Source organism: Rhineura floridana, chromosome 13 (assembly GCF_030035675.1).
Source record: "Rhineura floridana isolate rRhiFlo1 chromosome 13, rRhiFlo1.hap2, whole genome shotgun sequence".
Taxonomy (NCBI): Eukaryota; Metazoa; Chordata; class Lepidosauria; order Squamata; family Rhineuridae; genus Rhineura; species Rhineura floridana.
Genome location: NC_084492.1, coordinates 15,154,493 through 15,226,581, shown reverse-complemented (window position 1 = coordinate 15,226,581; position 72,089 = coordinate 15,154,493). Strand labels below are relative to the sequence as shown.

At 43.5% G+C, this 72,089-nt stretch overlaps 1 long non-coding RNA gene across 1 annotated transcript; it reads right to left on the bottom strand.

Annotated features, from left to right (window-relative positions):
* Positions 1-60,916: 60,916 nt before the first annotated feature.
* Positions 60,917-67,138, bottom strand: LOC133369098 (uncharacterized). The gene is made up of 3 exons (XR_009758822.1): positions 67,080-67,138; positions 62,760-62,853; positions 60,917-61,039 (listed from the first exon to the last, which is right to left on the bottom strand). It is a non-coding gene; the product is annotated as an uncharacterized LOC133369098 (long non-coding RNA).
* Between the last annotated feature and the right edge of the window lie 4,951 nt (positions 67,139-72,089).

Genomic DNA, 72,089 nt, shown 5'->3' with positions numbered 1-72,089 from the left:
AACAGAAGTGTTTTCAGATTCCTCCTGAAAGTCAGTAGTGATGGAGAAAATCACACCTCATTAGGGAGGGCATTCCGCAAATGGGGAGCCACCACTGAAAAGGCCCTGTCATGGGTCAGCACCAACCAACTAGCCAATGTTGTTGAATTAAAGCAAGCCAAGAGCATGCAATACCATTGCTCTTCTTATGCTCTTCCATTTTGTGTTGTTTTAGCTGACCTTCCCTCATAGATAAGAAGAGCAGAAATAACCTGCTGGATCAGGCCACAGGTCCATCTGTTCTCACACTCTGTTATCACAGTGGCCAACCAGTGGCCCATGAGAAGCCACCTTGAATGCAAGAAAACAGGATACTTTCTTGATGCATTCCAAAAATGTTCTGTATGCTGAACCTTTCAGACACTTTTGTAAAAAATTATTATTGTTGCATCGTTTTAGGAGAGATAAATTAAAGAAAGCATCTTGACAAGGCAAAATCCCAAACCACAAAAATTTCACTGCAAAGATATATAATAAATCTCAGAAAACAAATAAATGAACCCATCTCTTCGCCCAAGTAATAGTGATCATCAGATGCTATTCATTTTTTTTTCTTTGCAGTTTTTGGCATACTCTGTATTGATGTCTCTTTACTAGCTATATTACACTTTTTAAAAGTTAAGCAGGGGGTTGTTTTAGAAAGGTGTTTCAAATTAGCACAGTGTGAGCTGTAAAATGTCTGAACCCAAATTAAGCTAACAAGTTCCTAGGGAAAGAAAAAAAAAACCCACATTTAATTCAAGTTAAATATTTCCCTGTTCTTTTTTTGTTATTATTGTGTTACATACAGTGCTTGGAAGAAAAGTACATTTTCTGTACATTGAGACATCCTAAATGGTTTAGCAAAAATGTGTACGGAAGCCGATGTGCAGATTTTTAAGGCAAGGGATCTCCAGAGGCATGTGCACTAGCAATAGTGGGAAGGCAAGATTCCAGCCCCGGACTGAAACTCTGGTAGCAATCAACGGAAAATGTTATATAATAGAAGACTGTCTGAGTAAAGGATCCCCTTGTTCCAAAAAACTATGCCATCAGGAGTCCCTTCTACACTGCACTCATAAAGAGGTGGGTAAGCTGATCCTGTTGGCATGGGCTGTTATCTCATCAGTAGGTTTCTTTTCTTTTCTTTTTAAAGAATTGGCTGCTGATGTTGTCACCTTTTTAAAAAAGCTTAGGTCAAAGAAGCTGATGTTGCCAAAATGCAAAATTCTTTGGCTTGGAGTTGCAGCCTTGGCAATTGGGTAATGCTCGCTTCTCATGTGAGGTGAACATTATGACCCCCAGAGTCATAGAGTCATGACCTTCCAGATTTATCTGTCTCTGACTGTAATTATTATTTATTTACTTACTTATATCCTGCCCTCCATCCCAACAGTAGTAATCTGAGCCTGAGTTGGCAATAAGAACATAAGAAGAGGCTACTGGATCAGGCCAATGGCCCATCTAGTCTAGCATCCTATTCTCACAGTGGCCAACAAGATGCCCATGGGAAGCCTGCAAGCAGGACCTGAGCACTACTCTCTTCTCCTGTGGTTTCCAGCAACTGGCATTCAGAAACATACTGCTCCAACCATGAAGGCAGAGCATAGCCATCATGGCTAGTAGCCACTTACCCTGCATGAATTTGTCTAACCCTCTTAAAGCCATCCAAGTTGGTGGCTACCCCTGCTTCCTGTGGGAACAAATTCCATGGTTTGACAAGATGCTGTATGAACAAGTGCTTTCTTTTGTCTTCCAACTCATATTGTAATCTGAGCCAGATAAGAGGTCCTCTTACCCTACCCATTTAACCCTTCTACCTCCTCTCCCTCATATCTTTACCTGGATGTTGGAGCTATGGGAGTAGCAAATCACCCTCTCTCTGTCCTGATATGGCAACAAACCACACATCAGGATCAATGGAGGAACCTACTACTGGGTTGGTCTTTCACAGTCCAATCCACTTCCTGTGTAGCTTGGAAGAATTCGGTAACATGTGCCTCTGGTGAGCGCTGCCAACACCTGCAATCAGCCCAAATAACAGAAACAAGACATGTGCTGTGCTGATCTTGTTTTAGCAGGGAGGAAGCAACAATATTAAGACAGTTGATAGAGTTCAGATAGTCACTTTAAATATGTTTGATTTACTTTGCAATTTTAGTGAAGTTTCCTGTAGTAAATCATTCTCTTTTGCTTCTGTTTCTGTGAATATGTGAAGTACAGCAACACTTTGCAACACTAAGAAAAAGCTCCAAAAACAATTGTGGAATAATGGCACTGACTATTCTGCACAATAGTTTCGAATGGACATGAGGAGTGTCTCAGTTTGCACAAGATAAAACAGTGGGAAGTGAAATATATTCTAGCCAAATTCTAGGTGTGCTCTATGTTTTTAATTGACCATGCCCACCTTTCCTTAAGTGGAGCAGTTTAAGCATAGCAGGCAGAAAGCATGCATCTTGGGCAGGCCAACATATTGTAATCAGTATGATTTTACATCAAGCTGCAGTTCCAGATTCAACTGTTAATGCACCCAAAATAGAAATAGAGCATAACGTCCAGTTTGACACACAAAATGCTGTCTTCGCCATCATATGACATTGACTAATGAAAAGGCTTTGAAATTAATAAAAATAAATTTGACATAGATTTCTAGGATGAATAATGAGAGAAATATAATTTTCTAGGTTAGATCTGTGTAGAAACAGTAGTAACACAGAAAATAAGCAAAGCAAGAAGGACACCAACAAACATACAAAAATGAAAAATGTAATTCTCCATCTTTGAAGATGGCAGATGTTGCCACCCCTCACCATAAGCTCAGAGGCACCTGTTACCAAATTCATCCAAGTTACACAGGAAGTGGATTGGACTGTGAAAGACCAACCCAAATTGTGTTTGCATTTTTAGAAATGTGTTGCAAATTGCAAATGTGTTGCAAAATTGCAAATTGTCACAGAAATATGGAGAACTGAATTTAATATTGGTAATATGAGAGAACCAAAACTGACAGATCCTTCCATCCCTAGCTCTGAATAAAACTTAGTTGGATACTATAATAATGATAATGATAATGATGATGATGATGATGATGATGATGATGATGATGATGATGATGATGATGATGATGATGATGATGATGATATCAAATGAAGATTTTTCTTCAGGCAAACCAATATACAGTGTGTGAAACAAAATGCCTTCCTGTGTCCTGCCAATCACAAACCTAAGATTTTGCCCAAGCTTGGTTTCTTTAAGGTGTCCTCCTTCCCAGCTCTCTCCTTTGCTCAGGCAGTTTGATTGACAGCCTGCCTGAAAAGCCATAGGCAACATCAGGTAGTGCAGGTTTACATAAATTGAAAAAGAAGCTTTAAAAAAACACCCACAGAATTCCACAAATTAGATGCAAGCCTACAGCTCCAGAAACCTTAAAGGGATTTCTTTGAGGAACTAAAAAGCCCCTTTGAGGAGATGACATGTGAGAGACTTCATCTCTATTTGCATTGCTAAATTGCTGGGATTTAGGAACCCCTGTTTCAGACAGGGGCATTCAGAGTGCTACCTGGAGAAGCCAGGGATTGAAATTGGGACCTTTTGCATGCAAAGCAAGTGCTCTACTATTGAGCCATGGCCAGATCTTGACTTTATCTTCTGTAGCCCTTCTCTGGATCTCCCTGCAGAGTCAGGTGCAATATGTAGCTAGTAGAGAGGGGGGCTTTTCAGTGGTGGCACCCTGGTTATGGAATGCCCTCCTTTGAGAAGCTTGCCTGGCATCTTCTTTGTCATCACTTCAGCACTAGGTGAAGTCTCTTGTATTTTCTCAGGCTTTTAAAAATCTTTCCAAAAACTTTAAAAAAAATAGTAATTGAAAGAGTATTTGAGATATTTTCTGAAATTTTGAAGAACTGCCTAAAAATCATTTACGTTCTTGCGAATCTTGCTGGGAACTGTGCTAAATCAATATTATTATTTGCTGCTGAGCTTTTATGCAGTCTCGTATATGTGGGCTTTATAGTAATTGATTTTGTACTTGAATATTTTATGGTTACTGTAAGCTGCTCAGAGAGTTCTGCTATCAAGTGGCACATGAATGCTGTTTATAAACAGAGAAATAAATGCCAGGATATTAAGATTAGAGTAAAATCCAGGTATCACAAAAATTACCCATACTGATTTGGACATCTCTGTAGGTCAAGGGTGGGGGACCTGTTTTTCCTCCCTCCATCTTGAACGCTACCTTCCCTCAGGGATAATCTGTCAGGGGCTGCATGCTGGCAGCAGGTGGGTCCAAAGCCAGCAGGGGGTGGAGCTAGAGTCAAAAGTAGGTGGAGCCACCCCTCTTCTCTCTCTTTCAGGCTCCTCCTTTTCTCTCTTCTCACTGCCCAGTGGGCTGCCCAGGGAGGGACAGATCACTCTTTTAAGAGGTCTGAACCAGGGTTAGCGAACCTTTGTCAGACCGCGGGCCACATTCTCATCTGGGAAGCCTTCCGGGGACCACATGCTACTGTAGATGGGGCCAGAGATAAAACTGGATGGTAGTTAATTCTGCACACACTCACACACCCCTCTCTAACCTCCATCCAGACAAGCAAGAGGCATTATGAGAGTCCAGGGACATCGGAACATAGAAAGCTGCTTTATACTGCATGAGACCATTGCTCCATCTAGCTCTGTACTGTCTACACTGACTGGCAGCAGCTCTACAGGGTTTCAGGCAGGAATCTCTCCCAGCCCTGCCTAGAGATGCCGGGGCTTGAACCTGGGACCTTCTGCGTCCAAGGCAGATGTACTACCACTGAGCTACACATTCCAGCCAGGCAAAAGGACTGACGGAGGATATGAAGTAGAGCTGGTGAAGGGTGTGGCTGGGGAAGAGGGAGTGTGGCCTGGGGAAAGTCCCAAGGGATAGACAGAACAAGCTGAAGGGCTGAGATTTCCAACCTGTGCTTGTAATGGATTGTTTACAGAGGGCTTTCCCCCCACCCTCTTTCCATCGCTCCATCTGTTTTGGCTTACACGCATACACCCACACACCATTTTTCCTCTCCTGCCCTCCTTCTCCCCCCACCTGCATGAAATGAGGCCAGCGGGCTGCAGATTGCCCACCGCTGCTGTAGAAAGTTGCACTGTAGACTTTCAAAACAGACTTCCAAAAATCTTTCTTATCCCGGACTCAGTCAGGAGTGGGAAACCGTGACACTGAATTGTAATAAGAGAAGCTGGCCATGATTCTAAAAATGGCCACCTGTCTATTTAAATATTTTAGTGTAATATACGGGGTACATTTTAATGTTTATTAAGGTGTACTCTACTGAATCTGCTTTCTGTTCCCTTCACTGCATGCTTTCCTTGCATCCAAAGAAAATTCCCCCTAGCTAGATACTTAACAAATACTTTGGCTTACTGACAAAGCCTGTGTACTATTTATTAAAAGTTAAGATTGTCAAGCTGACTTTGATACTGTTTTAATTGAACACAGCAACATGTTAACAGTGCATTCAATAGGGAGGGACTCTATGTTGTCAGAGAAACATGGGCTCCTTTTGGAGAATAAAGACTCACTTTTGAATAAATTTCAGACTTCTTGTTTGAAAAGGAAAATAATCAAGGGAGTGTATGGTTATGTCCATTTGAAAGTAATTAAAAATCCTAAATCAGGAGCAAAACAGTAGTTGACGGAAGTGGAAACAGACTGGAGATGCCCCTTGGCTGCTAATGACTTAACAAGCCAATGTATTTGATTGCCAAAATAATTGTTTTCCATGAATCTGAGAGTTTACATAAGTAAAATAAAGAGTGATACATAGGTAAAATAAAGAGTGAAAGAAACAGACATGTGTTAGGTCTAGAATTCCAGGCCATCTCTAGACCCTAATTCTCCACCTGTAGGGTTTATCCAGTGAATGCAAGCTGTGTCCTTCGGAGTGCCGTCGCAGCGGCTGGGCCGTTGCTTTTCGTCGCGGCCTGTGCTGCTGTTACCGGCGCTTGCCCGCCCGTGCGCCGCTGCGGGCTGTGTCGCCGCCCGGGGCGCCGTCGCTGCAGCTGGTGCTGTCGCCGCCGTTGTTGCGGGCCCGCCCGTGTGCGGGTGTTGTGACCGCCGCCTCTGCCGCTGCGGGCTGTGCTCTCGCCCGGGTCGTTATTGTTGTGGCTTGTGCTGCCGCCGCCATCGTCGCCCCCGCCGCCGCGGGCCATGTCGCCGCTGGAACATCATCGTAGTGGGCGGGCCCATTGCTTTTCCACTGCTGCCGGGGCCTTCATGCCGCTGTTGCTTGGACATTCTTTCGGCTGCTTCTGCCTGCTCCTTGTTGTTGTTTCATCGCTGGATCGTTGCTGCTGGGCTCCGTTGCTTCTGCCTGCTCCCATGTCTTTGTTTCGTCGTGGCTTTCTGCCTGCTTGCCGCCACTCCATTCAAGTTCGCTGCTTGGGGCGTGTTTTACCCTTTTGGCTTGCTTACTTGTTTGTTTGTTTATTGGGTCGTGGGCAGATATTTTACAACTTTATTTGCAGATATTATTTATGGATGAAGCTTGATGCGGAGGAGTATTCTTAATACCGGCTGCTAGTGTTGATGTTTGGGTGTATTTTAACTTGTTAGTTAGTTTGTTTGTTTGTGCGTGTGAATGAGATTGTGTGGATGTGTTTGTGTGCGTTTATGTGTATTTTATGTGTTGTTGTGTGAATGTGCCTGTTGTGTTTCAGTATTTTTAAATATGTGCCTGGGAGAGCATATTTTGCATTTAACGGGGAGGCTTTCAGGGGCCCCAATTAGCGTAGTGACGGGTTATGGGAGGTATGGCGCTAGGAGGAGAACGTGCCAGGTAAGGGGAACTCGCCCCAGACAAGTTGTGTCTGTGCCTTGTTCTGGTTCTCCTCAAGGCCACAGAACTGCTGGTTGTTCTATCAGCCAGCCCTTAGATCTCCAGGTGCTGCTTTTGAATGCCAGGTCGGTATATAATAAAACCTCCCTTGTCCACGACTTAATTGTGGATGAGGGTGCCAACCTGGCATGTCTAACCGAGACCTGGGTGGGTGAGCAGGGAGGAGTTGCTCTCTCTCAGCTTTGTCCACCTGGGTATACGGTGCAGCACTATGGTAGACCTGAGGGTCGGGGAGGCGGGGTCGCTGTGGTCTATAGGAGTACTTTCTCTCTCACCAGGCATCCTGTCCAGATGGCGACTGGTCTAGAGTGCCTCCACCTTGTGCTGGGTCAAGGAGACAGACTGGGAATCCTGTTGGCGTACCGCCCACCTTGCTGCCCAACAGCTTCCCTAGCTGAGCTGACAGAGATAGTCTCGGAGGTATTGCTGAGGTCCCCCAAACTTGTGGTGTTGGGGGACATCAACATTCATGCCGAGACTGTTTTATCTGGGGCGGCTCAGGACTTCATGGCCTCCATGACAACCATGGGGCTGTCTCAATTTGTTACTGGCCCAACACATGTATCGGGTCACACTCTTGATTTGATCTTCGCCACTGGTCATGGAAATGGTGATCTGGAGGTGGGGTGTTTTTCATCTACTCCATTGTCATGGACAGATCACCGCCTGCTGAGTTTTAGACTTACGACGACTCTTTCCCTCTGCAAGGGTGGGGGACCTATTAAGTTGGTCCATTCTCGGAGGCTTATGGATCCTATTGGTTTTCAGACGGCTCTGGGAGTTTTTCCAGCTGATAGTACTGGCGCTCCTGTCGAGGCCTTGGTCGAACTGTGGAATATGGAGATGGCCCGGGCTATTGACACGATTGCTCCCGCGCGCCCTCTTTGATGCAGAGCTCATATAGCTCCGTGGTATACCCCGGAGCTGAGAGTGATGAAGCAAGAGAGAAGGAGGCTGGAGTGCAGATGGAGACGAACTCCAGACGGATGCAGTTATGCTTTGGTAAGTGCCTCTACTAAGTCGTATATAAAAGCGGTAAGGGCGGCGAAGAAGTTTCACTTCGCTGCCTCTATCAGGACATCTCTCTGCCGCCCTGCAGAGCTTTTTAGGGTTGTACGAGGACTCTTACATTCTGGTCCTCGAGATACTATTGAAACATCTGAAGCTCGCTGTAACGACATCGCAGGGCACTTCCAAAATAAAATCGCATGCATCCGTAGGGACCTAGACTCCGATGTTATGACAGACGAATCCATTGAAGTGTCCAGAACATGGTCTTGTCTTTCATTATTGGATGAGTTTCAGTTGGTGCAGCTTGAGGAAGTGGACAAGGTACTTGGATTGGTGCGGGCGACCACGTCTGCTCTAGATCCTTGTCCATCTTGGCTAGTGAAGGCTAGCAGGACTACTACCACCGGCTGGGCCAAGGAAGTGATAAATGCCTCCTTGAGTGAGGGAGTAGTCCCTAGTAGCCTCAAGGAGGCAGTAGTAAGACCTCTCTTAAAGAAACCTTCCTTAGACCCAGATGACCTGAACAACTATAGACTGGTGGCGAATGTCCCCTTTTTGGGCAAGGTTCTGGAGCAGGTGGTTGCCGGTCAGCTCCAGGTGCTCTTGGATGAGACCGATTATCTGGATCCGTTTCAATCCGGTTTTGGGCCTGGTTTTGGCACTGAAACAGCCTTGGTCGCCCTGTACGATGACCTTTGTCGGGAGAGGGACAGAGGGAGTGTGACTCTGTTGATTCTCCTTGATCTCTCAGCGGCGTTTGATACCATCGACCATGGTATCCTTCTGGGGAGACTCGCGGAGTTGGGAGTTGGACGCACTGCTTGGCAGTGGTTCCACTCCTACTTGGCGGATCGTCACCAGAAGGTAGTACTTGGGGAACATTGCTCGACTCCTTGGACTCTCCATTGTGGAGTCCCTCAGGGGTCGGTTTTGTCCCCCATGCTTTTTAACATCTACATGCAGCCTCTGGGTGCCGTCATCAGGAGTTTTGGAGTGCGTTGCCACCAGTACGCTGATGACACGCAGCTCTATTTCTCCTTTTCATCTTCTACAGGTGAGTCTGTGGATGTGCTGAATCACTGCCTGACCGCGATAATGGACTGGATGAGAGCTAATAAACTGAGACTCAATCCAGACAAGACTGAGACACTGTTGGTGAATGCCTTCCCTGCCCAGATGGTGGATGCTTACCCTGTTCTAGATGGGGTTACACTCCCCTTGAAGGAACAGGTTCGTAGTTTTGGGGTTCTTTTTGATCCTTTCTTGTCTCTGGAGGCGCAAGTGGCCACGGTGGCAAGGAATGCATTCTACCACCTTCGGTTGGTAGCCCAGCTATGCCCCTATCTGGACAGGGATGACCTCGCCTCAGTTGTTCATGCTCTGGTAACTTCTAGGTTGGATTACTGTAATGCGCTCTACGTAGGGCTGCCCTTGAAGACAGTTCGGAAGCTTCAGCTAGTGCAAAACGCAGCAGCCAGACTGCTGACGAGGACCAGCCGGTCAGCGCATATAACACCTGTTCTGGCCCGTTTGCACTGGCTACCTATTTGCTTCCGAGCCAGATTCAAGGTGCTGGTTTTGACCTATAAAGCCTTACACGGCGTGGGACCGCAGTATCTTGTGGAACGCCTCTCCCGCTATGAACCGACCCGGTCACTTCGCTCAGCATCTAAGGCCCTCCTCCGGGTACCAACCCATCGGGAAGCCCGGAGGACAGTTACTCGATCTAGGGCCTTTTCTGTAGTGGCCCCCGAATTGTGGAATAGCCTCCCCGAAGAAATACGCCTGGCGCCGACGCTTCTATCTTTTCGGCGCCAGGTTAAGACCTGGCTATGCTCCCAGGCATTTTAATGCGTTTAATGTTACAATTTTAAATCTCTTTGTTTCAGTTTATTTATTGTGATATTTTGTATTTCTGTACTTTTAATCTTTTGTACACCGCCCAGAGAGCTATTCGCTATGGGCGGTTTAAAAATGAAATAAAATAAATAAAATAAATAAAATAAAATAAACTACTCCCCCTTCAAAGGGAGTGTCTATTTAAGTCTGGATCAGGCTCAAAAAGGGGTTCACTTCTACTCCTGCTGCTAGCTGTCAGGCCAGACAAAACTACAAATCCGAAGGTCCTGATATCAGGCCTAGCCTTGACCATTGGGTCAAGGACATAGAGCCTTCAGAGGAAGAACCTGACAGCCCAAAGACTGAAGACCTCGGACAGCATGCAGTCCCCTGGAACCAGTGCTGAGGATCCCCTTGAGGGACTTTTGGGAGGACGAGGAAGCAGAGCCACTAACCCTCCAGCCCTCAAGAATACTGGCACCAAAAGGTCCAGTTCTAGACTGAAAAGTGATGACATGGTGTGCATCTACAGACCCAGAGTCATCGTGTGACTTGAGAGTCAAGGTCTCTTCAACATTCAGGGGTCTCCTTGAGAGCAAGCAATGCACAAAACACCTTCATCACCAACAGCTGTGGTTACAGTATGATCTAGGAGGCTAAAGTAAATCAGGTCTTCCTTTGGACAGGTTACTGGAAACAACACAGGTCTCTGGCTCCCTGAAACCAAACTGAGGCTCCCTGTGCCGTGGTTGGACTCCCTTTGGTATTGGCCTTGGACTGTTAACTGACCTTGCCTCTGGATTACACTTTGGATTTGGACTGAGTCCCTGTGCTTGACCTTAGGTTGTTTTGGACACTGCTGTGCCATCACTCCAGCTCTCCTTGGTGAGAGTTTTGGATAGGATGCTTATACCTCCCGAGACTGCTGGAATGTAACACATGTGTGCGTACATGTGTGGGACTGCTGCCCCTGTGCACTTTGTGCACCAAACCCCCCACCAAACCCCAGAAACAGGAACCTCAGGTATGCACCAAACTGCCCACCCACCCGCAATCCCCAAGTGTTGCCTCACAGTGGCCACCACCACCTCCCTTGCCTCATGCCAGCCCGCTGATGCTCCTCAATTGGTCACCAGGCCTCCTCCTCTCTTCCTCTGTAGACTTTCTCCCACGAGGAGGGAAGAGAATCAAAGGAGGGAGGCAGCTGACCAAGGCGAGACATACAGGAACAGTCAGTACTGGCCAGGTCAAAGCCTTTGCAACTGTCCTGCTCTCCCACTGCTTCCCTCCTCCTCACTCTCCACCACTGAGGCTGAAACAGCATTGTTGGTGAGGTGGGGGTTGGCAGCAGGAAAGCAGAACGTCTGCTAAGGAACTGCCTCAGCCTGTCTTGACTGTTCCTCTGTGGCTCACCCAGACCGCTTTGCTCACCCATCTTGCTTGCTTGCTCGCTCGCCTTATTCCCACCCACCTCTCAAGGCCATCTGCCCACCATCCTGGCTTACTTCACTTGCCCTATCCTTGCTTACCTCACTTGCCTCATGCGTTCTGCACCTCCCCCACCCCACGGTCACTGCACTGCATGACGGCTTACAATATTATATAGCTGCATGTATATATGAAGATCCTCCGTGGCGCAGAGTGGTAAGCAGCGGTAATGCAGCCAAAAGCTCTTCTCACGGCCGGAGTTCGATTCCAACGGAAGGAGGAAGTCAAATCTCCGGTAAAAGGGGTCAAAGTCCACTCAGCCTTCCATCCATCCGTGGTCGGTAAAAATAGTACCCGGCATATGCTGGGGGGTAAACAAAGGCCGGGGAAGGAACTAGCAATCCCACATAGCACAGTATATTGTCATACAACAAATCAAGCAGAATGACTGCTTCTGTGGATTGGCATCTTCAACATTAGCCAGCCCATGACTCCATCTGTCTCTTTCTGACCCCTCCCTTTCAAAAGAAGCACCTGGAACCTGGACTGTGTCATTAACTGCAGGGAACACAGGAGACTTGCATTAACACTTCCCTGTATCCCTAATATACTGTACCTTTTTGTGAATTCTAATTCTAATTGCTTTGGGAGCCAATTGTAGGTGGAAAGTGGGGGTATAAATATGACAAATATTTTCCCTTGCTTCTGCAAAATGTAGGGAATCCAGTGCTCTTTGAGGGTTTGTCCTCAAGTAAGGCTTTTTTTTTTGTAGCCCACACACATTTTTGCAGCCATTTTTCAGATGGAACTCTTTGAAATGAGCAGAAAATGTTTCCTGCACTGCAGTACTCCAAATTACATGTGTATATGCGTCGGGGGGGGGAGGTCACACAGTGAGGAAGGGGGGATTCCTGGAAGGGCCATAGCTCAGTGGTTGAGCATCTGCTTTGCATACAGAAGGTTATCTGTTATATTTTTGGCGCCTACTGAAGACCTTCCTCTTTCAACAAGCCTTTTGGGTTGAGACCTATCCCAGTCTGCGTCTTGCTGGAATTGCTTTTTAATATGTTCTTAAACCTTTTTAAAAAAAAAAAAATTAAATCCTTTTTTAGAAGGTGGTTTGAAAGCCTTTTTTTAAAAAATGTTTTTTTAAGAAAAGGTTTAAGAACATATTAAATACATTTATTTTAATGTATTTTAAAGTCTGTTTTTATGTTTTAAAGTGTTCTTAGTGCTTTTGTTTGCCACCCTGGGCTCCTGCTGGGAGGAGGGGTGGGATATAAATAAATAAATAAATAAGGTCCCAGGTTTAATCCCAGGCATCTCCAGGTAGGACTTGGGTGAGAACCCAGTCTGGAATCCTGGAGAGCTGCTGCCAGTCAGACAATAATACTGAGCTAAATGAACCAATAGACTGACTCAGTATAAGGCGGCTTCCTATGTTCCTATTCCCTTCATGTACAAAATTAGCATTTTCAAAGAAATCACTGCTGGAATTCTTATCCTTGACATTTATGGTGCGCAGAGAGCTCATCCAAACATGTGATTCCTTCATCTGCCATCTTAAGTGGGATAATTCAGGAATGTGTTTTTCATCATATTTTATCATGAATTCCTAAGCCACTTTGAGCATCATTTTATTTATTTATTTTGTGTAAGGAAAGGTGGAGTAAAAATAAAGTGATGAAGATAATCTCACCAGCTGTTTGTGTCGACTAGGCCAGAGACAGAGAAAACAGCACAAGGAAAAAATAGTGAGCATCATTATTTAAAAACCTTTCTAGGCCACCCTTCATCCTTATGGATACCAGGGTGGTATATAGTAGCCATGAATAAAAATAAACATGCCACAAAAGTGCAATACAATAAAATGGATAAAACAAACAAACATAAGTTAAAAAATAGAGGCAACTAAAAACAACAAAAGGAGACTAAAAGAATATGACTACAGAAAAAGATAAGTTTTGACCTGGCCCTAAAACAATGATGAAATCAGTAGATCTTTCCAAATGGAGGAAGCCACCTAAAAGAAGGCTGTGCTTGCAGTGCTTTGTTTTCTGCCCTTTTTCTCTTAGTCATTTTAATATTATAATTTAATTAGGGAACCAGAGTTTATTGTCAGTTAAGTAAAATTTGCTCCTGAAGAAACCCTCTTTGGACCCAGATAACCTGAACAACTATAGACCTGTGGCGAATGTTCCGTTCTTGGGCAAGGTGCTGGAATGGGTGGTTGCCGGCCAGCTCCAGGGGCTCTTGGATGACACTGATTATCTTGATCCATTTCAATCCGGTTTTAGGCCTGGTTTTGGCACTGAAACAGCCTTGGTCGCCCTGTATGATGACCTTTGTCGGGAGAGGGACAGGGGGAGTGTGACTGTTGATTTTCCTTGATCTCTCAGCTGCTTTTGATACCATCGACCATGGTATCCTTCTGGGAAGACTCACGGAGTTGGGAGTTGGGGGTACTGCTTGGCAGTGGCTCCGCTCCTACTTGGTGGGTCGCCACCAGAAGGTAGTGCTTGGGGAACATTGCTCGATACCCTGGACTCTCCATTGTGGAGTCCCGCAGGGATCGGTACTGTCTCCCATGCTTTTAATATCTACATGAAGCCGCTGGGTGCGCTCATCAGGAGTTTTGGGGTGCATTGTCATCAGTACGCTGATGACACGCAGCTCTATTTCTCCTTTTCATCCTCTTCAGGTGGGCTGTTAACGTGCTAAACCGTTGCCTGGCTGCGATAATGGACTGGATGGGAGCTAACAGACTGAAGCTCAATCCAGACAAGACTGAGACGCTGTTGGTGAGTGCCTTCTCTGCCCAGATGGAGGATGTTCATCCTGTTCTTGATGGGGTTACACTCCCCTTGAAGGAACAGGTTCGTAGCTTGGGAGTTCTTTTTGATCCTTCCTTGTCTCTTGAGGCCCAGGTGGCCTCGGTGGCACGGAATGCTTTTTACCATCTGCGCTTGGTAGCCCAGCCACGTCCCTATCTGGACAGTGACGACCTCGCCTCAGTTGTTCATGCTCTGGTAACTTCTAGATTGGACTACTGCAATGCGCTCTACGTTGGGCTGCCCTTGAAGACTGTTCGGAAACTACAGCTAGTTCAGAATGCAGTGGCCAGATTGCTGACGCGGACCAGAAGGTCTGCTCATATAACACCTGTTCTGGCCCGTCTGCACTGGCTTCCTATTTGTTTCCGGGCTAGATTCAAAGTGCTGGTTTTGACCTATAAAGCCCTACACGGCATGGGACCGCAATACCTGGTGGAACGCCTCTCCCAATATGAACCTACCCGTACACTACGCTCAACATCTAAGGCCCTCCTCCGAGTACCATCCCATCGAGAAGCTCGGAGGGTGGTGACTAGAACTAGGGCCTTTTCAGTGGTGGCCCCCGAACTGTGGAACAGTCTTCCCGATGAGGTGCGCCTGGCGCTGATGCTACTATCTTTTCGGCGCCAGGTGAAAACCTTTTTATACTCCCAGGCATTTTAAAGTGTATTTTAACAGTATTTCACTATTATCTTGTATTTTGGACGTTGTTTGGTTTTTTTATTGTTTGTTTGTTTTTCGTTCTTGATTTATTGTATTTATTGTACTTATACACTGTGCTTGTTTTATCTTTTATGTACACCGCCCAGAGAGCCTTCGGGCTTAGGGCGGTATATAAATTAAATTAAATAATAAATAATAAATAATAATAAACGTCGCAAGACGTCACCCTAAGAGTCAGAAACGACTCGCACTACAAGTGCGGGGACACTACCTTTTTGCATGTATATACATGCACTAAGCATATAAAATTCCTTCATATAACAGTGTCAGCCAGAGTCAAGCCAGTTCAATCGAGAAAAACCTGATTAAAGTCATCAGTGGGCATCTGATATGGAAAAGAGAAGGGGCCTGTCCATAGGACAGTGTTCCACAAAGCCAGTGGAATCATGCTGAAGTCCCTGCTGCTGATCATTTTATGCCTAACATGTGACACCACCTGTAAGGACTCATCTGCTGAATGTCAAAATTAGGCAGGGGTATGGGGAGAGCAAATGGGGTACCCCTTCACAAGGGTAAGGGCAACCAACAAGAAAAGGGGGCCTATAGAAGCCACAAACATTCCTTTCCAGATGATCAGAGGAAGCTGTCTTATACAGACTCAGACCTTTGGTCCACCTAGTTCAGTATTGTCGACACTGACTGGCAGGGTTTCAGACAGGAGTCTCTCCCAGCCCTACCTGGAGATGTCGGAGATTGAACCTAGGACCTTCTGCACGCAAAGCAGATGCTCTCTCAGTGAACTACAGCCCTTCCCCAAGCTATGCTGGGGGGAGAGGACTGTTGCACATTACTAACTGAGAGACTTCAACAACCTGCTTTGTAGTTCCAGGCAGTCAGGTTTCATCAAGCCCTTTGTGGGATACAAAGCACGGCTTGGCAGGCTATGCTTGGCTTTGTGGCTCACAAGATGTTCTTTAGGGCCCCTTTCCATGTGTACACTTCCTGGAATGGTTCTTGCTGCCTTCACATTTGATGATTCTGCCCACAAACCATGGAAGTGAGACCCAGCCCCTTAAGGCAGGTCCATTCATTCTGTGGCTTGCAAACCTGCTGAACCACATGGGTGGAAGTAAATACATGTACCTGGCTTGGCAACAGAGCAGCTGCAGAGGTGACTGAGACCTTGTTCAAAAGGTGCATTCTGCAGGCCTTAATTTTTAAGGCAATAGTACGTTCTCTTGTGAATATACAATGCAGAGAGGTAGCCTTGCTGTGAGGGAAATAGCCCTACTGTGAAGTTCCCCCTCCTTTCCCAAAAGGCCAGACGGTGTGATTCAAGTGTAAGTAAACCGCTTGGAGATCTGTTGGAATATTTATTTATTTACTGCATTTATATCTCACCTTTCCTCCAAGGAGCTCAAGGTGGCATACAAACATGGTTCTCCTCCTCCCCATTTTATCCTCACAACAACCCTGTGAGGTAGGTTAAGCGGAGAGACAGTGAGTGACCCAAGGTCACCTAGGGAGCTTCATGGCCAAGCAGGATTTGAACACTGGTCACCCAGGTCCCAGTCTGACACTACACTGCACCACACTGCCTATATAAAGCAGTATGCACATTAAACAAAAGTGCATAAAAGGCTAAACCTGCAAAAGCCCCTTGTCAATTTCCCACAGCTAAAATATCTTATAAATATATTGGGTTACTTCCAGATGATGATAGTTGTACTACAGCCCCACTGAACTTAAATCATGACTTGCGTCTCATTGATTTCAAAGAGAACTAAATACAACTAGCTTAGTCTGGATCCCCAATTTATTGTTATTGCAGCTGGCTGATCATCCCTTTGTTAGGGAAGAAGCTTGAATGCAAGCCTCTGGTCAGGCATAGGCGCCAATGAACACTGGTGTTATTGGGTGTGCTGATCATGTAGCTCCAATCCCCAGTAATCGTGTGGTGCCCTCTTTGCATGAGTAACGTGTCAAGGAGTTTGTTGCATTGCTATTGTCTAATTGTATTATTTTAAACTGAGTTTGAATTATTTTAACTGTATATATGAATGGTTTTAATACTGTAAATTGTTTAATTTGATTTTAATCTAGACTTTTGTATGTTTTTAATTATATGTGTTCTTTTATCTGGAAGCCGCCGTGAGTTCCAGTTTTGGAAAAAGGGCGGGGTAAAAATAATGATAATAAATAAATATAAAATAAATATACTTTCCTCTTTCAACAAGCCTGTTAAGTTGAGACCTACCTATCCCAGTCTGCGTCTGTGTTAGAATTGCTTTTAATAAGTTTTCTTTAATAATATGTTTTAACCCTTTTTTAAAAAGATGTTTTTAAAGCTTTTTCAAAAACGTTTTTAACATGGTTTTGTTTTAATGTATTTTAAGGTCTTTTTATGATGTTTTAAAGTGCTTTTAGCATTTCTGTTTGCCGCTCTGGGCTCCTGCTGGGAGGAAGGGCGGGATATATATCAAATAATAAATAAATAAATAAAATATGGATCTGGCCCTCAGTGTCTCACTGGGACTTTTGTTAATTAGTGTGACCACTTAATGCATCACCAAAAAGAGGAAATGAATTGCCCAAAAGGGCAAATGATGGCACAGATTTGCATAAAATTTGCATATGCTATATACATGCAAATTTAGAAATAGTTACTATAATATAAATAGATACATACATCTCACCATAATGGAGAACACTGTGAGAAGATCACCTGTGTGCCTGTTCAGTCTGCTGTCCAAGTGTTAGCTGTTGATGGACAACTTCAAAGCCCCTTACACTTCTCCATTCTTAAGGTTCTTTATCTTTAAACCAGGCTCGGATCAGACCACCCTTCAAACCATGACAGGTTCTATAATTAGGCAGAGTTGTCTCGGTCTCAGATGCTGGGAGTCGGCGTAACTGTTGGTGAGGTGTTGGAGGACAGACCTGGATGAGTCACGTAGTCTACCTAACATTCTAGGATTCTAAGCTAGCTTGCTGTCCTCAGGTGTGATGGAGAATTATGTCTCATTACCAGTGATAAAATAAGATTCAGTAGCCAGTTCAGTTGGCGTCTGTATGTGTGTGTGGGGAGAGGGGCATCTAGTCCTACACCTTAGGCTGCATAGTGTCTTGGGCCAGCCTTGCTTCAGACAAGGACAGTTCTCTTTAAAGTAGGCACATGGCCACCCTATGGCTGAAGGGGACTGCTCCTGGCAACTCAAAGATCACTGATGAAAGACTGTTTTTAACTGTAATTATGATTTAGAATGTTTCAAACTGTTTTTAGAATGCTTTTATTTCTTTTTTTCAAGTTGTTTTATTGATACATTTGCTGCCCTGGACTCCTTCAGGAGGTATGATGAGATATAATATAATAAAAGGAAGGAAGGAAGGAAAAATAATTTTAGGGGGTTGGATTTAATGGCCTTATAGGACCCTTCTACCTCTACTATTTTATAATAGTAATAATAATAATGTTTGCATCTACATCCAGTGTGGTGTAGTGGTTAAGATGTTGGACCACGACCTGGAAGACTAGGGTTCGAATCCCTACACAGCCATGAAGCTCACTGGGTGACCTTGGGCCAGTCACTGCCTCTCAGCCTCAGAGGAAGGCAATGGTAAACCCACTCTGAATACTGCTTACCATGAAAACCCTATTCATAGGTTGCCATAAGTCGGGATCGACTCGAAGGCAGTCCATTTCCTTTTATTTTCCATTTTGCATCTGCAACAGCCTTTTGGTACTGCCTTCCATATGGCAAGGTATGTAGGAATCTGCCTTATACTAACCATTTGTCCATCTTGATCAATAATCTCTACAATGACTGCCAGTGGCTTCTTGAGTGTTTCAGACTGGGACATTCCTAGCCCCATCTGGAAGTGCCAGGAAATGCACCTGGGATGACTTACTACTGAGCTATGGCCCTTTCAGTGAGTTTTAGGTTGGACAACAAAAGACTGAACAGAGCTTTAGCAAGTAGCAACTACCCAGGACTGGAACTTTCCTCCTCCAAAGCTCTCACATGCCCAAACCTCAGTACCTTCTAGAATCAATCAAGGCATTTTTTTAGTGTGGTAAACACTTGTGGTGAGGGATGAGTATGGCATTCTTTAATGGGTTTTGGCAGGCCTAAACCAGGCCTACTCACAGCTGCTAGTTCTCATTTTCATCTTTCTCAAAAATGCTGAGAGCTGTGTCTGCCTCACAGAGCTACAATTTCCAGAGTTCCCTGGGAAGAGGGATTGATTGTTACATCACTCTGGGACCTGTAGCTCTGTGAGGGGAATAGGGGTGTCCTAACAACGTCCAGCACTCTTAACAAACTACAGTTTCCAGGATTCTTTGAGGGATGCCATGACTGTTAAAGTGGTATAACACTGCTTTAAATGTATGGTGCAGATGTAGCCTATGATGACTTCAGTTGTGGGACAGCTCTAGTCATTAACACCTGCCACCTGTTTTTTTTAAAAAAAATTGCATTAACTTTCAAAATATTGTTCTGAGTATTATTCTGCGTACGTGTGCATAAAACAAGTAGCAATTTCTGAGGCATAAATGAGGGGCTACATCCTGCGTTTATTGTGCCATGGTCAGTTATGCTGACACAGACATAGTAATCATGGAAGGGAATATGGCAAGGATTGTCATTTGTAGGATATAGCATTTTTAAATTGTTAGATTGCTAGGAAAAAGGATACCCCATCAGAGAGGGGAAAACCAGAAGGGTTTGGATTCTGAAGCCAGGTTACAGGAAAATAATACCTTAGTCCCAATGCACAATACATGACAAATAAGTCCCCCTGATTTTAAATGGAACATGCTTCCAAGTCTGCAGACTTATACACACTTACCTGGGTGTAAGTTCAATTGTGTTTGACTACTGCAATGTGCCATACATGGTGCTGCCCTTGGAAGAATGTTCAGGAATGTGCCATGTTCTGATTATATAGGTTATTAATTGGGATCTGTGGAGCCAATGACTTTACACCAATTCATAAATATTTTCACTGGTTATCAGTTTGCATCCAAGTGAAATTTGAAGTACCATTCCTACATGAACAGGAACTGCTCCCAAATGAATCTGTCAGTGTGTTAAGATCTTCTGTTTTGAGTACATCTCAGGTATAAGGTGGGTAGCTTCTGGGGATGGTCTTTACTGTGGTGGCATGCAGACCACTGCTATGCTGGAAATTTTCTCCTGAGTCTTTCTCAACCATTTCCCATCTATTCTTAAGAGGAGAAAAAGCTTTTTAAAATTATCAAAGGCAAGAGAGAATCTGGGTGAAATTTTAATGGGTGGGGTGCAGGGTTTATGATGTGCTTCCATTACCTTTGAGGTGACCCAAAGAATATTTATGAGTGTCCTTTCTTTCATTCTTCAAATCATTTTACCAGTAGTTTTCATTCAGCAGCCTTCTCGGGTACCTGTGCTTCAGTCAAATCCCAGGAGAAGACATCATGGGATAAACCCTTCCCATTGTGCTTCTTCAGATCAGGCGACACATACAGCCAGGGAGGTTGCAGAGTGCTAGAGATACACTCACCGGAAAGAAAACACACACTTACCTCAGCATGAGGTTCAAAACAGAAATTCTCAACTGTCTGGAAAATGAGGCAGAAAATTGCAAGGTTCTTTTTGCAGAGGAGGAAAACTTTCAAGAAACTGGAGGACAGATTTCAGCACAGCACTATCCAGGCTACAGTATGCCTTCAACGGCAGAGCATCTGATTTGCATGCAGAAGGTCCCAGGTTCAATCTCTGGCCTCTCCAGATAGGACTGGGAGAGACCCCTGCCTGCTAACCCTGGAGATCTGCTGCCAGTTGGTGTAGGCCAGGTATGGGAAACTTTGGATGTCCAGATATTGCTGAACTACTACTCCCATCATCCCTGGCCATTGGCCATGCTTGCTAGGGCTGATGGGAGTTGAAGTTCAGCAACATCTGGAGGGCCAAAGGTCCCCCATACCTGATGTAGAAAATACTAACCAAGATCAGCCAAGGCAGCTTCCTATGTTCCTATGGATGTTCCTCCATATGCACTTTGACAAGTACCCACTGACCAAATGACATGTATCATTAAATGTACCTTGATCATCCAGCATCTCAGGACCTAAGAAGGTCTATGGTAGCATGAAGACAGCAGTGCTGGTTGGCCACAGATGGCAGTGGCATAGGTGTGACCCCACGGACCCTTTGCATTGCATGATGTCCCTTCACACAAATAATGTGCGATGACCTGGATGTTTGAATGAACCATCGCAGATCAAACACTATGGGTGGAAGAACTTTCTTATTGCTTTTTGGGTGCCACACCCCTTTTAAGTGTCCTCTACCCCAGCACAGCTTCTCTTGAAAGTCTTGGGGAAGGGCTATAGTTCACTGACAGAGCATCTGCTTTGCATGCAGAAGGTCCCAGGTTCAATCCCTGACATCTCCAAGTAGGGCTGGAAGCAATCAGCCCAAATAACAGAAACAAGACATGTACTGTGCTGATCTTGTTTTAGCAGGGAGGAAGCAACATTATTAAGACAGTTGATATAGTTCAGATAGTCACTTTAAATATGTCTGATTTCCTTTGCAATTTTAGTGACGTTTCCTATAGGAAATCATTTTCTTTTGCTTCTATTTCTGTGAATATGTGAAGTACAGCAACACTTTGCAAAATTTACACTAACAAAACCTCCAAAAATAATTGTGGAATAATGGCACTGACTATTCTGCACAATAGTCTCCAGTGGACATCAGGAGTGTCTCAGTTTCCACAAGATAAAACAGTGGGAGGTGAAATATATTCTAGAACAATTATAGGTGTGCTCTGTGTTTTTAATTGACTATGCCCACCTTGCCTTAAATGAAGTGGTATAAACATAGCAGGCTGAAAACATGCATCTTGGGCAGGCTGTTTGTTTTCTCCAACAGCTAGAGTCATTCCTGAAGTAGCAACTATTGTAATCAGTCTGATTTTACATCAAACTGCAGTTTCAGATTCAACTGTTAATGCACCCAAAATAGAAATAGAACATAACCTTCAATTTGAAACACAAAGTGCTGTCTTCACCATCATATGACACTGACCAATAAAAAGGCTTTGAAATTAATAAAAATAAATTTGACACAGGTTTCTAGGATGAATAATGAGAGAAATAAAATTTTCTAGATTGGATTCTCTGTAGAAACAATAGTAACACAGGAATGAAGCAAAGTAAGAAGGACACCAACAAACATACAAAAATGAAAAATGTAATTCTCTATCTTTGGAGATGGCAGATGTTGCCACCCCTCACCATAAGCTCAGAGGCACATGTTACCAAATTCTTCCAAGCTACACAGGAAGTGGACTGGACTGTGAAAGACCAAGCCAAATTGTGTTTGCATTTTGACAAATTTGTAGGGCAGTACAATATCTCAGAGAGGAGGTCAGGTCTCCTGCTCCCCTGGTGCATTCACTATAGCTGCCCAATTTCCCTGCTTTTTCAAGTTTGATAGAAATATCAGTGGGCTACATTCTTAAACCGCAAGGTCTTTTTGCCTATTTGTCAATTCTATAGTTTGGTTTGAACTGGGGTGGACTCATCGTTAGGAGTCACAGGGAAGGAAGCAATGTGTGAGAATCTGTGAACCAGCCCAAGAGGCATTCTTAGCATCACTTGTGATGGAGGTCAAAAGAGGGCACTAGGCAGGTGTCATTTGAGGCAACAGCAAACAGAAGGGTGTGGAGAAGAAAGAACACATGATCCAGGTAATTTTATACTCTGGACTTAATGCTTGGAGTGGGGATAGGGCTCTTTAGATGGTAATGTGTATTACTTCACTTACTTAAAAAGTGGTACATCAGACCTGATGCAATGGGGGGGCTTCTGGTCATTTTATTGAGGGGTGCACTGGATTTTTGCCCCAAAGGGCACTTCTGGCCAAAGGAAATGCTATAGCTCAGTGGTGGAGCATCTGCTTTGCCTGAAGAAGGTCCCAGCCTCAATCCCCGGCATCTCCTGGTAGAGCTGGGAATGGCTCCTATCTGAAACCCTACAGAGCGGCTGCTAGTCAGTGTGAACAATTCTGAGGTAGATGGGCCAATGGTCTGATTCAGTATAATGCAGCTTCCCAAGTTTCTGTATTCCTAAGCCCTTATGCAGGATTTTGGAGATGAGTCTCTGTCCTTCCCTTATGTCCTTATGTCAAAAAAAAGGAGACTTTTTTTTAAAAAAAAATGCCCATGTGCTCTGATCTGCACTTCTCCATCTAGTGCAAACGCACCACTGCTCAGTGCCATGTAAAAGGAAAACATCACAGTGCTGGCTTATAAGTTGTGTTGACTTGGTGCTATATTTTTCAACCCGTGCAACTGGCACATAACATCTGGGTAGGAACAGCACTTGCACAGATGTGCAAAAATGACATGGTAAAAGGGAAAGCAAATTAGAAACATTGTCGGGACCTCAACATTATCGGATCCACTCCCATTGCCAACATATCTAACAGTACAGCTACAAGGCAATGCTCTCACACAAATCTACAGATGTTCAGTAAAGAATGTTGAAATTAAACATAACTGCAGCAACACCCCCCACCCCGTTAATCATCTTCTTTTTTGCATAGCTACAGGCATGTCTTTCCTCAGGCTTGCTTGACTGATAGGCAAGACGATTCATAACTTTTCCATACCCACAAAATGCTAACTTGGTTATCTGTTTCATATATCCTGAGTGGCCATTTCATTAATCTCCCAGGGACACTCTCTCCCCACAAATCAAATGCATCTTGACAAAAATAGGGAGAGTGATAAGTGGTCGAGTGCAAATGCAGCATACCGTCTATAGTGCACATGTCGAACATCGTCTATCCAACACAACAAATCTGATTCAAGGCTGCAGTCCAATGTGCACTTACTCATGATGGGCAAATCAGCCAATTTTGGCTTCTCTCAGTTTCCCATGCTTTAAATTCAGTTTGCCGTATTTCCATTTTTCTACATCAATCTGCAGGGGTGTTTTTTTTTTTAAAAAAAAGTCCTCATGAAAATTCATCAGCATTTTAATGTTCATTTCTACTAATATTATGCATTTGTGTATGCAGTTTTGCCTAATATAACCAGTTTTGCAAGTACTTTTCTCTGTTATAATGCTGCCCTGAAGTAGTCTATTTTGGTCTAGATCAGGGGTGGGGAACCACTTTCACCTCCAAGGGCTGCATTCCCTTCTGGGCATTCCCTTCTGGAGGCCACATCCTATTGACGGGTGTGGGCAGAGGCAAAAGTGGCTAGAGAGACAAATGTGAATTTTTCCTTTGTTCAGAAGGCTAGTTTCTACACACCCCTCTCTATCCTCCATCCAGGCAAGGAAGGAGCATGATCAGAGTTCAAGAACACATTCCAGCCAGGCACAGACTCTCAAGCAGGGTGCAAAGGGTGTGGCCTGGTTAGAGTCCCAAGGGCCAGATAGAGAAGCCTGGAGGGCCGCATTTGACCCCCATCTTCCGCCCCCGAGGTTCCTCATCCCTGGAGTGCATGGACAAATAACCTGACCTGGTATAAAGTCAGCTTCCTAAGTACTGTCAGAGTTTCCTTTTGATTCCAGCCTCATGCCATTTTACTATCGAATTCACACACCCATCATTGTGGCTTCCCGAGGGCAGGGTGTGTGGCTGGGACAGAACGTCACAGGGGTGGAGAAGCCCAAAGATGTCGAAAGAGGTCAAAGCTGGTGGAAACAATCAACGTGATTGCAAGCCCCAAATTTATTTGTCATGGTTTGCTTCCCTCCGAGTCCATTCCAATCAGGAGCCCAGTGGAGCAGAGGTTGCAGCCCCGACCTCCTATTGACAAAGAGAACTCCTCACAAAGGGGAAAGCAGTTAATTTGAAATGAAACAGGATATGAACACACAAATTAAGTGGCTCACTAGGGGAAATTACAGTTCATAGTGCCATATCATTTCAGCGATCAAAGCAGATACTACCCACTTTGTTTAGAGCTATGAGATATATAATATCCTGTGGAATAATTTCCAGGCTGATACATGCACTTCCCCTTTCTGAAAACCCTATTGTCAAATTAACCAGATATACTTTTACATCCATTCATTTTTATTAGATTACAGCTCATTTCGTCCCAGCCATATTGATACCTATCAGGTCAGCCAACAAGCAGCCCCGATTGGTTGCCTCGAGCTCCTGCAATTGGCCTTATCGCAGTTTTTATGGCAGCTCAATCTGACAGCAAGTATGTCGGGCCAAATGGAATACGGAATGCAGGCTTACTGATGCCAGTGGCAACAATCCCACAGATCTCCACCAGACCCAAATTTGTCTTCCGGCATTTTATCTGTTTGATCTGTATAACTGCAAATGTCCTTGGCAGATTACTTTTATCTGGATTTTCCTTAAAAAATAATTAAAAAGCTCTAGGTTTGTCTGCATGCATGCTTCAATGATTTTCAGCATTCCGATGCTACAGATATTCGTCCCAGTCTGATGGCTTCAGAGCACACAGAGGTGTTCAGATGCTTGCAAGGAATGCCACATAAGCCTGTTGGATCAGGCCAGTGGCCCATCTAATCCAGCGTCCTGTTCTTACAGTGGCCAACCAGATGCCTGTGGGAAGTCCACAAGCTGGCCCTGAACACAACAACACTCCTTCCCCTTTTGTGGCTTTCAACAACTGCTATTTAGGAGCACACTGCCTCTGATCATGGAGAGAAAGCAACAACTCAGTCCTCCTATTTCTGGTGTTCAGACTGTCAGTACTGTTGGTTAGTTAGCCTAAACAGCATCATCCACACATGAGGAAGGTGTTAACAGACTGGTGGGAAGTACAAGGGGCAGAAGTACAATCGGGGGGGGCATCTTAAGGAGGGAGGAAATCAAAAACAATCTACTTTATTTGCTAAAAAGCATTGGTCATCACAGATACAAACAGTTAAGTTAAAGTACGTTTCAGCATAAGTGATCCCAGCACACTTGTCCGCAACTGTGCAATGATGTTTTGGCCCCATCTGCACTACACATTTAAAGCACTATCATACCACTTTAAACCATCATAGCTTCCCCCACAGAATCCTGGGAACTGTCGTTTGTTAAGGGTGCTGAGTGTCATTAGGAGACCCCTCTTCCCCTCACAGAGCTACAGAGTGGTTTAACACTCAATCCCTCTTCCCAGGGAACTCTGGGATTTACAGCTTTGTGAGGGGAATATGGGTCTCCCAACAATTCTCAGCACCCTTAACAAACGACAGTTCAGAGGATTCTTTGGGGGAAGCCATGAGTGTTTAAAGTGGTATCATAGTGCTTTAAATGTACAGTGTAGATGGGACCTCAGCCCAGCAGGAAAATGGTACAGGGTTGGTGGAGAAACTGCTAAAGGGTCATTGAATGCTGAGTAAAACACATGATTTGCATGCAGGAAGTCCCAGGCTCATCTCTGGCAACTCGGGTTAAAAGATGGGAAAGATTTCAGTCGCTAAAGAGAAACTGTAGGCATCTATTGTGTTTGGAACAAGGAGGACACCTGCTGGCCAGTTCAATGTGTGACCATTCTCTTTCAGTGCCGAAGGTTAGGTTGAAATGCGTTTGCTCAGGAGTTTCTGTCCTCTGTGCTCAGGACAGAATGGGTGTGAGAAAGTTCTAACTGCAGTGTATGTGCTTCCCTGCCACTTGTTTCATTCAGCTGGGATTGACTTGCATCACACATCAACCACTGCTCTACCTTACTTGCCGCACGTGCAGCAGAATGCCAAATGGCAATCAGAGTTGCCATGGCTGGAACATTGCCTAGCCTGGATTCTTGCAAGCAACGTGTGTTAAAGTAGCTACAAGAATAGGCCCCTGAATGTATCACTCCTGTTGTTGGTTTTTTGCTGGTAGATAGGTGTGGACTGATTGACGAAATCTTGACACATCGTATTTCACTGGTCTTCAGTCCCAAATGTAGGCTATGTCCCAAGGAAATGTAGGGGGTTAAGAATATAAGAAGAACCCTGCTAAATCAGGCCAAAGATCCGTCTGGTCTAGCATCCTGTTCTCACAGTGGCCAACCAGATTTATTATTCATTATATTTGTTAGTTGTTTTTCTCGCAGTTAAAACAAACACAATCAGTAAAATGATAAAAAAATCAATATGTTAACATCAGTTAAAAACAACACAGTCAATCAATAAAAATCTAAAAAAAAACACATCAATACAAATAAAGGGCAGGTCTACAGGTCCCATCCCACTAACAGAGGCCACCAATAGCTGAGGCTCCACACATTACAGGCCAAAAGTCTGGGTAAAAAGTCTTTGCCTGGCATCTAAAAATAGACAAAGATGGTGCCAGATGGGCCTCCCTGGGGAGAACATTCCTCAGGTGAGGAGCCAAATGCCTATGGGAACCCCACAAGCAGGACCTGAGCACCACTTGTGATTACCAGCAACTGGGGTCCAGAGGCATAACGCCTCCAGAAGTGGAGGTAGAACAAAAGAGTTGTTTGTTTGTTTTGTTGCCAGATTTTTTTGTTCATGAAGCATGGTAAGGATGGAAGAGAAATTCAATTTAATGTGCATTTAAAGGCAAACTTTACTAATTCACACCTTCCTAAACAATTCTAAGGGTTCCTTTAGACAGCTAGCACATTGGTGGCTGGTGCCCACTGGGACTGGTAGGGCAGAACTCAGGGAGCCCAGCAGTAGGCGGAGCCAGAGCCAATGACAGGTGGAGCCCTAGTTTTGTCCCCCTCCCCCTCCATGCTGAGGCCTACAAGAAGCTACACTGAGACAAAAGAAAAAGCTGACAGTCAGTGCCAAATAAATGACTCCAAAGATCAGCAAAACACTAATAGACAGGGAGATAACCCACAGGGACACATGGGGTGCTGCAACACAAGAAAGCCCTCTTATGTGTTGCCTCAGAAGGCGATAGCACATGAAAGAGGGCAGAAGCAACAAATCGTAAAGGATGGGCACAGTCTTCCAAGTAGCTTGATCTAGGCAAGGGTAGGGGAGCTCGGGGGCCAAATGCAGCCCTCCAGGCCTCTGTATCTGTGCATGGGACTCTCCCCAGCCACACCCCTTCTCCCAGCCACACCCCTTCTCCCCAGGCCACAACCCTCACCAGCCTTGCTTGGCAACCTTCTTGAGTGTTTTCCCTGGCTAGAATGTGTCCTTGAGCTCAAATAGTGCTTCTTGCTTGCCTGGATGGAGGATAAGAGAGGGATGTGTGAGTGCATTAACATTTGTTGCTCCACCCACCTTTGCTTGTGGCCCTGTCCCCAACTGGCACGTGGCCCCTGGAAGGTTGCCTAGAAGGCAATGCGGCCCTCAGGCTGAAAAAAAGTTCACCACTCCTGGCCTAGAGCTCTATATCTAACTACCAGCACTTTGAATTGACTCAAAAACAAACTGGCAGCCTGTGCAGCTCATGCAATAAAGGGGTCACAGGAGCCCATCGCTTTGCCCCAGTCAAGATTTCAGTGGCAGCATTTAGTGGCAATCAACATTCAGTGGCACCAGTTGAATTGTCTGGGTAGTTTTCAAGGGCAATGGGGTATAACAGGCTGAAACAGCTCCTTGTTCAATAAAAATAAACATCAGCCTGACAGACTTAAGATTGGGAGGGGGTTAATGATATTCTTGGGGGATCTCCATTCCATACGAGATTATGCATGTGTGGAATCATAGATGAAAAGCCTTGCTACCAGCAAAGGCATTGCGTGCATTCATGCTACAGTGAACACGTTTATGCTCCAACTGAGGTATTCCTACTGAAAGGGTCCAGAATGTCTTGCTTTGCTGTATCTTGACCCACACAATTGGTGATGAAGGGGTTACACATGCAGGGGTGTGCATGTACACCTGTGCATGACTGAATTCAACCCTCAGTGGAACTTGCACCATTGCTGAATCTGGTCCAGAGACCTTTGTAAAGGTACTAGCATCTGTTCACTTCAGGCTGTGTTTCACAGTCTCCCCATATGTGGATTTTGCTGGAGCATTAATCTGTTATCAACCTTTCTCCCTTTGAAGTGAAATTTCCAAATGAGCCCTTTTTCTGGGGTTCTGCATGAACTTGCCAAACAAGAAATTCTTGAACAGCAAAGAGTGTAAACATTTCACATAGGCATGCCTGAAAAGACACTAATTACAATAAACTCTGCCCCAGGTGTGTGTTCAGCTAAGGGGATTAGAGAAATGTTTTCAATAAAAGGAATCTGTAATAGTGATGATAACTTGCATAATGGAGTAGAACGAAATTTAGGGCTTCGAGATTACATTAGAAAGATCAAATAAAGGGTAAGTCCTTTATCTGGGAAGTGATATAGCTTGCGCAGGGCTTACCAGCTGCACACTTAGCAATAGCTAGTTATTATGGGCTGTCCTTCAGCCACTGAATACCTGTTTGCCTGGAGGTTCACCAGAGTCCAAGCCCACGGGCTATGAGGGTAGTCATAACCAAACTAGAGGAGCTGCCTGTGGTATCCCTTCGGACCTTTGCACAACAGCTATGGAACCCAAGGTGGCATGATGTACTACCAGGAATGGCCAGTGGGATGGGGTGGCAGCATGGAGTCAGGCTTCCAGCAGCAGTGTCATTTCACCTTACCAGTAGCAACTTGTTAAGTGGACATTAGAATATTCTTAGGAATCAGGGCCTTTTCTGCCAAGTGACCCTTATGCTTGGCATTTGCATATTGTCTGAAAACCACATATTTCCCAAAGAAAAATCAGTCCAGTGAATGATGTTTTTTTAAAAATGTCCTGCCTGTTTTATGACATTACCATGTGTCATTTGTAGCTTCGAAATTATAGTGTTGAGGATGAACACAGGCACATCATTTAAATTCATGTTTTGATTGGTTCATGCACTTGCAAAATAAGGTGGCAGACCACAGCCAGTTGATGATGACACCTGGCCAGTTAGAGCCTTGAGCAAAATGAAATCTACTATCGGCAAGTCTTTGATGCAAGAGCAGTTGGGAAAGGGCCATAGCTCAGTGGAAAAGCATCTGCTCTGCATGCCGATGATCCCAGGTTCAGTGTCTGGTATCTCCAGGTAGGGCTGGGAATATCTGTCATCTGAAACTCTGAAGAGTGGCTGCCAGACAGTATGCAGTGTTTCCCAACCTCTTTTTATTTTTTTGTTGCTGGACTACAACTCCCATCAGCCCCAGCCAGCATGGCCAATGCTCAGGAATCATGGGAACAAAAAAATAGAAAAGGTTGGGAAACACAGAGCTAGATGGACCAGAGGTCTGAGTCAGTATAAGGCAGCTTCCAACTTTCCTTCTGAGATAACCAATTCTAGGAAAATATACACATCCCTGGAAAATGCTTTTTTTAAAAAAATAGCTTGCATGGGAACGGCATGTTAATGGATGAAAGGATGGACCAACATGTACAGGAGAGAGACTAGAGCTGTTTGTGCATAGCTTTCAATTCCTTCAGTCCCTGCAGTTCCTGCATGTCTTGTTGGCTATCACTGCCTCTTGGGGGATCCATGTGATTGCATGAGGATGGCTTTTTTGTGGTGTTTCTTTCAATCCATGCAACAAACATCAATAACTGGAGGGAAGGGGAAACAGAAAGAGAAGAAACGGAAAGGTAGGGCAGCAGTGCATGCTCCAGGTCTGGAACTGATTTGAGAAATTATTTCAGGTAAACTAGAATTCAGAGTTGAAACCATAGGGCAGAGTGAACAACAGGAACTGTAGCATAGTGGCAAATGCAGAAGTGCAAGGGGCTTTTCATGATAGTCACAGCCATGCGCCCTTCTAAGATTATACAACCTTCTAATCTGGCCAGGCTTGGCCATGGATATGTGACATCTGGTTGGTCACTGTGAGAACAGGATGTTGGACTAGATGGGCCATTGGCCTGATCCAGCAGGCTCTTATGTTCTTATGGCATCCTGAAGAATATTCACCTGTGGTCTGAAGCACCAGTTACAGGTGGGTGAAATCCAGCCCCTCAATTTCACAACCAAGTTCATCTCAGAATTGAGGAATATTTTGTTGATTTTCAGCAGGAATGTTCAGACAACAGGCAAATGTACCAAAGCTCTTCAAAGCTCTGGCTGGCAGCCCACCATTATGGATTGCTCAACATACCATACTTTACAGGGTATTTTGAGGGGGGAAATGGCAGTTGCCATATTCACCACAGAATGCCTCTCAGAATGGGACATTTGGGGAAATCTAAAATACCAGCCATCAAAATCAGACTCTTGGCTCCCCCAAAAAATGTTAAAAGGTGGGAGGCAGTTTCACTCCTTCTTTCTCCCCTCCAAAATTTGGGTCAAACTTTCAGCGTTTTTAAAGTTCAGGCTAAAATTTCAGAGTATGACTCCTGATCTCCACAAATGTCACCCCTGTGGGAATAAACCAGCCTCCAATATGCTTTGTTCAAAAACGTGTGGGTCCCTTCAGCCTTAAGAAATTGTCTGTCACTGAAATTGGTGATCCATTCAATTCCTTTTAGCTCTGACATTCCGCTCTGTGTTGCTGGGCCAGAGTGGCTCTCCCAATCTGAAAACATTTGCAAGGCTGTATGATAAAGAATTACTATTGCCAGAGTTCCCACATGGAGAACATATGTACCATGATTCTGGTTCACTCTGCTTCACCCTGGGGTCTCTATCACCCTCTGACATTGCATTAGCAAGTTGGTGTCCAGTTCTACTGTTGTATTTGCCTGTGCCTTTGTGAAAAACTGCATTACGGGCAAAAGTGGTGAAATGATAGCACCTTCTTGCCTTTCTTTTGGAAATATCATAAGAAATCAAGCCCCTTGTAGCTGCCAGATCTTGTGGCATCTCTTGTATTTATTCTGGGGGGGGGAGGAATAATGGCCGCAAACTGTTATTTTTGAAATTCTTCTTGTGGGAACAAAACTGCTGTCAACAAGTTATCAAGCTGTTGTGTTTGTTTACGGGCCCCTCTGGACTTATGTTTCCCCCCCCCAGGTGTATTCTGCAACATGCCATTGATAAAGGCTGCTTTCACACACAGGGCCTATTGAGTCAGTTTTGCAGATTAAAATGGTAGCGCTTCTGTCCTGATTTCTAAAATTCCTTTCACACTACAGTACCTATTGTGTTAAGGAACTATGGCTTGTTTAGCCAATACAGCAGCATTTCACGCAAGTGTCTTTCACACTGCTGCAATGAACAATGTCTCGTTTTCACCCATTATGCACATGCCCACTGTAGTTCCACCATAATTCACTGTGTGAGTCAGTGTCTGGACATGGGGAGGCGGGAAAAGGAGGAAGGATACGCTGCTACCTGTGCCTATGCCAGAATACTGGTACAATTTTCGTTGGGTAAAAAAAAATTGAAGCACACCTAAAGAGTGGGAACGCATTGCATGCCAGAATGCCTGTCACGTGAACGGCTGCAGCTAGCACAAAACTCCCACAATTTTCTGGGTTCCCAAGCTTGCAAGCTGATTATTTCTGGAATCATTTATCACAAAAATGAATGCTAAACTTTCATTATATTCCTATAGGTTTCTGGAACTAGCTGTTATATCATGTGAAATATCCAATAAAATGCACAAATTACCAGGTGAGAAATCATTGGAATAATGGAATAAACTGCAATGTGAAAGCAGACAAAATAATAATAGCACATTAGTGGTGGATTTATACTGAACCATCCACACATCTTTCTGCTTTGTTAATTGTTCTCCGATGCTTTTCTCAATGTTAATAGATTACTGCCATCTGGAGGGGCACTCTTGCACGTTAGCAAACTCTTTCAAGCTACACAGGAAGTGGATTGGACTGTGAAAGACCAACCCAAATTGTCTTTGCATTTTGACAACTTTGTAGGACAGTACAATATCTCAGAGAGGAGGTCAGGTCTCCTGCTCCCCTGGTACATTCACTATAGCTGCCCAATTTTCCTGCTTTTTAAAGTTTGATAGAAATATCTGTGGGCTATAGGTACATTCTCAAACAGGAAGGGGTTTTTTTGCCTATTAGCGAATACTATTTAAACTTCAGGTAATATTTGCTGCCAGAGCAAAGCAGCTAGTGGCCCTCTATGGGGATCTCCAAGGACATCTTGTCCCACCTGCCCAACATCTAAGTTATATAGTGCTTTCTTAGAGTGAGGCATTATAGGGTAGGAGCCTATTGACTTGCCTGTGTTGCTGTAACAAAAACTCAAGGATGGAAATGGAGGAGGAGAAAGCAGAGATGTGGCAGCGGGTGGCATTTCCTGGACCACTTCAGGCAGTCAGATGTCTATGATTGGTCCTTGTGCAAAATCAGTACAATTCTGAATATAAGGGGGCAAATAACATAGTTTAACATTGTTAAAATTTCTCCTGCTATACACATTTTATATGCAATTTGGCCTAATGTGCACATTTTGGTGAAGCATTTTTTCCTAATGTAACACATTTTTGTGTGTTGTGTTCACTAATATAGGCATTGATATGCACATTGTACCATAGTACGTGTGTTTTTGTACACATTACTTTGCTGGAGAAGTGCATTGCATAATGCAGATAGGTGCAACCTTTGAAGGGTGGCTGTGTTTAAGTTCACATATTGTTTCGGAAAGGTAAGTTCACCTTTAAGTGTGAACTGAATCAAGTTTCTCCCCAACCCCTCAACTGGACAGGTTCATGTGAGCGGAAATGTCCTGATGCATCTGGCCACCTCAGCAGAGTCCAGATGAGCATCATGATGCAGATGGGGATAGGCATAGAGATGCAGTATTTCATCTGCATGAGCTGTGTTCATAAATGCTTCTGCCATCGATTAATCTCCTGTGCTATTGTTTGACAAGGCTCAAACAATACAGGGTTCCATGCCAGGGTTGTAGAAAGAAAGAAAGAAAGAAAGAAAGAAAGAAAGAAAGAAAGAAAGAAAGAAAGAAAGAAAGAAAGAAAGAAAAAGAATTTTAATCCCCAGAATGAAGCAAGAGATTTCTACTTGTCCTCTGCAAAGCTCATGAGAACACTCTCTTTGCTTAAATATTCAGCACCAAAGGATATCAAGGATTTGGCTCTTTGACGGACATGAAAAAATTCAAAATGCCTGATCAATCCACTTGCTTTCTATTTCTCCAAGGAAGTGTTGTGAGTTTTGCATGATTTCTTTCAATTGCACCATCTGGTGGACCTGAGACATAAAGGCAAGAGAATTCAATTCACCGTGTTTTACTTAGGAGAGGGCCAACTAGTCCCCTGTCCAGTAGGAACACGGCTCCATGAAGCATTCAGCACATGAAGAGAGTGGATCTGCTTTGTGGCAGAACTGCCTTGCTCATGGTGGAAGTCACTTTTTCTACTTTTGCATTTGGCGATTCCCTGTGCATAGTAAATATGGCATGTATCCAAAGTAGTGCTAAGTCTCTCATTCTGTTAGAAAAAAGATTTATGTTTGCACAATGAAACTCCCCCCTCTCCTCCCCTCCCCCACATTGTAAATCTGTTTTGGGAGTTCCTGCAAACACTCTGGAGCTCATTTGAGGAGGGTCAGGGGGCGCTCACTGGGGGAGGAGAGGGAGGAAGTTCCATTGCACAAGCATACATTCTTGTGCTAATGGAATGAGGTCATCAGATGCTGCCCTGTTGCCTGGGTGACCAACTCCAGATCTTCATCCAGGAACTTATGGCCCCAAAGTCTGACAAAGTCTAGAGACCTACCTGGAACTTCATGTCCAAAAACCTCAGGGTCCTTTACAAATGCAGATGGAAATAGGGGTGTCTGGCATTAGCCACTGCAACTGGCAATTTCCATTTTGCTCTAATTTTATATATGGTCAAATTGACATTTAAGGACCCAGCGTCCTTTACAAATGCAGATGAAAATAAGGGTGTCTAGCATTAGCCATTGCAATTGGTAGTCTGTATGAAACCCACAGATGGGTCAGGTCAACATTTCCATTTTATATATGGCTCTCGATTTTATATATGGTCAAATTGACATTTAAGGATCCATGGAGCCATTCTTCCAGTGGATAGGTTGGACTAGCTAAGGTAGATATGCCAGAAATAGTAGACAGTATAGACATGAAAGCTAGACAAGGCTGAGTGTTAAGGGGTTAGGTACCTGGGTGGTTGAGGATGGCGGCCTCTTGGGATTTTGAGCGTTGGGGATGGGAACACAGAAATCTGCCTTATACAGAGTCAGATCCATTGGTTCATGTATCTCATCATTGTCTACACTGATTGACAGCAGCTCTCCAGGATTTCAGACATGGTTTTCTCCTGCTCCTGTGTCTTACACGAAGTTAGGGTATGTGGTCATTACAATTACAATTTATACAGGATTTTAAAAGGTTTTTTAATACAAACAATAGCAAACATTAATACATACATATGAAATTTTTTAAAAAACAGAATTGTCTCCTGAATCAAAAGTGCCTAAGTATTTAGTCCATACTAATGAATGAATACACACTTCTACTATAGGGCTTTTGTAAAAGCTGCTGGTTATCTTGCTTGTAGATTTTAAATCTGTGCCTCAATGGAGCAAGATGCATCTTAGGCACTTTTGATTCAGGAGACAATTCTGTTTGTATTAAAAAAAAACCTTTAAAAATCTTGTATAAATTGTAATTGTAATGACCACATACCCTAACTTTGTGTAAGACACATTTGCATCTGTTACAGTTGATTTTGAACTTTAGATCTTAACATTTTTTCTCCTGCTCCTACCTGGAGATGCCAAGGACTGAAAATGGGACCTTCTGCATACAAAGTAAGGAGATGATTAAAGACATAACTATAATCACATTAAAGCTGAGGTAATCAAATAACTTATTTCTGAGGCCCACTTGAAAGAACTAATGGAAGGTGGCACATCAGAATACCTCCTTTCCCAGACTTAGGTGTCAGAAGCACTCAGAGGCTGTGCATGCCCTCTTGTTCTGAGTTATCTGGGAAGAGTAGATTTAGTCCTTGAACTTCTAGTTGCTGATCCCAGCATAATGCCTCATTTCAGGGAGGGGCCACAGTTCAGAATGAGAGCATATGCTTCGCATGCAGAAGGCCCCTAGTTCAATCCCTGGCATTTCTGGTTAAAAGGATTAGGAAGCAGATGATGGGAAGGACCTCTGCCTAATATCCTGGAGAGCCGCAGGCAATCAGAAAGCACAATCCTGAGCTACAAATAGTGTAACCTGGCATAGTACAGCTTCTTTACATTCCAGCATTTCCCAAAAATGCCCATAAAGATGATTTTCTTTCCACTGAAGTTGCTCTACGGCTGTGAACTTTTTGTGGAAGAATCCTCCATGGAGTGATTATGGGTTTTAATCTATTTTTCTGATGGATCACATGAAACCCAACACATGCCTTAACATGTGTTGGATTTCCTTACTGCAGAAGATATGTACAGATTGCCTACAGCTGTACACTAACCACATAAAAAAGATTCAACATTCACCCATCACCATGTTTCACAGAACATTCATTCGATGAGCATTATATGCTAGACGACAACATCTATTACAATGAAAAACTTGGCTTTCTCCCCGCACACCCCTCCAGGATGTCCTGAACTTTCATTCTTGAGAACAACATCATTCTTGTTACAGACTACAATGAAGGAAAAGCACATGTTCTGTTCCCATGGGCATTATTAACCCACAGTCATTTTAAAAATCAAAATACAAGTACAGATGCAAGCTGTTTGATAAGTCTCCTTTCAGATATTCTTTGCTCTCAACTTAAAAAATGGGTGTAGCACTCACCCCTGAAGTCAACTTTCATTCCACACTTGTGGCATTCAAATATCTGCAGGCAACTGCTGGGGCTAAGACAGGAGTGGCTAACCTTTTGTGAGCAGAGAGCCACATTGACCCACAGCCAACCCTCCACGGACCACATGGTAAAGTGGGTGTGGCCACTAACAGTGCACTCCAAACCCAAGATCTGCTGGGAAGAGTGAGTGTGGAATCAGCAAAGCTTGGGCCATCCTGGATGAGCCAGCACTCAGCCAGGGCTCACCCAACATAACTCCCTCATCATGGCTCAGCCAGAGATATGCTGGCGTAACCCCTTCAATATGGCTGAGCCAGGGCAAGGCTGCCTCAGCTGGGGCTAAGTTGGTGGAACTTGCACTAGCTTAAGTCCTCAGAAATGGGCATTCTAGGACTATGATGGGGACAGGACAGAGCAAGGAGAGACTTCCACCTATTCAAAACCTCTTTCAGTTCACTCATGTGATCCACCAGAATTTACACCAGCAAAAAGGGTGGTGAACTTACACCAGAAAAAAGGATGATGTAAGTAAAACTCTACTTTAAAGGCTTGTTTTCCCTCTGCCAGGCTTGGGTTAGCCCATTCCCATGAAGGGAGTTTGGAATAGGGGTAACATATGCTGTCTCTGCCCAAGAACCAAGAACCAATGCATCCATGTAATGCTACCCCATATGGTGAGCCACTGGATCTACAGATCAGAAAATTGGGTGGTGAAGTATTCTTAGGCTCTAGAGTGACTGTCATTGGCTCTCCCTGGTCTGCTCCTTCTGATCTGAAAGATCTATAAAGTCTTACATGTCAAGAGGAAACTGACCAGGAGGAGCTGTCACTGTCAAAAGTACTGAAGCCAACTGCCTCAGCACTTCCTGATTGCAAGTTGCTCAGACCCTCCCCCAGGTCCCACTCTGTCTCTTCATCCTCTTCTTCTTCATAACTCCAGGACTGCTCCGCAGGGCACATAACAGCTGGGTGGGCCTGATCTAACGCAGCTGTGCTCACCTTGGTGCAACACCAGGCCAGATTAGAGAATTGAAAGAGTGTGTCACCATTGTCACCACAGGAGCTCCATCTCCTTTCCAAGAAAACCTCTTGATCTTGAGGCAGGCTTAGAGGGTTTGCTCCTGGTGCTGGACCAGAGAAACAGAGAGGGATGCTGCTGGTATACCAACCATCTTGCAGCCCAACATCCTCAACCAAGCTGGCCCGAGTAGTCTCTAGGAGGGTGTTGAAGGATCCCAGTGATCTTGGGTGGCTTTAATATCCATGTGGCAGCTGCTAATGTGCCTGGTCAGCTGTGTCAATCTGTTGAACTTGCACTCTTTCAAGCACCATGCAATGTTCACTCCACATCTGCAAGGAATCAAGCTTTCACTGTGACAGCATCTGTACCCTAGAACTCCCTGCCTATGAACATTAGGCAGGCACCCTTGTTGTGCTGGTTTAGACCCCTGTTAACGTTTTTGTTTTGGCAAGCCTATCCAGACATGTCATCAAGTTGGGGGGTAATTCTTTTGTTGTTTTTGTTGTATATTGATCATTGTTTTCAGTTGTTTCATGTACACCACTTAGGGATTCTTTGGTTAAGTGGTTTATCAAGTCTTCTGAATAAACAAACAAACATTCACCTGTAGATTATACTAGGGCCTCCATTTCTGCAGATTTTACATCCCCACATTATGCACCTCAGATGTTATCCTCCACATTTTATCCCTGCCGCTTCCTGAATTATTCCTGATCTGCAGGCATGTGATACAGTTCTACTGTTAAAGCTAAGCAGGTCTAGACCTATAAACTATGTGGAAGAGAGATCATCTGGGACCCATATGTAAACCACTCTGAGAAATTTGGAGGAAGAGCAAAGTTTTAATTGTGATGAGTTATTATGATTTTTAAATCCATGTGTTTATTGAGAGATACTCTGTAAATTCTCTGGCTTAGGAATTAATCACAAATGCATGTTCATCACATGATGACTGCAATATTGATGACTTCACATATGAATGAGTGGCCACAGATCAAATACTTAAGATGTAAAAATAAAAAAAGGAATCTAGCATGCACGTGTATTATGCAGATATTCTAATCAGGGAGTCAGGATTGGCTCTTACTTCATATGTAGGAGAAACAAGGTGACAAAACTTGGGTTACCACATAATGTCTAAAACACCTTTCAGAAGGAAGTATGCATGGACTTTTGTCAAGATCTTGGAAATGATGCAAGATTTAGTTTTCATATATTAAATCCAACCTTTCCAACATAAAAAGACTTGCATCTTCAGTCAATGGCCACCTTCATTTGATTTATTTGCTATTTTTGACATTTTAGATCATTAAGATCAACATGGTGCAGAGTAAATAGGAATATTTAAGGCCACAGAATAAAAACAAAAAACAGTAGAAAAAGTCTACCAGCTGGCAAAAAAGGTGCAAATTGCAGTCTTTCTGGAAGTCAAGGCTGGAAGTGCACCTCCACACCTCAGAGCAGGGGATGAGGAGATTGTTCTACAGCCTTTGGTAGTGGTGTAATGAAGGGAAATGCAAGAAAGCATAGCTCCATGACTCTTTTTCAGAGCAAAAGCAATGGCATTATGTGCCAGAGTGATAGGAAAATGTATGGCCTCTCCATGCTCTGGCAAGCAAATGAGATGATAATGAGCCTTTCAATTTTATTTGTGACAGATTTGCACAGAGAAAGACAATGAGGAAAATACTCAAGGAGAGGCTGGATACTTATTTCTTTTTCTTTGACTGGGTTCCTACTTCATGCTAGCAATTTAAACAGTAACACTTCTTTGCAAGATTATTTCGCTGTGGGGCTGTTATGATGAGCTTCTGCACTAGCTGACCAAGGGGTGGGTGAATGAGACTATTTCCACTCCATTTCACTTTTGCATGTGTTGGCCCATAAATCTGTGCCATCTCCTCATTAATCTACATTTTTTTAAAAAAAAATCTGCATGAACACTTTCATTTAAATACTAATAGAATCTCAAAATACATAGTTCTGCTTTCTCTCCAGATATGTATTTCGAACTATATATTGGATTTTCTTTTAAGCTAAGCACTACATTAGAACATTTGGAAAGTACAAAAGCCAGCGGATAACTAAGTTTTAGTCCTCACATTATTCTCAGAGGTGTTGATCAGGTCAGCTCATTACAGAGTCTACAAAAATGGAATTCTCAGTGACTGCTAACCTAAACCCAAGTGAAGGAGCACTAGGAAAGAAAAGATTCCATAAATATAATGGTAAGAGACTGACCTGTGCAACATATTCTCAGAAGAAAACAACGGATTCCAGGCCACATTCAATGTGGTGTCATGATTCATGTTTTGGACTCGGACTTGGGAGGCCAGCGTTCACATCCTCACTGGATGATCTTGGGGGAGTCATTGTCTCTCAGCCTAACCTACCTTGGAAAGGCCAATGCAAGACACTTTGCTGCCTGAGGCGGAGCCATCACCAATTCCTTGCGTGCTGCCCACACACACTGACCTCCTATTTCTGCTAACGTGCAGGTATATCAGGGCTCTCCAGAGCCTTTGTTGACAATGCCCTGTTCTGAAGAATGACTATAGGGAACGTAGGGTCCTTTCAGAACAAGGCGTTATGGACGGAGTGGCTACAAAAGGCATCTGTGCCATGGCAGCTTTGCCAATACTAAAGCGTCAGAGTAGCAAACTGTTAGGCTTTTCAAGTGTAAGAGTTTACTGCTGTTAAACCTTATACAGTATTTCCTGCATCAAAACAGTGGCAGCACAGGTGATCTCCGAGGCCACCTTGCCTAGAACGGCTCACTCTGAGGAAGGACCCGTCCTCGGAGCCAGCCATTCTGGCATGGGTGCCACTAGAGAGTGCTGCAGCCAGCAGAATGGTAGTGATGCTCCCAGAGTAGAAACAGCAGTGGGTGGGTAGGCAAAGTCACAGAAATCCCTTCTCATCGTGTCATCTGAGACAAAACCTCCGTGTGCCTGCCAAGTGGCAGGCTGGCTCTGCTCACCAGGTTGTTGTGGAGGGAGACCTGTATACACTATCTTGAGCTCCTTGGAGGAAAAGGTGGGGTATCAATAAAGCAAGTCTCTGGCAGAAATGTAAGCAAGCAAAGAAATATAGGGTGTCAGAAGGAGTGCTGAGAGCCAAACTGCCTTTTGTCTCTGTTGCGGAAAACCTCCTTTGACCTTGCTGAATTAAAACAAGCAGGATGAGCCTGAAAATGATAATTCAGTAATTGTAATGACAACAGGCACTAGCTCTTGGTCCGTATTCTTCCAGTTATACACAAAGCACTTCTATACCCTTTGAAGTAGGCTGCCTTCGAAACAATCATCAACAGCAGGGGAAAACATACTGTAACAATCAAGGGAAAAAAGAGGACCGCACTTGGATCCACGACAAAAAAACCCCACAAATGGAAAGCATCAATCTGGAGTTTCAGAAATGTTTGTTTCTTTCTAATCGCTCAGAGTGTGATGTGAGGCCAGCATAAATACATGGTGTGTGAGAAATGGGATAGGATATATAATTATTTGGTGAGGTTTCCGGTAAGGGTTTTTCAAGACCCTAGTTAATTCCCAGATGTACCAGAGGTATGTTGTGTGAGAATGTTTCGAGGATATTGTTTTGGGACAGCATTGCTGAACTCTGCTTCTCTTTCATAAAAAAAAATGTCAAGGATCATTGGGTGAGGCAGGCCTCAAGGCAGTCAGGTTTCTTTATCTGAGTGCACCACAGGGGCCAGAAGGCAGAAACACAGTCCAGTGCAGGCAAGGGACCCATATTAGAAGGTTCCAGAGGTAGGCAGCATAATCCATGGTGGGTAGGAGGTAAACGTGAGCCAGTGTGGTGTAGAGTGTCCCAACCTGGGAGACCAGGGTTCACATCCCTACTCAGACATGAAGCTCACTGGGTGACCTTGGGCAAGCCACTGTCTCTCAGCCTAACCTACCTCACAGGATTGTTGTGAGGATAAAACCAGGAGGGGGAGAGCCATGTTTGTATGCCACTTGAGCTCTTGGAGGAAAGGTGGGATAGAAATGCCTGGGATCCTGGATACTTTCAGTCAGAACAGGCAATACTGTCATAGGTGGACCAATGATATCTCTCTATAGAAGGCAATTTTGGAGGAAGGGACACAGCTCAACGATAGTGCAGAAGCTTTCTTGCATGCAAAAAGTCCCAGGTTCAGTCCTTGGCAAGTCCAGACAGCAGAACTAGGAAAGACCCCTCCCTACCTGAAAGCAAGACCCTGGGAAACCTCTGCTGGTCAGTGTAGACCAGCCTTCCCCAGCCTGGTGTCCTCCAGATGTTGTTGGACTGCAACTCCCATCATTTCTGTCCCTTGGCAATGGTAGCTGGGGCTGAAACGAGTCGCAGTCCAACAACATCTGGAGGGCACCAGGTGGAGAAAGTTGGTATAGACAATACTGGGTTAGATGAATTAGCCATCTGGTTCAGTCTAAGAAAGCTTCTTCATGACAGCTGTGTGCGTGCATGGTGTATGCATGTGCATATGGGTGCATTCCTCTCAAATATCCATCACATTTTTAATTCTTCCCTCCAAATTTATTTATTTATTCATTCATTCATTTTATTTTATTTATATCCCGCCCTTCCTCCCAGCAGGAGCCCAGGGTGACAAATAGATTTAATATACAAAAATGGGTGGCTAACTGATCTGTTGGGTATGCTTCAACTTAGATTTCTGCATTGAGCAGGGGGCTGGACTCAATGGCCTTATAGGCCCCTTCCAACTCTACTATTCTATGATGTTATATTTCCAGAAATGTTGGTTCAAAAGGACTGAAAATCCATGGTTGTAGTCAACAAAGTCTTACTCAGGGTAAACCACTTGAAATTAATGAACCTAAGTTTATCTTGTCAGTGGGTCTACTCTGAGAGAGACTGGTACTGGATTGAACCCACAATTTGTAGTCATGATCACTGGGTTTCCCGCCACCAAAGATCACATTTCAACACTGGAGAGACCTGATGGTCCCATGAATGAGAGAACTGGTTCCATTGCTGGAGGCAGTATGTTTCTGAATACCACTCACAGGAGGTATTCCCACAGGAGGGAAGCATGATGCTGCACTCAGGTTCTGCTTGAGGGCTTCCCATGGACATGTGGTTGGCCACTGTGAGAACAGGATGCTGGACTAGGTGGGCCTCTGGCCTGATCCAGCAGGCTCTTGTGTTTTTATGGTAAAATGATCATTCTCTTCAGTAGCAAGATACCCAACAGCTTCTCAGTATTTGATTCTTCACTTCATATTATAAACTCTATGATTACACTTAACAATAGCAGCTAAACATGATGAGATTTCAAAATGAGTTGTGCAGTTCAGAGAAAATGGAAAGATGCCTAAGTTTTCTTGAGATTTTCTGATTTTCATTATTTACTCTTGCATGTTGCATTCTTTTGTAGTGAGCCATGATCAAACTGAGAGGAGCAAGAAAATCAGCTCTAGGCCAAGTTCAACTCAAAGTGAATGCAGGGAACATTCCCCTTGTGACAACACGTGAGACGTAGAATGTTTAATTGCCTATTTTACCTGCAAGAGCTGTCAAAAGAAGCAGGTGGTAAAATAAAAACCACCCAGAAAAGGACAGTACCAATAGAAATGATATTTATGATCATTAAACGTAACACTTTTATAGGATGGGACACAGGAATACCTAAGATGCTGCCAAACGACTTTTTTTATAAAAACAAAACAAAACACAAAACAGCATTATTGATGTAGGATTCCTCAAGAGGGAAAACACTTCAACTTTAGAACAGGATGGTTGGGATTCTGATATCACATTTCTGCTTCTCTTAGGCAAGTTCTGTCCCCTACTCCCCAGGTATTTAGATAACACTAGGTTATTTGCTGACTAGGAAATATAACATCTCCCATGAAGGAAGTGTGCTTGCCTGACTTTATTGTGGGTTTGGACATGTTTAAAAACATATTTAAGGAAAGACTTGAGAAAAGGTATTTATAAAAAAATATTGATTTCAAAATATCACACAATAGTTAAATAACAAGATATGGTCTGAAGGCACATGAGGCCAGCTCCCTGCTGAAGCTAAGCAGGGTCAGGTCTGGTCAGTGCCTGGATGGGAGACCTCCTGGGGACCATATGTAAGCCGCATTGGGTTTCCATCATGAAAAGAAAGGTGGGGTATAAATGTAATAAATAAATAAAAATAAATAAATATGGTATGAGAGCATGGAACATATATAAAAATTTCAGTTGTCAGAGTTGTAATAAGCACAAGCTCATTTCTAAAGCTTTCTAAGAAACCCTACAGAACTAGAGCTAACGTTTCATTCAAAGTCTTAGCCATATGATCTCTCTGTCCTAATGGAGAAGAGAAAGAAGAGAAGAAGCCATGATGATGTGAGGGGCTAAGGCAGGGGTGGGGGAGCTCAGGCCTGAGGGCCAAATGTGGCCCTCCAAGCCTCTCTATCTGGCCCTTAGAACAGCGGAGGGCAGTGGCTCGGATGTTAGTGGAGCAATGAATCTGCTCTAGATTTTAGTCTGAACTTCCAAGGAGCTGTCCAAGGTGCTGAACCAATTTTGGAAGTTGGTTTCAGAACCTTAGGAAGCTCCTTGAAAACCTGGAGCAGATTCACTGCCCAACTGACATTGGAGCCACCAGTCTCCACAGCTTCAGAACTCCCCCGGGCTATAACCCCATTCCCCAGGCCACACTGCTCACTGGCCTTGCTTTGTGCCTGTCTCAAGTGCTTTTGCCTGCCTGGAATATGCCCTTGGATTGTGATAACTCATCCTGCTTGTTTGGATGGGGACCTGAGAGATTTGTGTACTGGAAGAAAACTGAATGTGGAATGTAGCCTGCTTTACAAAGGAAAGAGTCACGTGGATTCCTCTGTCCACCTTTGCTTCTGGGCTTCACCCACCATTGGTATGAGGTCTCCGAAAGGTTGGCCACGAGGAAATGCAGCCTACAGTGGCAGCTGATGGCTTCATGTCAGTGGAGCAGTGGAATCCACTCCAGGGTTTAGTCCAAACTTTCAAGGAGCTGTCCAAGGCGGATTCCACTGCCCTACTGACATGGAGCCACCAGCCGCCACTGGGGGGCTGTGAGCTGAAAAGGCCCCACCCCCACCCCTGAGCCAAGGTGATCAAAAGCTTCCTGAATTGGACTGTAATATTTATGCCCTCAAATTCATGAGCTTAGCCAATAATGTCTAACTTGAAAAGGATCTTTGATAAACACTATTTTAACAGTGGAATTATTTAAGTTTCTGGTTAGAAGTTTAAAGCAACATTTGCTTCATTTTCATGTCTCATCCTTGAATATATTCACCTGTTTTGACTTCATAAATCTCCCTTTTTTATCTCTTGAAGTAACTCTTAAACAATAGATGCTTTGAGGTCTGGTTTACCAGTACATAATGAAGTTCCACAAACAAGACACTTCAGTTTAGGTCAAGAATGAGTTTCTTATCTGTGGCGCTCACTGTGACTTATTGTATTATGTCAGCAAGCAATGTCAACCATGGTTCAAGAGTCCCTTCCTCTGAAGCCTCTTAAAGGCCTTTCTTTACTCTTCTGAAGACAGGTGAAGTAAATATCTGATCATGGGATAAAGCAGGTGTACAAATATCTAATCATATTGGCAGATTGGTGATAAGAAAACACTGAGCTGAGTTCCCTCAAGACACTTCACAGGTGATATTGCACCCGGGTGCACTTAGTAAGGATACAAGGAGAGGACTCTGAAGTCTGTGTGATTTGAAAGGATCATATTTTTATCTACGGTTGGAATGCCCTGTGGCTGAAATGTACTGGGAAGATGTAATTGCTGAAATCAGCCTGATAATTTACGATCCAGTGGTGAAGGATCCACAACTCTGTCCCCTTACATTGTTTTCATGAAAAAAAATAGTCTCCATCTAAGGACTTAATATGATAATGCTGGTGGCAGCATGCCTTGTAATCACCCAGCATTGGAAAGATGCAGCTGTAACCAGCCAACTCTGGTGCAAAAAGCTATGAAACCTCAACATTATGGAGAAATTAACATGCTATTTAAGAACTTTAAGAGACCATAAAGCCACAGACTCATTTAACAGGGCCGGCAACAGGGGATGGCCAGATTGGGCATGGGCTTAGAGCCCCTGTGGCTCAGAAAGGCCCCTCCTAAATCTATAGGTTGGAGTTGGTAGGGTGGAGCTCCCGTTCAGCGATCCATGCCAACATCAGGTCGCGGGGTGTGATTTGTGGCCTGGGATAAAGATGTCACTCCCACTGCCATCTTGGGTGATGGCAGACGTGTGCACACAGCATTCTAGTGTGCTGATGTGGCAACACATGAGGCCTATTTAAGCCCATGCTGGCTGCACTGGGGAGGGGTCTTGGGGGCATCACAACCCTGTACCAAGGGCCTCCTGAAGTCTGGTGCCTAAGGGCCCGCTCATGCCTGGTGCCAGCCCTGTCATTTAATAAAACTTGGCAAGCATTAATTTGCTTTATTGCCAATGATGATACCAATTCATAATTGCCAGACCAATACGCCCGCTTCTGAAGTTCATCAATATTCCTCGTAGGAGATAGTAGAGTAATTAGTCACTAGCAATTCAACCAGGCCAAGCAGAGAAAACGTTCACCAGCAACAAAATAAAACAAGAGTTATTTTAGTTTAATCCCTAAAACTACCTCCCTGTGCCCCAAAACATACCCATTTATCTATTTAACATTTTGTCATTGTATGCAGGTGGTTGTACTGTTGCTGCCTCATTGCTTGATTTTATGTTTGTGTTGTTGATATGTAATAAAAGTGATTTTTAAAAAAAGAAAGAAATGAGTTCAGATAGTACTCTTAGAAAAATTAACCAATACATCGAAATTGGCGAAGGGTCAGAAAAATAATTTATTTTCTATGAATTCACATTGATTTATTGAATATACAAGTGATGACCATAATAACAGAGGAGTGCAACCGTTATATAAATTGATATGGTTAGTTTAGGTTGACTGAAAGTTGTATTATGGTGGTCAATGCTGGATTTTAAGGTGTGTTCAACGGATACATTTTAGAATATTGTAATTAATTTGGCAATACCATGGCTGTAATATTTGGGTTAAGAGGGGAAGGAACAGGAAATCTTCTTTGCATTCTTTATTATGTTAAAAACTTTAATTAAATATATATTTAAAGAAAGAAAAGCGTTCAGAAGCAAAGAAAAGTACAGTGGGTTTCTAGATGAGACGTTAGCTATATCAAGCTTAATTTGAGAGTGAATATCAATCATATTTTCATTCTTTCATAGCATTTCTACAAGATCATATGCAACAATTCAATAATGAAGCAAAAATTAATTTAAAAAAACTATTTAAGCAACCAGAACTTATGTGGTTCATTTAAACTAAGTGAAATGTTATATTGATACTAGAGCAGAGATTTCTGGGATCACAGTATCAACCTATTTTTTTTTCTAATATCCATGATACTGAAGCTTCTGTGGGGAGAAAAGTTTAATGTGCTCCACTAAGAAAGAACTGCAAAGATAGCAGCTCAGTGAGAGGTTATTGATTGTTTCCAACTATATTTAACTCAAAATAGACCCTAAGTTAGACGTGTTCATTAATTTCAGTGAGTCTACTCTGCATAGGGTTAGCATTGGCTTCAGTCCTATATAATGAATACATATTGGTTACAACAGTATCATGACTATAAAAGAAAGTATAATTTGGTTGTAACATCCTGCAATAGCCTCTTGTCTGTGCTGGAGACAGCTTTAGGATGGTTTTTTATTCTTGCTGAGAAGACCAGAATAGTCTTTTTCCCCCACTTCCCAGAAAGAAAAAAGATTTAGCGGTAGATGGATAACAATATGTAAAATCAGATGTCCTGAAATCAATATAGTCCAGTGCAACACATTTTACCATTCTGTGTATATTCTATCCACAGTCGAATGTCAGCTGGACCCTAGGACCCCCTTCCAACCATCAGTTATTCAGGGAGGAAAGAGCTTTGACATTGTGCATTCTGGTCTCCTCTCGCCTAGACTACTGTAATGCGCTCTATGTGGGGCTACCCTTGAAAACGGTCCGGAAGTTGTAACTGGTACAGAATGCGGCGGCGTGCCTGATTAAAGGCAGCCAACGATGAGATCATATCACTCCAGTGCTAAAAGAATTACACTTGTTACCAGTTGCTTACCGGGCCCAATTCAAGGTGTTGGTTTTGACCTTTAAATCCCTACACGGTTTCGGCCCATTCTATCTGAAGGAGCGCCTCCATCATCATGAGCTATGCCACCCAACAAGATCAGCCTCAAAAGACCTTCTCTCCATCCCACCAGTTAAAACAGCCGGACTGGTGAGGACTAGGGAGAGGGCTTTTTCAATTGTGGCCCCCACCCTGTGGAACTCCCTCCCAAATGATCTCTGCCATGCCCCTTCTATGATGAGTTTCCACTGAGCCTTGAAGACCTGGCTCTTTAGGCAGGCTTTTGGGGTGGGCTAGGTTTTACTATTATTGCTTCAGATTTTTAATGTTTAATGTATTTGTACGTTTTATTTTGTACATCGCCCAGAGTGGCTGGACAACCAGCCAGATGGGCGACTAATAAATGTAATAATAAATAAATAAATAGCCATGGCTTGTCATTCAGATGTGAATAGACTATCTGCATTCTTCTACTGGGAATACTGAGTTATTTTTGCCTTTTCCACAGACAGGACAGATAAAGGGTGTTGGGAGAACTTTTGTTTACAATCATTCACCAGGCTGAAGCCGGTGCACACAGACTGAAAGAGATTTTTTTCCCCAACTCACCTCTGAAAAGTGTGGCCATAAATATGGAGTGGGTGTTTTGCCTGAAACCAAAAATGAACAAGACTTGGCTCTTAACACAGCTTTTACAAGGTGATTTTGTTTCGAGAGAAAGAGAAGAGAGAAAACCATTCATTTCAAAACTGTGGTGGTTTTATGACTTAGACAGAGATGTAATTAAGTGAATAAAGCAGAACTGATACATGTCAGACAACAACAACAACAACGGCTTGAGGCCTCAATGCAACATTTCAGTCAGTGTAACTTGTAATCATTAAAGGCCAATCATACCCCAGGTGTTTCTGCCACAGGGAATAGAAAAAAAAGCAGATGCAAAGGTCCTTCGACTCTAGGACTTTTGCCAACTCAAGGAAGATTCCAGAAGGTAGACCTTGGAATAGAAACAGAGAGTGGAGGCTGGTGGCTCCAATGTCAGTGGTGCTCTGGTTTTTAATCCGAACTTTCAAGGAGCAAGTAGGGATGTCAGAGAATTCTGACAAAAATGGAAAAGGAAGCAGAAATTGCTGTAGTTCATGTGTTTGTCTATGATCAGAAATGGAAATCAGTCAAGCAAATCCTGTTTGTATTTGTTCACATTGTTGTTGTTTTTAAGTCTGCAAACAATGTGTTATTAATGACTTTCTACAGTTCCTTTACATTCAAGTTAATGTTATGTAAATAGTTAATTACATAACGTGTTAAATAGTGGACAGTGAGATGAATAAAGTAGTGTTTGGTGGAAACCAAACTGCAGCAGCACAGAAACGGCACTGGTCGGAATGGAAATCACTGCCTTCTTACATCTCTATATGCAAGTCTCTTTTTTTTGGAAGGGCCTTATGGCCAATTCTCAGTTTGTATCTATGGGATAGAGTGATTCCTGGAGGTAGGTGAGCATATGGGTCATTCAGTCAACTTAGTCACATACACAGGGCCAGCTTCAGATTTGAAGAGACCCTTAGGATGGGCTTACATGGTAGCAGTAACAGCAGGTGGTCATTTGAATTTAGGACAATGCCCCAAATGTCATGTTGCTCCAGTGGTGCAGGTTCTGAAGGTGGGATCAGCCACTGGAATGTCCTATAACACTTCAGAGCGATACGCATCAAGGGCATTGTGGTGAATCAAAATAACTACCCACCACTGCTACCACCAGAGATTGATGGGAAAGAAATTTGTTTCGGTTCTCATTTAAAGAAGAAATTTAAATTTGCACTTTCCAAAACCATACGAGAACCAAAACACAGCCAAAATTTGCACTTCTCCAAATTTTGCAGTGCAAATCTTCAACCCAGTAATGTGTAAAAAAAAATGCATATACTAGCAGAAAGTGTGAATAAAAATGCATATTTGTGAAAATAATACAAAAATGCATTACATTTAGGTAAACTGCTCTGCAAGAATGTGTATATTATTATTATTATTATTATTATTATTATTATTATTATTATTATTCACCAGCAGGTCCCTGGGTAGATTACAACAATTCAAAATTCCATATTAAAACAGTCAAAACAAATTACAGTCACAGGAACATGGTAGGTCCTGAAAGCACACATCTCAGGTGTCAAAGGGCAGGATAATGAGGTGCGTCTTCAGCATATGGCTGAACCTATATAATGAAGGTGCTGGACATTGAGGGAATTCCACAACTTAGGAACCACAACAGAAAATGACCTCTCCCAGGCCATTCCCCCACCAAACCTCTGAGGGCAGTGTAACTACCAAGAGGGTTCCTTCTGCTAATCTTAACACCCAAGAGGATCTGTAGGGAAGGAGGTGGTCTTTTAGGTATTAAACAAACAAACAAATCACAAACTGATGTGGAAAAAATGAGAAAGTGAAATGGGCTCTTCTCCCACCCCTACCACCACGTAAACCCTCAGTGCACACAGGCATCCTCCTCCAACATGTGAATGGAGTGGCCAGTGGGTAAGTGCACATGTTAGTCTCATGGAGAAAGGCTTCCATTGATCCTCCACACTTCCAAAAACTCCTTGTGGGAATTACCAGGAAGTATTTCCTGTATGATTTGAAAAGACTTCTGTGTGATCTTATAAATATTTCACTAGAATAAATAATACTTCCTTTGCCCTTTCAGTTCCAAATATCCATTTACACTATACACAAACATTATTGCATAAAAGTACCACAGGTGGGAGCTATTTGTGGTTCACATTGGGGTTGATTTTACGCATGACTTGGCTTGCTATATTTCTTTCTTTTCCCTTTTTTTTAAGGCAAAGCATAACTCTCCTGCATCTCAGATCCCCCACTGACCCTCTCAGCTAAAAAGCACAGCTTGAGATCCTGATTTTTTAAAATACACTTAAAATACACAACAACATATGAATTCAAGGCACAATTAATGTATTGCAGGACCATTGACACAGCTGTGTAAGACTGTTGTTGCACAGTCTTCACTTGCCAAAATTTGTGTCTGCGTGCATCCTTTTTAGTAAGTAAGTGCCAGTTCAGGCATATTCTATAACTCCCTGAAGCTGTCAGCGATATGTTCTGAGCAAAGGAAGCTGCCCTGCCGGGTCAAACTGTTTGGCTCTCTAGCCCAGTGTTGCCTACTCTGACTGGCAGCAGCTCTCTAGGGTTTCAAGCAGTCTTTCCCAACATCGCTACTTGAACCTTTTCACTGGAGACCTCATTACTGATCTTGACATTTAGGAACCGCTAAGGATAAAAGGGGTTGCCGAATCACCAGTGGAGAACCACAGATGTTATTAATTAACTGTAGATGAGCTCTTTTTTTAAAAAAAGAATGTGCAATTAATAATCCTACACACAGTTATCATGCATGCAACTGAATGCAGTGCAAAAGTCCACCTGCCAGTGGATAATTGTCCATTATGGTAAATAGTGCACTGTCCCACCAACCTCAGCCAGCACCTCCCCCGCCCTGCCTTTTTACTTACAACCAGTAAAGAGGGTGGCCCTGCCTGTCAGCTTCCTCCTCCTTAGTCTCAGTGTTGCCTTTGTACAACTCAGCAGGGAGGAGGATGGGGCCAAAACTAGAATTAGTTAGTTCTGCATGTTATTGGCTCTGGCTCCACCTACTGTTGGCCACCCTGCCATCCGCCCTACCAGTCCCAAAGGGCACCAGCCACCAACACCACCTGGATATACCTGAGTGTGTGTAGCTTCCTTGTATATGATCTGTACACTGCAAAAATTGGGGTTAATTGATTGCATGCAGGCTCCTTTGCAAACGTATAGAGGCTAGGTTGGATCAGTGGAATGACACACTTCCCCCAAGTTCATTTGTATACCCAGTGAACATCACAAAGGGCTGATATGCTTATCTACTTAAAACTCTTTCTGACCATGACACACGCACACACCACCCCCACTTTCATTAGATCCTTTAGAATTGGAATTCACAGATCTAGAAATCACCAGTATATTGGATTGCTTGCCCTTCTTGATTTCATTTTTCCAGTGTCAGATTTCCTGAATAGCCATGGTATTCTGCTGTTCATTTACTTTTTTTAAGAGCTGAGGCTAGACCAAGTCATCATTATCCAGTTTCTGATTCCAAAGGCTGCTATTCCAGTGTCTCCAGCCATTTACTCGTTAACTGCCTTCAGCAACGTCCTCACTTTTTTCATGAGTTATGTCAAGGACCTTTGTGAACATAATTTAACTAAGGAAATTTCAAAAAGAACGTTCTCACAATTATAGAAGATCATTGTGAACACCCCCCCCCGTTTCACTTGTCGTTAAGGACAATCTAAAGAGCAAAATAAATATGTCACCCTTTGGCTGACTTAGCTGTTAGTATTATTAGCCATGACTCACCATTGTTGGTGGGCCGTAACAATTTGCACATGGCTGAACTTTATTAGAAGGCTTGCTATTTGATATATAATTTTTCTCTTATTTTAGTACAGTAATGGTGCTGGCTTCTCCCCATTTCTTTTGAGCATAGATCGCCAACATCTGTCTTCTCAGGAGCCATTCAGTTCTCTGGAAGCTCTGGGTTGACTGGACTCTGGCTTCACACAGGTACCAGGAAGTAAGAGTCTGCTCTCCAAAATACCCCTATCAGTGAGAAAGTCCTCTCCATTGACTTCTTTTGCATTTTTTTCCTTAGACCAACCTTTTTCCCGGTGTAACTTTTGCTTGGATTGCGATCTGCAGGAGTGCTCCGAACATGAGTTGGGTGTGGCCTAAGTCCCCTCACCTCCCCACCTCCCCTGACACACCCCTGATATGCCTCCTTTTCAGGCCTTATGCTGGCCTATGCGGGCTCCACTTGCTCCAGTCTTGGCTAAGCCAGCTGGATCCCGGCTCAGCTTGGCTGGGCTGGCTGAGGTGAGGGGTGAGGGACTTACACCGGCTGAGCCAGGATCCAGCCAGCTCACCTGGAGATCTGCCACATCCAACTCCCCTCAGCCTGATGTAAATGCAAGTTGGATTGGGCCCCAAGTGAGATGCACAGAGATGTGAAGGCCTGCAGGGAAAAACCCAGAAAAATTGTGGGAGGAAAGTTTTTTCCCCTTCCCCCCCCGCCTGAATTTTTCTAGTTTTTTCCCCAGAAAGTTTGAAAGAAGAAGGTGGGGGGAGGAAACCGGGGGGGGGGAACCCATAATATGTTTGGTTGGAAACACTACATCGCGAAAATGTCCAGATTTCAGAGGATAGCTGTATCTTGGTTTGAGTACTTGGTTCAAGAATTGAAAATTAGGGTCTCTCTCATTGAAATGCCAACAAAATCACAGGGGATGTAGCTCTTGAGCTGAAAAGGCCCCCTTTCCTACAACTTTTGCAAGTACTCTTGGATGAAACAGATTATCTTGACCCATCCCAGTCTGGGTTCAGGCCTGGTTATGGGACTGAATCGGCCTTGGTTGCCCTGATAGATGACCTTTATCGGGAGGACAGGGGGAGTGCGATCCTGTTGTTCTTACTTGATCTCTCAGCGGCTTTTGATACCATTGACCATGGTATCCTGCTGGGCCAACTTGGTGAGATGGGTGTTGGAGGAACTGTTTTACAGTGGTTCCGATCCCATCTCCAAGGTCGCTCTCAGAGAATAGCATTGGGTGATTGTCTTTCGGCCCAGTTGTGCTGTGGGGTGCCGCAGCATACCATCTTGTCCCCATGCTGTTTAAAATCTATATGAAGCCCTTGGGAGCAGTCATCAGGAGATTTGGGGCGAGGTGTCAGCAGTATGCTGACGATACCCAGCTCTATTTCTCCATAACATCTGAATTGGGAGAGGCCGTGCAAGCCCTGGACTGGTGCCTGGACTCGGTGGTGGGCTGGATGAGGGCCAATAAACTGAGTCTGAATCCTAGCAAGACGGAAGCACTGTGGGTTGGTGGTTCCCGAGTTCGGATAATTGGTCAGTTGCCTGCTTTGGATGGGGTTGTACTCCCTCTGAAAGAGCAGGTCTATAGCCTGGGGGTGCTCCTGGATCCATCTTTGTCGCTAGAGGCCCAGGTGACCTCAGTGGCTAGGAGTGCCTTTTTCCAGCTTCGGCTGATAAGACAGCTGTGGCCGTTTCTGCACCGGGATAGCCTGACCACTGTTGTCCACGCACTGGTAACCTCTAGGATGGATTACTGTAATGCGCTCTATGTGGGGCTGCCCTTGAGATTGGTCCGGAAGCTGCAGCTAGTGCAAAATGCAGCAGCGAGACTGCTCACTGGGGCAGAATATTGCCAACATGTCACCCCACTGCAGAAAGAACTGCACTGGCTGCCCATTTGCTACCGGGCCAAGTTCAAGGTTCTAGTTTTGGTGTACAAAGCCCTATAGAGCTTGGGACCAGGATACCTAAAAGACCGTCTTACCCCTTATATACCCAGACGATCGCTGCTCTCTGCAGGTGAGGGCCTCCTGCAGATACCATCTTATCAGGAGGTTTGTTCTGTACAATATAGGAAACAGAGCTTTAGTGTGGCGGCACCTACCCTGTGGAATTCCCTCCCCTTAAATATTAGGCAGGCACCATCTCTGCTATCTTTTTGGTGCCTTTTGAAGACTTTCCTCTTCCAACAAGCCTTTTAAGTTGAGACCTATCCCAGCCTGCATCTGTGTTAGAATTGCTTTTAATATGTTTTAACCCTTTTTTTAAAAAAGATGTTTTTAAAGGTTTTTTTTTATGTTTTTAACATTGTTTTGTTTTAATGTATTTTAAGGTCTTTTTATGATGTTTTAAAGTGTTTTTAGTGTTTCTGTTTGCCGCCCTGGGCTCCTGCTGGAAGGAAGGATGGGGTATAAATAAAATAATAAATAAATAAATAAACTTTGACAATAACTTGGTGTGTGTATATATATGTATCCCCCCTTATTTGGGGAAGGGGAGAGAAGGCCTCCTATCGGAACTGGAAACATATTGGTTTGTAGGGTTATGGCTCTTTTTAAAGAGGCTTAATGAAAAAATGAAATTATTTTATTAATATTGAAGCACTTAGTTGAAAGTAATCCAAGTTTAAATGCAAAGAGCCTCCGGCAAAATATCTCTTCCAACTTTCTGTCTTGATTCAATAGTAGCTGTCAAGAGTAATGAATAATCTGCATGATGTGGGGTTTTTTGGGTTTGTTTGTTTTTTGAGATGGCAAAAAATAAATAAACTAAGACAATGTTTGTTTTGGGACACAGATCAGAGGACACAAAAGAATAAATTATTCTGGATTACAACAGATGTACAAAATTAGGAGATATTGATTCTGTTCTCATGTGTCCAAAAGGACTAGCTCTTTCAAGGGTCCCCTTTTTCAAAAAGTTAAACCAAGCTTGGGATACTTGCTTGATGTTATACGTTATAGATACCTGAAGGCGTTCAAAGCTATATTTATTTTGGGATATTGCATGTTTGTGAACTTAATCAAATTGCCCTTGAAGACAACATCTGTAGTCTTTTCACGAAACATAAGTAATGGGGCAGAATAGACCTAAAAGCCTTGAAATACCTTGGTTTGTTGCAGGGCAGGCCCTATCGTTAGGCAGAGTGAGGCAACCCACTAAAGCAGCAGATGTTGGGGGGACAATGGTGACAGCCCACCAACCATTTTTCTGACCCCTCTGAGCATTCCCTCTGTTACAGGAACATAAGCTGTCTTATACTGAGATGGATCCATCTAGCTCTGTGTTTTCTCCACTGACTGGCAGCAGCTGTCAAGGATTTCAGGCAGGGAACTTCCCCAGCACTAGCTGGAGATGCCAGGGAATGAACCTGGGATGTTCTGTATGCAAAGCAGATGCCCTACCACTGAGCTATTTACTATTTATTAAAACTATTTCTGTCCCACCCTTCTACCCTAAAATAGGTCACTCAGGGCAACTCGCAATAAAATCATACACAATAAAAACACAAAAAAACATATACAGTTAAGAAATCTAGGGAAGTGATATTAAAAGGGGACCAAAGAGGTAAAACTAAAAAAAAGGAGGGGGGGATAAAATCACTTTCAGGCTCAGCCTTCAGTCCCTCTTAAAGGCTCTCTGGAACAATATCATTTTCAGAAGTCTCTGAAACGCCATCAGAGAGAAAGCAGAGAAGGCTTCTTGGGGTAGGGTATTCCAGAGCTTGGAGGCCACAGATGAAAAGGCTCTCTCCTGTGTGCCTGCCAGTCTAACATGCAGAGGAGACCTGAGGCAGCTGATCTTAAATCAAGAGGAAGGTGTATACTGGTGTAAGTGGTCTATCAGGCACATTGGTCCAAGGCCGTTTAGGGCTTTCAAGGTCAAAAACAAATTGGGAGCCAGTTGAGTCAATGATATGATATGATCTCCACACCACAATCCAGTTAACATTTTGAATGAACTGCAATTTCTGAAGCATTTTCAAAGGCAGCCCCATGAAGAGTGTGCTACAGTAATCAAGCCTCAGTGTCACCAATGCATGCAGCACTGTGGCCAAGTCAACTGCTTCCAGGAAAGGGCACGGCTGGCAGACAAGTCTGAGTTGAACAAAAGAACTCTTGGCTACCATACCCACTTGATATTCAAGCAGCAGGGCAGGATCCAGGAGTACTCCCAAACTGTGGACCTGTTCCTTCAAGGGGAATGAGACCCCATCCAGAACAGGTTGCAGCCCTATCCCTGGTGGAGCTTTCCCCTTGAGCAACATTTCCGTCTTGTCTGGCTTAAGTTTCAATTTGTTAGCACACATTCAGCCCTTCACAGCCTCCAGGCACTGGCTTAGGATGAGCACTCCCTCCCTGCGATCAGGTGGTAGGCAAAGATAGAATTGTGTGTCATCAGCATATTGATGACGTTATACTCCAAATCTCCAGGTGACAAGCTATGGCCCTTCCTTTTATTGATCAGAGCTGTGAGTCCCAGACATGTCCTGGACACCCATAATTATCATGCTGCTAACAGGTTGCACTGGAGGACATTAAACCTTTGCTAGTGTTGAAGTAAGAATTCACCTTCTGTGCATGGAATGGGGAGTACAGTAGTGTAGTGGCAAATTCAGAAGTGCAGGGTCCCTTCATGATAGTCATGCCATGCCCCTCATAGCCATGCTCCCTTCTACGACTAACAATCAAATGAACTTTCAGTCTCATACGTTGTTTAGAGTTCTGTTAAGCAATGAATACAGGATAAAGGTATTTCTTTTTTAGATTCAGCAGAAGACCATTATAGCTTCCAGAATACTCTTTTCAATGGTTAACATGCTCTCCTTTCATGCTGATTGGCTCGTAGGATGCTGGAGATATAGGGACTCTGCTGGGATCCTACTCCCAAACAAGTAAGGGGTCTAAGACCACCACCACCACCCTGGGCAACTACACCCCTAGTGGGATGCCATCTTGTTCTTTGACTCAGGCAGAAAAATGTCATGGGTTGCTCCTGGTTGTTGCTAGGTTTGTTGAAATGCTAACATGAAAAACATTGATTATACTCATTATTAGAATTTCCCAATTTAAAAATTATGAAATGGGAATGAGAACTATGGCCCCATCTGCACTATACAACTAGAATAGTATTACACTATTTTAAACAGTCATGGCTTTCCCCAGAGTATCCTGGCAACTGTTGTTTGTTAAGGAAGCTGAGAGGAGACCCACCCCCTTCCCCTCACAGAGCTGCAATTCTCAGAGGGATTAAACAATCAATCCCTCTTCCCAGGGAATTCTGGGAATTGTAGTTCTGTGAGGGGGAATAGGGGCCTTCTAACAACAATAGACAAAATAACTAGCCACTTAAATATTCTTGCCCTATTTTGAACGCCTGCAGTTTTTGATGAGTGCTTGTTTGTGCTAGCCACAAGACTGGGTCTATGGACAAAAAAATATGAATCAGATGACATCAATCAGAAATTGTCATGCTTCTTCAGAATGTGCTGGTGCTAATAGTGATACCACCTGGCTATTTCCATCTTGTTTTGGTCATTTCCCTCCCTAGTTAGTGTATTGCTTGAGCCAGAGAGCAGCAAGGCTTTGTCTGCTTTGAAAAACTAGGGATTGATTGGTGTCCATTAGCATCAGACAATACAGCTGAAGAAAGAAAAGTGACTTAATGAAGTTTGCAATTTAATCGAAATGGTTATATAATTGGCCTGCCAAAAGCAAACCAATCAACCATGTAGTATCTGAAATTTTATTGTATACCAGATGCCTTTGCTAGGATTCTTCTGCTATAACTATGATGCTGTAAATGGTTATGTAAATGGTTTGTTCACATTTGAATTTTAAAAAAGAAACCCTTCTCAGGAGTCGAAAATCCATAATTATGCAATGGTGGGTGTGGTGGCACACTCCACCCCCATCCTTGTGTCCATGCAGAGGGACTTCATGAAGAAAGTTCTCTCAATGCTAGGGATGGAAGTCAGTTTTGGTTCTCTCCATTTCTAATTTTTCCAGTCTTCAGTTCTCCATATTTCTGCAGCAATTTGCATTTTCAAAACAAAATCCTCATGAAAATTCTCCAGCATTTTAGGGCGAACTTCTCCTACTAGACTAATTTTTGTTGGGAGTTTTGATTAATGTGCACATTTCTTGCAGGCCACTTCTCATTATATAATGCATTTTTGCATGTTGCTTTCACTCATATATTTATTTTTATGCACGCTGAACTGCATCTAAAAATTCACATAAGTGCAAATTTTGAAAGATGGCTGTGTTTCGATCCTCATATTGTTTTAGAAAGTGCAAATTTGATAAATTCAATTTGAGATGCAAACTGAATCAATTTTTCCCCCTACTCCACACTATCAGGAACCTTACTAAGGGAGCAATCCCCTATGCTCCCCTAGAAACCGTGCAGTCTAAATTTCTTAGGAGCATTGTTGGTACTCCCCCATGTGTTTCTAATGTGAAGCTCCGTTTAGAGGCTGGCCTCCCTTCTATTGAGGCTCATATCTGGATACTTAAATTCAGGTACTGGTTTAAATTGGTTTATGCTCCAGTAGGATTGCCCCCCCCTTGTGCTGCTGGATTCTCACCAATCAAAATGGAAGAAATCTCTATTTTATAAACTGGCACACCTAGGTTTCCCCCCCCCCCATCTATCCTAGCCTCAGGTCCAACAAAGGCCATGACGGATATCAAGCAGAGAATCCTTGATACGGAATTCCAACAGCATTTATCTCTTGCTGATAATAATTCTGTTTGCACTTTAAGTTTAAAGCCTTTCTCCTTAGCGCAGTAGTTAATCTCTCTCCAATATCCAAGATTGAGAAAGGCATTTACACAGGCTAAATACAATGTTCTTCCATCTTCCCTTTTGGAGGGTAGATATCGTAAAATCCCACGATCTGATCATTATTGCCCTTGTGACTCTGGTGCCATTGAGACGGCAACGCATGTATTGTTAGACTGCATATTCTACAATGAGCTTCGCAGTCGCTTTATTTCCCCTTTGCTTCAGAAATTGCCAGGTAGGGATGTAACTTCCTATATGCATTTTTTATTTGCAGACTTAGATCCTTCTATCACATACAGAGTCGCACAATTTTTTGCCACTGCTATGGATCAGCGTAAAATATTTGTAAACTAGGGATGGTCACATTTTATGATATTTGTTAAATCATTTTGTATTTGCCCCTTTTAAATATTGTCTGTATAGCCAATTATAGATTTTAGATATGTAATATACATGTTACTTTTATGTTTTTTTTCTTCTGGTCATTGACCGTAATAAACCATTGTGGTGTGTGTGAAAGGGAGCAATCCAAACCCAAGATCCGCCAGAATGAGCAGAGTTTGGAATAGGTGGATCTCCAGCTGAGCCTAGGCTTCACCAGCTGTTCTTCATCACAGTTCAGCCAGAGATACACTGGCATAAGTCCTTCATCCAAGCTCAGCTAACTCAGCTAGTCAGCTGAGCTGAGACCAGGATAAGTCCTGGGAAAGGGGTATTCCAGGGGAGTGGTGGGGATGGGACAGGGGGGACTTACCCCTAATCCAAACTCTGTTCAGCTCAGTCATATGACCTAGCAACCTAATAAAAGTTACATTGGCAAAAAGGGTTGTGCAACTCTATTTTAAAGGCTCGTTTCCTCTCTGCTCAACTTGGGCTACCTCAGCCAGCAATAGCCTGCTTCTGAATGAGGTTTATTATAGGGGTAGGTTTCACCGGCATAATTTACCCTGGTGTAAATTATGTTGGCTTCCTATAGTATGGATTGCTCTGCCTGGCATGAAGGCTTCTACACATTTTTCTAATGAATGGATGCAGACCACCAATGGAATGAGTTTCCACCAACAGAAGGAATATCTGCTTCCCATTGGAGGAAGCCGGTTCCATCAGATGAAATGCCTTCCAGAGTCAGAAATAATAGCCTCAAAAACTACAGCATGTCCTGAACACACAGCTCCACCAATTAAAATTGATCTCCCCAATTAAAATTGCCACCCACTGGTAAGCCAGCTAAAGCTTTTGTCGGTTAATCTACCAATTAACGGTTCCAAGCCTTGTGTATGGTAGCATTCATTTCGCTTTCCATGGCTATATGGCTGTTCCGGAAGAGTGGACACTGAGGGCAATAGAGCTGGAACTGTATGAAATATAATCAGGTTCTTAGATGTTTTGCTTGACATGCTTATTTATATGTCTCACAGCTGAATATTAGCCCTCTGCAGGCAATTTGAAAGAGAAATAGACATCTACATTATAAGTGAGTTGCTCTCCTACTCGTCCTTCCCCCAACTCCTTTGCAATTCACAAAGAATTCTTTCATGACAATGGATAGAAAAAGACTTCGTGAAAATAAATAGCCAAGGAGCAATATGGATTTAATTGCCTGTGCTGCTGCATTGCTAAAATAAAACAGCTGTGATCACATACTGAGATAAAACCATTGTTCAATAAATAAGTCTTATTAAACATTGCTGCAGTGATGATGAGTTCAGCTGTCCAATGACAAAGTGGGCCTGCTTCCTGGACCACCCATTGCTCCGAGGGTGTAAAGATGTGACCGGCCTCTATGTGAGTCTCTCTCGCTGTGTGGAATGTTCATTACTGTATTAGGGGACGTAATGGATCCCGTAGTTCACAAACGGGTTACACTGTGGTAACTTGGTTTATTTACGGATTGAACAAAGTATTGCTTGGCTTACTCATTGACTATCATACAGAGTGCTCCTTTCCAAAGGCTACCAAAACAAGGATCCTTTTTTTATTCTTTTTTGCAGTTTATTTTTTTTATTTTTAAAAAATAGAAATTTCTAACAGTTCACTATTTTAAAAAAGCACAATAGAATAAAATTATACACATTACAATTACACCATAAATATATAACAAAACAACAATGATCTGTTTATTTATAATCAATTTACCACCAATACTTTGAAATGGCTGTTTCTTCATTTATGGCACCTATCTTGCTGCAGCTCATAGGGTTGTATATTACGATGATGACGGTGATTACATTTATATATTGCTTAATGCCAAAATAAGCATCTAAAAACCTATGACATAAAGATAGAAAGATAAACATCCATAATTAAAATACACAATAAAACAGTCCCATTAAAACGTTAAAATAAACACCCATAATTAAAATATGCAATACTAGGGGGCTCTGCCCCCCTTGCTTCACTCATCAACCCCCACCCCCAAATACACACATCCCAGGGTTCCCTAAACACACACACACCCCAGGCACTCCCAAGCACACATCATACACATACACACACAGGGACTTCAAAACACTCACAAGTGCACCCCCAGATGCTCGCAAATGAACCCCCAGGCACCCCACTCACCTCACCAACTCCCCTCACGATTCCCCTAGTGCAGCTAGGCGTTGCTGTACACTGACCATCATGAACCCGCTAATGCTCCTTGCCTGTTCCTGCCCTGCATCGCTGCCCTGCACCACTGCTTCCCCCTTGACAAATGGCACCGCTGCGCAGCTCTGTGCATCATGTTTAGGCTACCTCCTCACCTAGGGCATTTACGTGCCTCCTGCCCAGGCTGCCACTGCCTCCACCACCACTTCCCCCCAGCTGCTCCCCCTCCCCCTGGTTGCTTACACTGGCCCACTCACCTCAATCGCTCACCTGCCCTACCGCTGCCCACTTGCTTCACTTACCCTACACCCGGCTGCCTTGCTTGCTCAGTCACCCACCCCCACACCAGCCATTGTGCCCTGCCCCCACATGATGCTGCATGATGGCATGACAGCTTAGGAAAATATTATATGGTTAGATTAGATACAACCCTGAGCTTTCATATTGCAAAGCATAACTGATAAACTCTGTTTGTTTCACAAATGCATTTGGTTGTATCTAGCTAAGTTCTACTTAGAGTAGACCCATTTAAATTAATAGAGCTAAGATACTCATATCCATTAACTTCAATGCATCTACTCTAAGACTAGCACTGGATACTACCCATAATTCATGATTTTGCAATGAAAAGGGCTAGAGTCAAAATGTCTGGTCCAAATCCAGTTAAAGATAAAGAACCATAAGGAAGGAGAGCATCAAGAGCCTTGAACTTGATCATCAACACCTGGTAGCACCTGGACAGCAGACTGAGCAGGTATAGGGATGGGGAGGGTTAAATTCAGTTTGCATTTAATGGCGAGCCTGCCTAACTTGCACTTTCCAATTCAATAGACAGACGAAAGCACAGCCATTGTGCAAAATTCACAGTTCTCCAAATTTTGCAGTGGAGTTCTGTAGCCAAGTACCATGTACAAAAATGCATATACTAGGGGGAAATGTGCATAAGAATGCATACATGAGTGAAAACAGCATTAAATATGAATTACATTAAGGAAACTGCTTTGTACAAATGTGTATCTAAGACAAAATGTGTATATTAGGAGAATTTCAAACTAAAACGCTGGTGAATTTTCATGAGGACTCTGGAAAGGAAAAAGAAAATTGCAAACTGACATGGAAGTGTGGAGACCTGAACTTAAGATCGGAAACTGAGAGAAACCAAAATTGACAGAACTGGCCATCCCAATCAGGTACAACAGGTCACCTGGTCACAGTCTTCCACAGTACGGTGAGATGTACTGTATTCTATTTAAATTATAGTAATGATTTCTAAATTTACATCTGCACATAAATTAGCACATGCAAATTTTAAACAAGTCTGTTTCCTCTGTTTTAGCAGTGCATTGAATGGACACCCTCCTCTTGCAGGACTCATTACAATATGGCCTCTAGGCACCTTGAGCAGCTGCAGGTTTTGTATGCCGAGTCAATCAGGGCCACACCTTCCCAGGTCAGGTGGAAATGAGCCAGCCAAAGCACAGGGACCAGGTCTTGCAGGTTTGTAATATAAAAGAAAAGGTTATTTAGCACAAACAGCACTCATAACCATAACAAGAAGAAATATAACAACAGCAATTAACTCCCAAGTCAGTACATAGCAGACAGGCAAATACTGAAATATAAATGTTTTCTACAGAGGAAAATCAAAAAGAGCCTAATAACAACAAAAAATATCATAATGTGGTCAGTGCATTGATCAACCAACACAAAGCAAACTGTGTTTCAATGGCAAACTCCCATAAATGCCTGTGATTGACACATACCCAAACCAAACAATCTTTGATGGGGCCATTTTTTCATTGCAAATATGCTCCAAACGTTAGCCAAGTGGTTTCCTTTTTAAAAAGTAAATGGATACACTCTAGTTGACAGCATATCCTAATTCCAAACCAGATCAATATATATTGCTTATGGCATTTTATTTCGTAAGAATTTTACATCCTGCAATTATACCATACAATTGGAGGCACAGGTTCTGGGTGCAGAACTGAAATTTCTAATGTCAGCTATTTAAATTTAAAAGCCAGCTTCTAGCAATCTGAGCATAAGGGAGAGCCAAGCATAATTTCTAGGGGTTGTGACTAATGAAATAAAAAATGTGCCAAATAAGGCAAATATATACTTTTCTTTGTGCAAAATGTTTATTTTAGGATGTATGATATACTGATATTACTGCCGAGTTGGAATCAAATAGGTATATTGCATCTAATATATATTTAAATAACAGTAAGGATGCTTTCCCATTACATTAAACTTTTTCATTATTAGAGTATTTCCTCAAACAAACATGCTTCCCTCTTAGAATTAAGAAAAAATGCTGTACAAATAATACAGTATGAAACAGAATCCTTTAGACTCTTCAGAAGTATGTGATCTGATAGGATGAAGGCTCCCCTCTAGTGGATATATGCAGTATTAACGGTATTTAAAACCCATTTAATTACTGGATTAAATTCTCCCTGTAGATTAGAATGCTTGTTATGTGAAGAAGGAAGACTTTCCTCTTTCAGCAAGGCTTTTAAGTCGGCATCTGTATTAGAATTGTTGTTGTTTTTAAGATTTTTTAAAGATATTTTGTTTTTAAGATGTTTTTCGTTTAGTATCATTTGGTTGCCACCATGGGCTGCAATATAAGGGAGGAAGGGAGGGATATAAATTGATGATGATGATGAAGAAGTATTGGTGGTGGGAGTCTCTATATATTATGAAACCAGAGATGTACTAATTTAGTTAAAACCTGTTTTTGCAAGAGTGTGTGATTTGAACATTTGCTTTATTTAATTTATTTATTATTTGATTTATATCCCGCCCTTCCTCCCGGCAGGAGCCCAACAATGCCTGCAAAAACAGATAACTACACTCAAAACTTTCATGTCTCTCTAAGCAACCCACCCCAATCCAGCTCCCTAGCATCCATGCAGACTTGTGGGGCTCTTTTGGACCCCAGGGCACTTTTCATTGTGTAATATACAAAGCAGACCTACAGGGATGCCCTTCTAGGACATTGTCACAAATGCTAATCTGTACATCATCACCAAATTTCAGCCAGTTGCCACTTATGTTTTTTTTTCTGGGAAAAAAATTCACTGGGGTCCAAAAATACCCTAGCAAAAAGCCCTGGGGAAACATTTCTGCCTGTTATTGTGTAATTTACACATGAGTAGACCTACAGAGTTGTCCTCCTAGGACATTGTCACAAAGTGTCACTCATACACCATTCCCAAATTTGAGCCAGTTCCCACATACTGTTTTCCTTCTGGAAACAATAAAACTACTGCAGTCCAAAAATATCAATTTACTCGATATGCAGGGAGAAGGAGCCAACATATACTGTAGTGCTCAGAAAATTCTACTTTCCACAAAAAGGGCATATTTCTGCCACACTGGGGGGAATTGGATACAGCAGACCCCGAGCTGAGCTGACAGGCTCCCAGCACTGCTGGACTCTACCAGCAGAAGCCTCTGATGTGGCTGACCCACAGCACCACAGGGACCTTGCTATTGCCACTGGGGTCCGCCAGGGACGGTCAGCCTAGCGGATGGAGAGCTGGCAGAAGCTGTCAGTAGCCCTGAAAACAGGGCATTCTAGGGGCAGGGCAGGGGAGGAGCTGTGTGTGGGGCTTATGCAAGAAACTCCTTGCGTTTGGAGCCCTCCCCCAGGTACTGATCCAGCCAAAATCTCTGCTGGGCAAAAGGCCAGCAGAGTAAAAAAATTGTAATGGGCACCTATGGGGAGCGCTTACTCCCTGTGGGCCGATACGTGGGAGCTGGCTTCTTCCATCTCACTCATGCACACAGGTCCCAACGGCGCTCAGGTGGGCTGGTGGCTTCCAAGCAGGAAGTGGATGTGACGGAGCTTTCCACTAGCTCTTCCTCCTCTAGTCCCCCCTCCACCAGCTTCTCACCATGTGGATTGCTCTGTAAGTGGTTTTTGGCTCAAGGTGCTTTGGTAGTGTCAAGCACACTTGTGGTGACCAAAAGCAAAGCAAAACAAAACAAAAAGTGTCTGGGGTACAAAGTGATGCCATCCTTCTATTGGAAATATCATTGGGATCCAAATATACCCCAAAGTCAGCCAGTGTGATTTTCTTTTCTTTTTTTTGCCAGGTCTGCTTGAGGGCTAGATAAGCTCCAAATTGCTTTGTGGGAAGTTCACAAGTAGGACATGAGCACATGAGTTCTCTTCCCACGTGTGATTCTCATGTGTAACGTCTCCATCACTAGTAGCCTTATCCTCCGTGAATTTGTCTAATCCTTTTTAAAGCCATCTATATTGGTGGCCGTCGCTACATCTTGTAGGAGTAAATTCCATGCATGCACTCACATTCTACTTTTAAGCTTCCTATCAGTATCTGGTTGGCCACTGTGAGAACAGGATGCTGGACTAGATGGGCTTTGGACTGATCCAGTAGGGCTCTCCTAATCTTCTTATGCAAAGGAGGGGTACGCTCATAAATGCACTATAGGAGGTGGATTGGTGGGCCAGATCCAGTTCCCTACACCTGTTCTAGTGTATTTAAGTAATATTTGTTATTGGTCTGAATATTTTTAGGGATGTGAATTTTTGCCTCGCTTATTTCTGCTTTAATTTCTTTTGTTAGTTTATATTCTTTTTTGTTCTCATTTGGGCAAGACTTCCATTTTCTTAGGGAGGGGGTAGGTCTTCTTGCCTCTAATAGCTTCCTTGATTCTGCTTGTGAACTATGCTGGACTCCTCTTGACCTTGATGCCTTTCTTGAGATCTATGGTATACATACTAGATGAGTTTCTATTAATGTGGTTTTGAATAACCCCCAAGCATTGCGAACGGAGTTGATCCTCTTGACTTCCCTTTCATCTCCCTTTTTACCAATCCCCTCTTTTGAAGTCAAACATGATTGTGTTGGACTTCCTTGGAAACATTCCACTTAAGTATGTATTGGATTTGATAGCACTGTGGTCACTGTTTCTAGCCAGTTCACCACTTACATCTTGTACCAGGTCCTGGTCACCACTTAAGATTAAGTCCATGTCAATGTCTCATTATTGAGTGTTTGGACTTACAAACTTCCATCAGTTCTAACTTATTTTTAAAGATACAGATCAATATTTGGACATTCAGCAAAAGGCTCTTAACAACTCAAGTTTTGTTACACTCATATGTGGGGTTAGGTATGGGATCCATTGGGCAGTGCTGATTCAAAAGCATTTCGTTGACCTAACAGGCTGCTATTGATTTGAGTTCTTATTTTGTCAGCTAGCGGCAGCTTTTACCAATCCTTTTTCCCCTTTTTTTATGTACAAAAATATTAACATCAATATTTTGAAAGGAAATATAGATAAAATAATCATTCTTAATATTTCAGAGGCAGATTTTTTAAAAATAATAATCCATTTTCAAAAATAGCTGCAGAAAATTGCTATATAAAAATCTGACCTGCAACGATAGAGAATAAGTGAATTAATGGAAAATTTGGTACCAAATCAGAATTGGGCAGAGTGCTAGCACATCTCTAGTGGAGATTCATAGTATCTGTCATGGCCCCGTCAGAGGACTCCTCAGATGAGGATGACTCGGGAGTAACAGCAGCGGACCCAGGAGCAGCAGACTCAGAAGGAGACATGGAGGAGCCTCCTGAGAATCTAGCTCCTTCTCCCCCTCAGCTGCAGAGCACCCCAGATACAGCAGAGTCCCTGCAGCCAGACACAGACAGTGAACAGGATACTCCCCCCTCACCTGCAGAACGTAGACAGCAGAAGGTCAGGCAGAAGAGAGGCAGGTCTGTCTCCTTAAGGCCCAAACGCTGAGGACTCACACCTGCTGTCAACCTTGCTCTTTATAAGGCACACCTTGGCTGCAGCTTGTTGCTGACTGCAACATCAGGCGTGGCTTGTGTGTTCCTAGTTTCCTAGCACCCTCTTTTGGACTGACCCCTTGGCACTTGATCCTGGACCTCTACTGACCTCGCTTCTGGACTCCTGACTCGGCAAGTACGCTTCGGACAAGCCTGGCCCTTATCAGATTCCCTCCTCCTAAGACCTGGCAGATTTATGGCTAGACTGCCGGCTAAGGACTTTGCTTCCCTGCCAACCACCCAGGAATTTCCAGCCCCCACTGGCACTGCTGACGCAGTGTAGAGCTGACAGTATCTAATGTCCTGAGTATTCAAGGTTTAGGCCATCTGGCCATAACTAGAGTGTTCAGGCCCAAAATATCATCTTCACTGTTCTGACTTGTGATGGGGTCCAAGATAATGCTGCACTGCGTGAAACATGAAAAGAACTCAACACGAAGATGAAGAGAGATCTCATTCCATATTTAGAATTTTCCACATTATTATGCTGCAGCATACCTTCCTGTTCAGCTGGGGTCTTTCTCCATAATTTGCTTTACATTATGGTTAATCCAGCCCTCAGTACCTTTTTTTTCTTTACTGCTGGGGCTTTTGAAAAGGACACATCAATGGAATGTGCAAAAACATGTGTACATGGGCTCCGAAACTGACATGCACAGTTACAGTGACTGTGCGGATGGTAAGATTTGCAAGTATGGAAGCTTGGCTGATATTTGCACAAACTCCCACTGCTTCTTCATAATTTGATTAGTGTACTTCCTATTTGCATCTGCCTTTTCTCTGATGCTCAGCCATGCCGATTGGTTGCAGCTGTGCCAATGCCAATTTTCTTGGTGGCTAACCTGATTAGGTAATAGCATGGCATTGTGATGTCAATAAACCACAGATGGGGAAGTGATGCCTTTTGCAAAGAGAAAGGACTGACCTGTGGGAGGCATGTCACAAGCTTAAAATAGAGCAAGGCAGATTGCATCTGCAGAGGCAAGTCTCTCAGTCATCACAGGTTAGACCAAGGCTATGACTTCTAGTGGACTGCAGGTAAAAGGCTCTTAGTTGCCAAGATGAGCATAATTTTTAACTTAATTAATAAATAAATAAATATTGTTTTAAAATATTTTAAGTATGTGTTCTTTTTATTTTTTAAATTGTTTTATCTCCTTAAGGAGACTTTTGTGCTTGCTGCCCTGGACTCTGGGTGGGATATAAATTTAATTAATAAATAAAATGAAAAAATAGAGATGTGGTGGGGAGGACTCTCAAGGAGGCTTTCAAAAAAGTGACAAACTGAATTTTGATTCTGAATTTAGAGTTTCATAACAATTAATGTTTGTATCATTAGGGAATGACTATGTAAAAGAACTTAAATCTGTACCAGATCTTTTTAAAAAAAATAGCATAGATCAGGGGATCCCAAACTGTGGTGCATGAACCACCGGTGGTCTGCAAGTTTCATTCAGGTCATCTATGGCATGTCCATATTAAATATTCATATTGATTTTGAATGATGTTTTAATTGATTCTTTTATATTGAAGTTATTGTGTTATCACTTGAATTATGTGAAATGCAAATTGTAATACAATAAAAAAGAATATAAGAAATACGAGGGGCTCTGCCTCTGCATGCTTTGCATGGCAACCCTTCTCCCAGATCACCAAGACACCTCAGCCCTCCTCAGCCCTTTCTCCCATATTGCCAAGGCATTTCCTCCCTCCCTCTTCCCCAGGTCGACAAGGTACCTCCCCACCCCATGGCCTTGAGCGTGGCCTTGAGCACAGATTGACCATGGCTCAGTCACCACACTGCAGTTCACAGTGCCACGTCTGTGGCAAAAGGAACGGCAGCATGAGGGTTAGAGGCTCCCAAAAATATAGAGGAAGAAAAGTGCAATAAAAATACAGTTAAAAATCATACAGCACCCTGCACAGTGCATTACAATTGCTACAAGAGGCCGCCCTGGGCTCCTACTGGGAGGAAGGGTGGGATATAGATGTAATAAACAAACAAACATTAAGTGGTCTGCCTGGACCCTTAGCAATTCTCAAGTGGTCCATGCAGAAAAAAAGTTTGGGAACCACTGGCACAAATTAAAAAACAGATTTCTTTCTATATTGTATGCATATTTCATTCTGTTAAGAAAATCTTAACACTCTACTATGCTGTTAGCAGCAGATGTTGGATCTGATTATTTTGAATTAACAAAGTAACTCTCAGAGTTGCCAGCTTGTGATTTAAAATATTTAATAGTTTTCTGTGCTGGCAATTGAGTAAGTTGTTTTGTTATAATAGGTTGCTGCACTGTTTATCATTAACCATCCTGCAAATGCTTTTGCAAGAGGCTAGACTTGCAGCATGTTGCTATGGAGACTTGACCCAAAAAACTGAAACATACTTCCTATAGGCTCTGCTTTTGTGTTTCCAGGCAGTTGAAAAGATTCTCACCTGGAAAAGAGGTTGGAAAGGGGGAGCTTAAGTGCTATTTTCCATCTACATTTCGCACTTACTCGATTTAAACTAGAGGTGGGTCACTACAGGCACAGGGGCCAAATGTGGCCCTCTAGACAAGTGCTTCCTAAATTTTGTTTACCCATGGACCACTTGGGAATTGCTGAGGGTCTTGGCAGGCCGCTTCAAGGTTTTTTTTCTATGCCAGGTGCTGTATTATTTTTTTATCTGTATTTTTATTGCACCTTTATGTCTTATATTGCATTATATTACAATTTGAATTCTACAGAATTCAAATTGTAAGTGTTCTTCGGAGCCACACAGTGGACTGGTGGTCTGCAAACCATAGTTTGGGAACCCCTGCTCTGGGCCTTTACCTGGGGCCACCTCCCAGAACTTTCTGGCACTTTCCCTAGGCCACACCCCTTACTGACCCTGCTCTATTAACTCCTTGAGTCATTTTGCCTGAATGGAATGTGTCCTTGAACTGCGATAATACTTCTTGCTTGCCTGGATGGAGAGGTGCATATGTAGAAACCTCTGGCCTTTGCAAGGCTGGAATGTAGCCTGCTTTTGTCTCATGATCCACCCACTTTTGGCTGGGGCCGTGGCACTGGTGGTTGCATGTCAGTGGGGCACTGGAATCCGCTCTGGGTTTTAGTCCAAACTTTCAAGGAGCTGTTGAAGGTGCTGAAGGTCATACTAAAACCTGAAACAGATTCCACTGCCCCACTAACATGGAGCCACCTGCTGCTACTGGGCTGGTGGGAATTGTAGTCCAAAACATCTGGAGGGCACCAGGTTGGGGAAGGCTGTGCTAGACTTAGTCAATAAATACTGCCAACCAGATGCAGAGTCTTCAAAAAGGGAATGGCTATTTACAGGGAAGGGACTAATGAAGTTGTAGCTCAATCAGATGCATGTTTACTCAGAAGAAAGTCACAGGGGGACTCCCAAGTGTCCACAGGACTACAGCCTTGGCAGAATTAAGTAGTCATATGGCACAAATCTATGCATGCTTGTTCAGAAGTAAGCCCCACTAAGTGCCATGGAACTTACTCACAAGTAAATGGGTGTGGGTTTATGCAGGAGGGGATGTGTCTCAGTGGAAGAGCACATGACACCTGCACTGCTAGGTAGGGCCCCACTGGAGAGCCACTGGCAGTCAGTGTGCATGGTATGGTATAGTTTATTTACATACTATGTTTTAGCCCAATGACCCTCAAAGCAGTGAACAGAATATTGTAAGACATATCGCAAAAGAACATATTACACAAGAAATATACAGTAGAAATGCAATGCATACAATAATGTAAATGTACTGCCTTCAAGTCGATTCCGACTTATGGCGACCCTTTGAATAGGGTTTCCATGAGGCTGAGAGGCAGTGACTGGCCCAAGGTCACCCGTAAATAGATCAAAAACATATTTTAAAAATAGCATGGAAATTCAATTGGGAACACCAATTATGTAATAAAAGTTAGTGTAATAACAGCAATAGTGTAACAAAATGTAGTAAGATCTAGCAATCAATAGGTACAGACCATCAGAGGTGGCAGAAATCTGCCATTCAACTTGGTTTCTTTGCAGAAGGAAGGAAATCATCAGAACTACTTCACTGGCTTTCTTCTTACACAGCATGTTACATGATGGGCTGTCCAAAGGCTGTCCCCAGATCATCTGGCACCCCCTTGTCCATACTCAAAATGCAGCGCCAAGTGGCTCACTTTGCACGATGCAGAGGCGTGCATATAGCTGCTGCCTCTGTCTGCCATGCCCTAAATATGTTCAGAGAACAGAAAGGCTTGAAAGGCAGGCTGAGGAATGATCAGCATGCAAACAGGCTCTCCAGCAGGGCCAGCAGCAGAAGGCAGCCAGGTCGGGTCCTGGCCAAGGGCCCCTCCTTAGGGTGGGAGGGTAGCGCTCCCATTCCGTGATCTGCAGCAGTGGCTGCTCCCAACTGTGCCACAGATCAAGGAGAGGGAACTCCCAGGCACTCACCCGATACAGACAGTGTGGGCTTCAATAAGTCCGCACACATGCCCCACCTCCCTCTTCTATCACGGTGAATGTCATGTGTGCTGTGCGTACATGCCTCCCATCAACTAAGATGGCAGCAGGGGCTTCCCAAAGGAGCTGGCACCCCCGTTGCCATCTTGGTTGAAGGTAGGCATATGTGCGCAGTGCGCACAGCATTCACGGCAATGGGAGAGGTAGGAGGGACGGGCAGGCGGGTGCTGGCCCTTTTGTCCAATCCACACAATTCTCCCACACCCATGTGACTGAACCTGCGTTCGATAGTCTGACCTAGGGTAAGGCAGCTTCCTGCATTCCTGGGATTGAAGCCTTACATTTTGCACTAAGTACCTAATCACGGCAAACAGACTGAGTCTGCAATCTAATAGACCTGGGAACAAGTCCCGCTGAACCCAATGCCTCTTACTTCTCA